General features: G+C 38.7%; 1 protein-coding gene across 1 annotated transcript; it reads left to right on the forward strand.

Annotated features, from left to right (window-relative positions):
- The first annotated feature begins 20239 nt into the window (after nt 1–20239).
- On the forward strand, nt 20240–49720 carry LOC126354682 (RING-box protein 1A). The gene is made up of 5 exons (XM_050004485.1): nt 20240–20830; nt 20919–20946; nt 21026–21147; nt 32999–33084; nt 49032–49720. The coding sequence occupies exons 1-5, from the start codon at nt 20738–20740 to the stop codon at nt 49042–49044; spliced, it is 342 nt and encodes a 113-aa protein (XP_049860442.1). The 5' UTR covers nt 20240–20737; the 3' UTR covers nt 49045–49720.
- The last annotated feature ends 22369 nt before the right edge of the window (nt 49721–72089 follow it).

Consider the following 72089-nt stretch of genomic DNA (forward strand, 5'->3'; position numbering starts at 1 on the left):
ACTTGAATAAACTGACTAAACCAGAGGTTCTACAGAGCTTCAGGGAGAGCATACGGGAACAATTGACAGGAATGGGGGAAAGAAACACAGTAGAAGAAGAATGGGTAGCTTTGAGGGATGAAGTAGTGAAGGCACCAGAGGAATCAAGGTGGTAGAAAGACTAGGGCTAGTAGAAATCCTTGGGTAACAGAAGAAATATTGAATTTATTTGGTGAAAGGAGAAAATATAAAAATGCCGTAAATGAACCAAGCAAAAAGGAATATAAACGTCTCAAAAATGAGATCGACAGGAAGTGCAAAATGGCTCAGCAGGGATGGCTAGGGGACAAATGTAAGGATGTAGAGGCTTATCTCACTAGGGGTAAGATCGATACTCCCTACAGGAAAATTAAAGAGACCTTTGGAGAAAGAGAACCACCTGTATGAATATCAAGAGCTCAGATGGAAACCCAGTTCTAAGCAAAAGATGGAAAGTAAAAAGGTGGAAGGAGTATATACAGGGTCTATACAAGGGCGATGTACTTGAGGACAATATTATGGAAATGGAAGAGGATGTAGATGAAGATGAAATGGGAGATACGATACTACGTGAAGAGTTTGACAGAGCACTGAAAGACCTGAGTCGAAACAAGGCCCCGGGTGTAGACAACATCCCATTAGAACTACTGACAGCCTTGGGAGAGCCAGTCCTGACAAAACTCTACCATCTGGTGAACAAGATATATGAGACAGGCGAAATTCTATCCGACTTCAAGAAAAATACACTCCTGGAAATTGAAATAAGAACACCGTGATTTCATTGTCCCAGGAAGGGGAAACTTTATTGACACATTCCTGGGGTCAGATACATCACATGATCACACTGACAGAACCACAGGCACATAGACACAGGCAACACAGCATGCACAATGTCGGAACTAGTACAGTGTATATCCACCTTTCGCCGCAATGCAGGCTGCTATTCTCCCATGGAGACGATCGTAGAGATGCTGGATGTAGTCGTGTGGAACGGCTTACAATGCCATTTCCACCTGGCGCCTCAGATGGACCAGCGTTCGTGCTGGACGTGCAGACCGCGTGAGACGACGCTTCATCCAGTCCCAAACATGCTCAATGGGGGACAGATCCAGAGATCTTGCTGGCCAGGGTAGTTGACTTACACCTTCTAGAGCACGTTGGGTGGCACGGGATACATGCAGACGTGCATTGTCCTGTTGGAACACCAAGTTCGCTTGCCGGTCTAGGAATGGTAGAACGATGGGTTCGATGACGGTTTGGATGTACCGTGCACTATTCAGTGTCCCCTCGACGATCACCAGAGGTGTACGGCCAGTGTAGGAGATCGCTCCCCACACCATGATGCCGGGTGTTGGCCCTGTGTGCCTCGGTCGTATGCAGTCCTGATTGTGGCGCTCACCTGCACGGCGCCAAACACGCATACGACCATCATTGGCACCAAGGCAGAAGCGACTCTCATCTCTGAAGACGACACGTCTCCATTCGTCCCTCCATTCACGCCTGTCGCGGCACCACTGGAGGCGGGCTGCACGATGTTGGGGCGTGAGCGGAAGACGGCCTAACGGTGTGCGGGACAGTAGCCCAGCTTCATGGAGACGGTTGCGAATGGTCCTCGCCAATACCCCAGGAGCAACAGTGTCCCTAATTTGCTGGGAAGTGGCGGTGCGGTCCCCTACGGCACTGCGTAGGATCCTACGGTCTTGGCGTGCATCCGTGCATCGCTGCGGTCCGGTCCCAGGTCGACGGGCACGTGCACCTTCCGCCGACCACTGGCGACAACATCGATGTACTGTGGAGACCTCATGCCCCACGTGTTGAGCAATTCGGCGGTACGTCCACCTGGCCTCCCGCATGCCCACTATACGCCCTCGCTCAAAGTCCGTCAACTGCACATACGGTTCACGTCCACGCTGTCGCGGCATGCTACCAGTGTTAAAGACTGCGATGGAGCTCCGTATGCCACGGCAAACTGGCTGACACTGACGGCGGCGGTGCACAAATGCTGCGCAGCTAGCGCCATTCGACGGCCAACACCGCGGTTCCTGGTGTGTCCGCTGTGCCGTGCGTGTGATCATTGCTTGTACAGCCCTCTCGCAGTGTCCAGAGCAAGTATGGTGGGTCTGACACACCGGTGTCAATGTGTTCTTTTTTCCATTTCCAGGAGTGTATAATAACTCCAATCCCAAATAAAGCAGGTGTTGACACATGTGAAAATTATCGAACTATCAGTTTAATAAGTCATAGTTGCAAAATACTAACGCTAATTCTCTACAGACGAATGGAAAAACTAGTAGAAGCCGACCTCGGGGAACATCAGTTTGGATTTCGTAGAAATATTGTAACACATGAGGCAATACTGACCCTACGACGTATCTTAGAAGCTAGATTAAGGAAGGGCAAACCTACGTTTCTAGCGTTTGTAGACTTAGAGAAAGCTTTTGACAATGTTGACTGGAATACTCTCTTTCAAATTCTGAAGGTGGCAGAGGTAAAATACAGGGAGCGAAAGGCTATTTACAATTTGTACAGAAACAACATGGCAGTTATAAGAGTCGAGGGACATGAAAGGGAAGCAGTGGTTGGGAAGGGAGTGAGACAGGGTTGTAGCTTCTCCTCGATGTTATTCGATCTGTATATTGAGCGAGCAGTGAAGGAAACAAAAGAAAAATTCGGAGTAGGTACTAAAATCCATGGAGAAGAAATAAAAACTTTGAGGTTCGCCGATGACATTGTAATTCTGTCAGAGACAGCAAAGGACTTGGAAGAGCAGTTGAACGGAGGAGATAGTGTCTTGAAAGGAGGATATAAGATGAACATCAACAAAAGCAAAATGAGGATAATGGAATGTAGTCGAATTAAGTTGGGTGATGCTGAGGGAATTAGATTAGGAAATGAGACACTTAAAGTAGTAAAGGAGTTTTGCTATTTGGGCAGAAAAATAACTGATGATGGTCGAAGTAGAGAGGATATAAAATGTAGACTGGCAATGGCAAGGAAGGCATTTCTGAAGAAGAGAAATTTGTTAACATCGAGTATAGATTTAAGTGTCAGGAAGTCGTTTCTGAAAGTATTTGTATGGAGTGTAGCCATGTATGGATGTGAAACATGGGCAATAAATAGTTTGGACAAGAAAAGAATAGAAGCTTTCGAAATGTGGTGCTACAGAAGAATGCTGAAGATTAGATGGGTAGATCACATAACTAATTAGGAGGTACTGAATAGGATTGGGGAGAAGAGAGGTTTGTGGCACAACTTGACTAGAAGAAGGGAGCGGTTGGTAGGACATGTTCTGAGGCATCAAGGGATCACCAATTTAGTACTTGACGGCAGCGTGGAGGGTAAAAATCGTAGATGGAGACCAAGAGATGAATACACTAAGCAGATTAAGAAGGATGTAGGTTGCAGTAGTTACTGGGAGATGAAGAAGATTTCACAGGATAGAGTAGCATGGAGAGCTGCATCAAACCAGTCTCAGGACTGAAGACCACAACAACAACATTTATTTTTAAAGATTTTTGAATTACAAAGATACAAAGAAAGTTTTCGGTGATACATTTCATTCGATTGCTGTAATCTGTAAAACCTGAGGGTATAATTGCATTAATCCTCAGGGGGGTACACACTTACTTTGTGTACCATGTGTGTGGCAAACACAAGGAGCCCTAGCTAATATGGTATTTGCTTATACAACTTTACACATCGGTACCATATTTCTCTAACACAGAATTACACAGCTATTTGATTACTTGATAGAGAAACAAACTTTTTTTTTACTACATCAGTGACACATGTTTATGCAATTACGAAGTTGGATAACTTCACACTTATGAAATTTTATTTCGTCTGTGAACTGTTCATATTTTTTGGAACCATTCTGATACTATGAGAGCTTTGAATGATGTATTTGGTATTGGATTATGATTTTTAAAGTACTTTTGATGTAGATGACACTGTTTAAATGAAAAGAGATTTTTTTTTAGGTTTTTGAAATTATTGGAAGAAGCTACAACGATTTTCAGATTTGACTGAGAAGTTATCATTTTATTATTACGATGGCGATGTGTATTATGCTGTTGAGGTATGTTTATGATCAATAAGCTGATGCTATATGAGGAATTTATTATGATGAAATATTGACGAAGTGGTGGCGAATATGTATATGTGTAATAAGGTAAGGAATAATGAGTAGGGGTTAGGGACTCAGATTTGTGAAAACGAATGTTGGAAACCAAGAATCGTACTTTAAGAGTTATGAAATGTGTGTAAATGCATGAATGTATCACAATGACGGCGAAAATTTTTTTGACACTTTCATATTTATAGGATTTTGTTTCTACGCATTTGTAACGCAAATTCTCGACCTGTGAAATTTTTATATAAGACTCACTGTAGTGCAAACAGCTGTCGTAAATAGTTCGGTAAGAAAGCCAAGAGACCTTAACGTAATTCATTGTGAGTGGCCAGCCGCCTGGAGAAAAAGCCATTAGGTGGAGAAAAAAGAGGCAATTAACCTCGCTATTGACATATCTTTGTAGAAAGTATTGGAAATATGACACGCTATTACTTGGAAACATATGATTATACTGTGGAGCTTTGCTTTACATAGTTGCTTATTTCAATTGATATCTGGTTTCCAGCTGTGTTGCAACATTGGTTATATAAAATAAAATTAAATGCATTTGCTAATGTGAACACTTTCTGTCAACAAATCTAGTAAATAATAATTTTATGATCCACATTCTTCGAAAAATGAGCACATGGAAAGGATTGAACAACCAAAAGGGGCTAATGACAGTAATTGCATACATGATTTTCTTTTCAAGTACTTGGAAATTTTTTGGAGAATAAGTTTTTGTGGTGAAACACTTTAATTACATAGACATTAAGATGTGAATAGACATTTCCCTTACATGCATTGTTGTCTTTAGTGTACTATTTTTTCTGCTTGAGCTTTGTCATATTTAGGTATAAGTTATAGCACATGCTGCAGCTGTTTGCCAGGCATAGTGCTACTCAATTTCACTTTGTATCACTCTGTTAAGCCAGTTTTACTACTAATCTATTTCTCTTGTGGCTGCATATTGGCTCATATTAGTTGTTATGTTGCATTTGCTTTGCTAACTTAGAAATACTGCTGTGTGCTTTGCCAATTTGCATTTTTTATATCACTGCTTTTTGTGTTAATTTGTTGTGTATTGCTGCATTGCATCGTCCCTTAGTATATATATCTGAGCTCAGTAGATTTAAGATAGCTTAAGAGTGGAGATACTGTATAAGAAACTAACTATGAAGAATAGGGAAAGAATGCATTAAGAAGTTATATGAAAAACATTTGGGCAAAAATGAGTATTGTACAATGAGAAAAATTTATTTTAATAGAGCATATGAACAAAACAGTAGGGCTTAGGGACAACAGGGTTAGATAGGATTTTTGTTTGCAGGAAAGATCTATGGAATGAAGTTTTGGGTTGAGTGCAGTACCAAATGTTACACTGTAAACGAACCCTGTCCTTTCCTTTTGTGTTATTCCGCCATGTGTATTTGTGTTTTTCCAGTCTTTATGTGTTTAGCTAATAAGATTATGTTGTAGAATTTTTCTAATACTAAGCTACATCCACTATGATGAGGAATACTGTTATCCTCAAATATAAATTGCATGAATAAATGTTATTTACTTTGTAAAGTTGTTTAGACATTATTTTCGAAAGCTATTCTGATCTTTTATGTATTTACTTGTGCAATAATTCCTGTAACACTGATGTATATGTTTATTTCTATTCTTTTGTAAAGCCTGTATTACTGCAAATGTTATCTGCACTATTATGTTCTTTAATGATGTTTTCTGTACCTTTGTAATTGTATTCTCATGTTATAAAATTGTAATGGACACCTGTTCATCAAATTAAGTAACTTTTAAGCATTCGTTTCACTGCACACATTTCTGTTGGTCATAGTATATGCACAATATGTGAGAAGTTGGGACTTTTATTGTTTGCACATGTGTTAATAATTCAGCAAGGGACTAGTTAACAGCATTGCTGGTTCTGACAACAATTCCAAAAACTTTGTGAGTGCGCAAGTGGTGGTTTATGAACTTGCTATATTCTCCACAACACTCTTTGATGGTGATTGTGCACCTGCACAGTCGCAACAAATGGGTGCTGGGTCTACATTGGGTCTACACCTTTGATGACTCACCAATATCATTATTTCTACAAGAACTGCAGTGTGTCTGCACCTCTGGTGGACCACCAATACCATAACCTCTACTAGGACTACAGTGGGTCTGCTCTGTGATGACCTACCTACCAATATTCTTGAAAACTTTGACTGAATCTGGTGTGGGTTTCCTCTGTTGTGGCCCATTACCTGTCTGCATGTCAAGAGTCAGCACTGTCTTCCTGTTGGAAGGACAGTACTACTACTTCAAGACTGCATGGAAATCTACTACTTCCATGAGCATTTTCTTTTACTGCTCATACTTTGAGAAAAACACTGTGATTTTGCTGTGATGAATGATCAGGACAGTCTTTATGGACTGAATATTTTAGCTTTTGACCAACATTGTATCAATAAGTATCTGCAATTGATTTCTTTGCTATTGTAATTGTGAAAAAAATTTCGAATCTGTATTGTCCACTGCCCAAAACAATTTGTAAAATTTTTTTGGGGGAGCATGGGGGCTATGAAAGTAGGCTGTTTAGGTTTTTTTGCTGCTAACGCCACATAGTGCTCTGTATGAAAATTACTGGCTGTGCTGTGTGAAATCTGTGGCTGGTTTGCATTGTTGGAATTTGCTATTGTAGTGTTAGTCAGATGGCTGTTAACAGCATGTAGCGTTGCGCAGTTGGAGGTGAGCCGCCAGCAGTGATGGATGTGGGGAGAGAGATGGCGGAGTTTTGAGAGCAGATGATCTGGACATGTGTAAATTTGTAAGACTGGATGTCATGGACTGACATATATATTATGACTTTTGAAGACTATTAAGTTGAATACATTGTTTGTTTCTATCGAAATCTTTCATTTGGTAACTATGCCTGTCGCTGTATTGCAATAGTTCAAGTAACAAAGATTTTTGTGAGGTAAGTGATACATGGAAGGTATAGGTTATTGTTAGTCAGGCCATTCTTTTGTAGAGATGATTGAAAGTCAGATTGCTTTGCGCTAAAAATATTGTGTGTCAGTTTAGTGTTGATCTGAATAAGTAAAGAGAGGAATGTCTGAGCATATTCAGTTCTGCTCAGCTGCTTGAAGATCAAATAATGTAAGAGGTTTATCAAAACAGTAATTCATAAAATTTTCTAAGGGGACGTTTCAAAGTAAATAAATGAAAAATGAGAATATCCTTTGAAATATTAACTTGACACATGAGCATTAAAAGAAAACATAACAGAATACATAATGTCGAAACAACTTGTAAAAATAAAAAAAGGTTAGATTTGAGGATAATAGTATTCCTTGTCATAGTGAATGCAGCTTAATATTTGAAGAAAAAAGTTCTACCAAATTTATCTTATCAGGTAAACACACGGAGACAGGACGAACACAGACACATCAAGGTTGCACATAAATTCACATAAGAGTGACACAAAAGGAAAGGACAAGGTTTGTTTTCAGTGTAACATTTAGTACTTCGGTACTTGTGGTACTTTATTTCCTATTAAAACTTCGTTTTCCCACAGATCTGTCTTCTTATTTCGACAATTGTTACCATAATACAATCCTATTTAGCTGTATTTATACTTTCATGTCTTTCTTGCCTCATCATCTGTTTTCAAGAAAATCCCACATAAACCTGTTGTCACTCTATCCTACTTACATCTGTTCATTTCCTCTTTCATGATAATTATTCCTCATTATACAATACTCTTTGGCCAACCCTTTTCCTTATAGCTTCTCAATGCATTTCTTCCCAACTCATCAATCTCATTTTCTTATGTAGCATAGCCCATCCTTAACTTAAATCTACTGAGCTCAGATACATGAACTAGAGAACGAGGCAATGCAGCAGCACAAAGCAATTAACACAAACAGCAATGACAAAAAACGCAAATTGGCAAAGCAACCAGGAGCATATTTAAATTAGTAAAGAAAATGCAACATGACAACTAAATAAGGCAAGATGCAGCAAACACAAGAAATAAATCATTGGTAAAACTCACTTAATACAGTAGAACAATGCTTGACAAATAGCAGCAGCAAATGCAATAACTTATACCTAAACATGAGAAAGCACAAGCAGAAAAAATATTACAGTAAAAACAGCTATGCAGGTAAGGGAAATGTCTATTCACATCTTAATGCCTATGTCACATCTTATCACTAAAGTGATGTAGCACAACTTATCCAACTAAAAATTACGAAGTCCTTGAGAAGGAAATTATGTATGCAATTCCTGTTAATAGTCTCTTCTCCTTGTTATACTTCTTTCCTTTCATAGTGCTCGTTTTTCTTTAACAATGTTGATCATAAAATTATTATTTAATAGATCTGTTAACAGAAAGTGTAAACCTTAGCATATGTATTAAATTTCTATTTTCTAATACCAATGCTACAGCGCAGCTAGGAACCAGATATCAAATAAAATAAGCAAATCTGTGCAAAGCAAAGCATAAAAACATCATTCAATAGCCACGTGGCATTTCATATATCAGTAAAAATTCTTTAAAATCTCGTAGAAAGACACTTGTCATAATCAGGTGTGTGGACATAAGAATATTTCTTATCAATTCATAAGCATTTCAGTAAGTAGCACAAATTACGAGTTCCACAGTGTAATCATATGTTTTCAAGTAATAGCATGTCGTGTTTGTGATGCATTCTGCCATGAAATGTCAATAGTGAGGTCAACAGCCTCTCTTTTCTACAGCTATGCAAACGCTTGCGGAAGTGCAGCAGGCTTCAATGTTGCTGAAGTGGCATGAGGAAAGTTGAAAGTCCACACAACAACATGTATATTCCAAAGTGGTTAGTGCATCGCCCAGTGCAGCGTAATGTCAAGGTCACATCCACTTTTTACGAAAATGTTTATGACAGCAATTTCGTCTATAATGATAGTTTGATACCAATAAAAAAAATTCACAGGTCGAAAAATTACAGTAGAAGAGAGTAGAAACGAAATCTTATGAATAACAATGTCCAAAAGTTTTCTGTTGGCATTCTGGTACTCACATTCACATATACTCACCTATCATAACTCTTAAAGTACGATTCTTGGTTTCCAACATTTTTTTCACAAACCTGAGTCCCTAACCACTACTCATTATTCATATACATATACGTCGATACTGCTTCAATATTTCATCATAATAAAGACATAGCATAATCAAATTCCTCATATAGCATCATCTCATTGATCATAACCGTATCTCAACATCATAATACACACTGTCATTGTAATAATATCATCATAACAGATCAATTCAATCTCAAAATCGTCATAGCTTCTTTCAGTTATTTCGAAAACAAAATAAATTCTCTGTTCATTTCAGTAGTGTCATCTACTTGAAACTTACTTCAAAAATCATTATTCCATAAAAATACATCATTCCAGTCTCTCACAGTATCACAAAGGTTCTGAAAACATATGAACAGTTTACAAAGTACAGGCAAAGTACAGTTTCATAAATGTGAAGTAATCGAACTGTGTAATTACATAGGCATGTATCACTGACGTAGTAAATGTTCGTTTCTCTCATTAAAATGAACAGATAGCTGTGTAATTGTGCGGTAGAGAAATATGGTACCAATGTGTAAAATTGTATACGGAAATACCATATTAGCTAGGACTCCTTGCGCTTGCCACACACTTGGTAGGCTTACCCCCATGAGGGTTAATGTAGTTATACCTCAGATGTTACAGATTAAAACTGCCGAATGAAATGTATCACCAAAAATCTTATCGGTATCATAGTAGTTCAAAAGTATTTCTAAAAATGTTCCAAATCCAAAAGGTAATCACTCAAATGCATGTCATGTAGAACTAAACTATGCTTTTTGGTGTAAGGTAAATTCTAACATTGGCTAACGGTAAAAATGTGCAAAGTGTCGTAGTTCTCATCGTCTATAAGCAAAGTTCTCCAGAAGTCAATGTACTTACCTTCTCCTATACAAAAGTAAAGTGCTATGCGTATAAATGTCGTAGTTATTACGTCTATTGCCATCACCTTGAAAGTACTATGCTGTGACATATTGTTGTGTTACGAAAAATACCTATCTCATTGTAGCTGTCCACCATATTTTAATTTTCAGAAGATGTAGAAAAACTGTGCAGACATAAAATAGACACATTGCAAAAGCAATAATGAAGATTGTGTCACTTAGTAGTAGCGTCGCAGTATAATCATGTAGCTGTCAAACAATCCAAATACTGTGTCGACTGTAACCTCTCAGAAAGTACTTTAAACAAAAAATGTGTTTTCAAGTAAACCAAACTGTTGCAGTAGAACCTCGTTAGCAATATATGTTCCAAGACTGTGGACTTTATAGTCGTGACATAATAGTGCAACTAACAAGCAAAATGTACACACAATGAGACTGTGTTGTCTGTTCCCTATAGAAGTAAACTCGTAAAATCATTTTCTTAATGTGTTCCATAGATTCTTGACTGGATAGTTCAAATCATCGCTGAATGCAAAATGTGACATAGCGTAATAGTAACGTGAAGTGAAAAGTTTAATGACAAAGACTGAGTCAGAAAGCAAATTGTTTCTCAATAAATGTTTTTATACGAGAAATGTGATGTGATGTAATCTTTTGTTAATTTTTTTGTACTTTAATTAGGAGGAAAGCAATAAGGAATTTATTGAAGTCAAGCCTGTGGATGTGTATTATTACTATAATTCTCGAATGTTCTGAATTTATGCATTGTGATGAAGAGCTTATAGTGAAAGTCATCATGACGAGTCACAAATCTGTCATTCTTGTGTTGTGTCGGCGGTTCCTTCTGAAAGCACGCTGCACCTTGCCGAGTTCTTTCGAGATCTCCAAAATACCCAGTGTTATTACTTTGCGACGCTTCCATATTTCTAAAGCCCTCTTCCCGTGTCTGAACGCGAGTATCCTCTGAAATATGTAACTCTTGTATCACGGCGCCAACTGATCTTGCACTTCCTGCATTTCTCTTTTGTATTGAGTATTAATTGGATTCTGATTTTGTTTGAATTCCCTAATTTGCTCATACTCTTCTGTGTCATTAAAAGCTACCGGTTTTGTATGATTCAGATCATCATCTACATTCATAGATAAGTTAGTTAGCTGATCCGAAAGTTGGACTACTTTTTCTGATAATGTGCTCATTTCCTCTGTGTGTTTTTCTGACCCAAGTTTTAGTGTGTCCATTTGTGTTCTCCTCTTATCTACTATGTCCATTAAGTTTTCCTGATCTTTTACAGGTTGCGTAAGCATATCGGTAGATGCAACTGAGTCAGTTTTAGCTTGCAAGGCGTCGTGATTTTCGTGAACAATAATCTGTAGTTCTTTTATGGCTGCTTCATGATTCTGTAATGTGTCTTCATTTTGTGAAAAGATGGGATGAAAATGCTCACATTTATTTATTTAGCATATGGCTAATACAGACATATCATGAAATTAAATTACCTATACATATGTACATATTGACACACAACTGAATATCCAGTCCTTCAATCCAGTGCACTGCATCTGGAGTTGCCTGCAGGAAATCCTCTTTGGCGCTGTGATAGTTTCGAATCCTGCATTCACTGACAATATGGTGAACAGTCTGGTATGGAGCTCCGCAGTCACAAGCTGGATCAGGCAGCTTCTTCCACTTAAACATAGCATCCCTACATCGGCCATGGTCGGTACGGATTCTGTTGAGAGTAGTCCAGGTCTTGCGTGGTAAGTCGAATCCACTTGGAAGTTTAGCACCTGAGAAGATGTTTTGCAGGTGCACATCTGTCACTGCTTCCCACCGACCTTTCCATTCTTCAAGAGGTTTGACATTCTTAGTAACCATCTCAGAAGCATCACACAGAGTTGTATGGCGTGATTTCAGTCTCTTGAGATTTAAAAGTGGCAGGTCGCTATGCACAGGTAGGTTAGAATTCCTGGAGATCTTGTAGAATTCTCTCATAAGGGCAGTACATCTGTGTAGATCAGGAGGCATTATACCAGTTAACAGTGGAAGCCAATAAACTGGAGTAGATCTGATTGCGCCAGATATTATGCGCATTGTCGTATTCAGCTGGGTATCAACAAGCCTTGTGTGATGACTGTTCATCCAAACAGCACTTGAGTACTTCAAGCCCAGAGCTGAAGATCGCAGGGTGTTTGCTGAAGATCCCTAGGTAGTTCCACATAGCTTATGGAGGATGTTGTTTTGAGTCCACAGCTTTTGAGTTAAGTTAAGAAGGTGACACCAAGATATTATGGGTTCCAATTATGATGAAGAATTACTTCCAGTTTTACATTCGCCAGTTGGTTATTTAGATGGAAGCAACACACTTCTGTTTTACTCACACTGGGTTGGAGTCTCCAGATTTTGAAGTAATTATCTAATGCAGATAGGTCATTGGCTGGAATCTCTTCTGTTGTCTTCATTTCCTGGTGTTTTACGGCTGGAGCCAGTTCATCGGCATAGCAGTATTTTCTGGACGAAGTGTCAGGTAGATCAGATAGATATAGGTTGAACAGTAAGGGTGAGAAAACTGATCCTTGAGGCAATCCGTTGTTCAACTTCCTCTCCTTACTTATGTTGCTTCCACTGATTACCTGGAACTTCCGATCACTTAGCATGCTGTTAATCAGTCGAGCCATTGTTCTGCACGGTATGATGCGGAGAACTTTGTAGATAAGGCCTTCCCTCCACACAGTGTCGAAGGAGGCAGTTAGATCAACAAATGCCACAGATGTTTTCTGCTTCATTTGATATCCTGACTCTAGGAAGGATGGGAGAGACAATACTTGGTCGCAGCATTCACGCCGTGGTCTGAAGCCTGCCTGATCAACTGGAACATTCTCTAAGATAGCGCTACTTATTCTGTCCTATATTAGCCTTTCAAAAAGCTTGTAGCAGCAGCTGAGTAGGGAAATGGGGCGATAGTTTTCTCCCTTGTTCTGGGTTTGCCAGGTTTTAGAACTGATATTATCTTTGCCTTTTTAAACTTCGATGGAAGTTGACCAGTCAGCAGGATGTCAGTGAAGAATTCTACTATCCATTTCTTAGCTTTTCCTCCCATATGGATCAGAAATTCTGGATGGATACCATCGACTCCAGGTGCCTTACGAGGTTTGAGGTCCTTCAGTCCAGAGTCAATGTCTGAAGCTGTGAATGGATGGGTATACTCAGATGAGGGAGATGCCTTCTTTTTCAGGTCACGAAGCTGTCGTCTGATATGTCTCGTATGTTTCTTGTCAGGAGGTACTCTTGAGGTAGTAATTATGTGGGAAGTAATTCGGTCTGGTTCGGAATTTTTTCTGCATGTTGGCGCACTTCCTCCCAGTTTTCTCAAAAGACTCCACGCTTTCCTACTCGAGTGGGTAAAGTCCATATTTTTGACTGTTTCTGCCCATTTCTGCCTCCGAGACATGTCCAAGCTGGACAATAGTTCCGTAGCTATCTCTGGGTCACCACTCTGCTGGAAGTGTTGGTACAGTGTTTCACTTTCATCATTCCATCCTGGAACATATTCTTTTCGGTATCCTCGTGGCATACAATTTTTGGCTGTTGCTGTTACTGCACCAATGAAGCGTTGATAGTTATTATGTGATGGAGGTATCCATCGAATGGTCTTACCTAGTTCCTTTGAAAACTTCATCCAGTCAGCCTTCTGAAAATTCCATCGAGCATGTGGAGTTGATCGTATGACAGGAACCGTGCAGCCAGTTTGTATTATTACAGGTCTGTGTTGGCTGTGAGGAAAGCCATCTATCACTTTCCTTGTGGTGTTGATGGGAAAGCCAGTTTCGTTGCACCTAACAAAGCATAAGCCAGGATTTGAATCCTTGTCCCAAGCAGCTGACGTAAAAGTGCCTTGATCTTTGGCATCAAACACTAGATGAAGAAATCAGTGAAGCTTCGTTTATGTTGTTACAGACATACATAGCAAGTCCATACACCTCGTGGTAATTTACACCAGAAATTCGACCTCGGCTTTGGAATATTTATTCGCTGGAAACACGAGTTTGCTAAATGACGACGACATCGATATTGTTGAGCAACAAAAATTTTGACAGGTAGTTACACTTTGCCCTGCTAATGCTTTCGATATTAAATTGAAGGAGTCTGATAGTTGGTCCAATGTTTCTTGTTAATGAGCTCTGAAAAGAACTGTTTCTGCTATTTAGTTGATATGTCATTGACAGGAGATCCTATGGATAGTCTGGCTGCCTGTAATCACTGTTACTCAATTAGCACCACCCAGGAGGCACGTGTAGGGTATTTTAAGGTTAATCCTACAGACGTGAGCAAATGCTCCCAAATTTGTGTTTTTACATCTTCAGAAGCTTTTTGGTGTTTCGATTCGATTTCGGACGTCTCAGCAGTTACATCTTCATATGTTAATTCAAGTGGTAGTTCGGTCGTGTTAAATTTTTGAAGCTCCTGGTTCATTTGATTAACTTTTTGAAGTAATAGCAATAAAAATGCATGGGTGACTGAAACATGTTCCACTGCGCTTTTCAGCAGTGCATCCACACCGGAAATACTTATATATCGGAAAACAAAAAATGTGTCTTGATTAAATTCAGAATTGGGTAATATCACAAAACCTAAATACTATGGAATTTGCAAGAATTTGTTCGGTAATTTCGCATTCCTGAGGCGAACAATTACCAACCGATCGATCGACAGTGCTTCTCTGTTCACTGATTGTTTTCATTTCGACACCGTTATTTACTGCCTGGTCTATGTCCCTATACACAATTATCAAATTACTGTCTTAAACATTTGTCAATTCGTTACAAGGTGATGGTAACACGCTACTCTCGTCTTCACTGCAATTTTTGCAGCCTAGTGTTACGCTTTCCACACGCCATGATTGTCACACTATTTTACATGATAACAAACCAAAAAGAACTTGAAAAAAAAGAAGACTCACGAAAATAACATTGAAAATAATAAATATCCAATTAATTGCAAACGAGACTGCGAGATACTTAATGAAAATCGACATGCATGCCACATCTGCTTTGCTTACTACAATACAGTACAACAATGAGATACTACAACTATAAAGGAAATTCTCTATATACAATTACATGCTAGCAGCGAGCAATAAATAATTTCTAATCTAGCACTAATTATTCAAACTACAAGAAAAATCAGAAGAGTCCAGTGAGATATCCTCGGCTAAGGGTCATCAGATGAAACTTAATAAAAATGATTTTATTTACCTACACTGAAATATCTGAGATGATGAAGCTTCTTAATTAAGATTTTACTTGAACTGCTGAGTGCTTAATACTTTTAAACTGCTGAATGAAATTGACTATACTGTCTCTTTGCTATTTTATCATTTCAACACTGACCTACTGAATTTGCCCTGAGAAACAGAACTCAAACTTTTCCTTTTCATTAATTACCCACAATACTCAAGGATAACTCGGCCTGACTGCTTTAAATTTGATAATCTGACTTCAAATAATTAATACAAAAGAGTGGCCCTGAAATAGAAGACATCCTAACAATAACCCATAAATATCATAAATCACTTACCTCACAAAAATCTTCATCACAAGAACTACAGCAATGGCGCAAGTACTAACACTGCCAGCTAAATAAAAGATTCTAATTACTGAAGGCTCCAACTACTAATAGGCACATGGTTAGCAAAGGAAAAATTTTGTTGCAGATCAAACACTGTATTTACCTTAATAATGTGACAATCAGTTCAAAAGTTATATAATCGTGTGTGACATCCAGTTTAAAAAATTATATAATCATTGAAACATTACATTTCCATGAAGGACACACGTCCAGATCGTCCACTCGCACTAACACTTCAAACCTCTAACCTCTATCATACTGGCTACTCACTCCCAGCTTCCATCACTGCTGCCTGTTCACCTCCTACTGCTAGTCTGACCAGCTACAGAGTCTCTTACAGAGTTGTCAGAGTTATTAATGCAGAGCGCTACATAGCGCTGCCAACCTGCAAACACATAAACAGCCTACTTACACACTTCAACAAGCAGTCTTTGAGATATCTGGAACTGCCTTTCAATGTCGTGGGTACTTTACTGAGATGACTGGTGAATGGGTGCAGGAATTGCTTCCTCTGTGGAGTATGTCCAGTCCTTGTATGGCATTTTTCCTTTATGTGTAGACGAAAATTACCTATTTCCCAAAGATATTGTCCCAGGCAACAAAAACATTTTTACTTCAACAGCGCCTTTTACGGCACAGCACAGAATATGCATTAGTGGCAGCAGTAGCTTGGTTATCAGACACACCCAGCACCAAAAGCACCGCATATCGAGGTATTCATCCTTTGTGTTCTCTGACAGGAAGTCGTTATACATTAACTTGACAGGACCAGTTATGTTTGTGCACTGCAGTGTAATGGCTCCCACAGGCATGTGATATGCTATTACCATGTGTATCATTTGTATTGATGAAATGAATTCATGTCACCAAATTGACATTATCTCCTCTCTTAACATCAAGTAACCACTGGTATAGATATGTTAGACATTTCAGGATTTAAACTACCTTCCTACTTCTGCAGAGTAGATATGGAGGGAGGAGGAGTTGCCACATTTATTAAAAACTGCCATAAATTCAAGAACATTGACATTAATAAATTCTGTTTAGAGCAGCATCTAGAAGCATGTGCAACAGAAGTAGAGTTCCATAACAGATCCTATATAATAGTAACTATTTACCGAGCACCTGCAGGAAATTATAATGTATTCATAAATCATCTAGAAGCTCTTTTGTGTTATTTAACAGAAAGAAACAAAGAAATTTTGATTGCTGGTCACTTTAATACAGATTTCCTAATCAAGCTTCCAGTAAACATTTACTGCAGGTACTAATGTTGTCTTTTAATCTAACTCATACCGTAAACTTTCCAACTAGGATCACTAAATCCTCAAGGACAGCCATTGATAACATTTTTATAGACAAATCCAAGGAACAAAATCATAACATAAAACCTATAATAAATGGACTGTCAGATCATGACATGCAGCTCCTTGTTTTAGATGTAAATTCTAAGCAGATTATCAAGACTGCTAAATCTGAGTACAGGAGAGTAGTCAATCAAACAAAAATTGAGAGTTTTAGAAAACTGCTCAAAGATATGAACTGGAAGGTTGTTTATAGTGCCCATGTCATGAACGAAAAAATAACACATTCATGAACAATGTCATTACCATGTTTGAAAACTGTTTTCCTCTAAAAGTTACTCAAATTAAAGAGCAGTCTATAATAAAACCATGGATCGCACAAGGAATAAAGATTTCCTGTAAGACAAAAAGGAAAATGTATCTGTCGACCAAGAATAGCTCCAATGCTGATGATTTAGCTAAATACAAGGAATACTGTAAAATATTAAAAAAAGTAATTCAGACATCTAAACAAATACACTACTAGAAGAAGATAGCAATGTCAGGGAACAAAATAAAAACAATATGGGATATAGTGAAGGAGGAGACTGATAGAACCAGAAAGGAACAGGAGCAAATAGCATTAAGGGTAGATAACACATTAGTAACCAATGGACATAGTGTGGCAAATATATTTAACAAGAACTTTATATCCGTTACTGATAGAATGGGATTGTCAGGATCAGTAAATAATGCCCTTGAATATCTGAAACTAGCCTTTACAAATAGCTTCAGTTACATGAATATGTCACTCACTTCACCAAAAGAAATAACTTCCATAATAAAATCTTTATAAACAAAGATTCTAGTGGTTATGATGAAATATCCACAAAGTTAATTAAGGCATGTTCTTGGGAGTTTAGTAAAATTCTAAGTAACTTGTGTAACCAGTCAATTATAACTGGGACATTTCGTGACTGGCTAAAATATGCAGATGTTAAGCCTCTATTTAAGAAAGGGGATAAAGAGATACGATCAAACTACAGAACGATTTCACTTTTGCCAGCATTCTCAAAAATTTTAGAAAAAGTAATGTACAGGGAGTTTCTCAACCATCTGACCACAAATAACATATTATCAAGAACACAGTTTGAATTTCTGAAGGGTTCTGATACCGAGAAGGCTATTTACACCTACAGTGAAGATGTACATAATTCATTAAATAACAAATTACAAGCAGCAAGTATTTTCTGTGATTTGTCAAACGCATTTGATTGTGTGAACCACAAAATCCTTTTAAATAAATTAGAATTCTATGGTATGACGGGCAGTGCTGCAAAATGGTTCAAGTCATACCTCGCTAACAGGAAACAAAGGGTGTCAGTGCAAGGGAGTAGTGAATTAAGTCATCAGTCATCATCAGAATGGGAAGAAACTACATGCGGTGTCCCACAAGGATCCATCTTAGGGCCATTGCTTTTTCTTGTATACATTAATGATCTCTCATCAGTTACACTGCTAGAAGCAGAGTTCGTTTTGTTTGCAGATGACACAAGTGTTGCAATAAATAGTATGTCGAGTGTAGTTCTAGAAAGATCTTTTAATGCTATTTTCATGGATGTTACTAAATGGTTTAAAGCCGAGTCACTGACATTAAACTTCGAAAAGACTCACTACATGTAATTCAGAACCTGTAAGAGGTTTCCACCCGGTATATGCATAAAGTATGAAGAAGAGCAGATTGAAGAGGTTGACAGTCTTAAATTCCTGGGATTAAAACTTGATAATAAATTCCGTTAGGATGAGCACACCACAGAACTGCAGAAATGCCTTAACAAATCTGTATTTGCAATTAGAGTGTTAGCAGACATAGGCGAGATAGAAATGAAAAAGCTTGCATACTTTGCCTACTTTCATTCCATAATGTCATATCGTAAAATATTTTGGGGTAACTCTACAAGTCAACCAAAAGTTCAGAGTCCAAAAGCGTGTAATATGTATTATTTGTGGAGTAAATTCACGGGTGTCCTGTAAAAACCTCTTCAGAACTGGGTATACTAACTACTGCTTCTCAGTATATTTACTCCTTAATGAAATTTTCCAACAAACAACTCAGTTCATACATACGATACAAGGAACAAAACTGATCTGCACGAGGACTTAAAAGCACTTACTTTAGTTCAAAAAGGGGTCCACTACTCAAGAACACTTATCTTCAATAATTTGCCAACAAACATAAAAAAATAGTTACAAATAAAGATCAGTTTAAAAATCATTAAGGCTTACTAGTGGCCAACTCCTTCTACTCCATTGACGAGTTTTTTAATAGAAACAAATGATGTATTGTATATATTCATACTATCACTATTATTATTTCAGCTTTAAAAAAATTGACATATTCCACATCCACGAGTATCTCCTCAGAACTGATCTATGGAACGAAAAACTAATCTAATCTAATCTGATCTGAGACACAATGATTTCCTGCTTATAAATGACGAGACCTATGGAACACACATCTAAAAAATTATTAACGGAGCCTGATGAGGATTCGAACCATAGCCCCATGGTGGATGTGAGTCTGATGACTGAGCAGTCAACTCAGTTAGCTACAATAACTGATATGGTAGTGTGGGATGATACACGCTCCTCTATAGTTCCGATGTGCTGCACAAAGTGACAGTGTTTCCAGCTCCTTGTTTTCATATCTGCGTTTTCGAAATGTACCTGATCTGATTTTGCTATATAAACTTTTGTCTTGAATTTGGCCGAGGAGTCGCATGACCGCCTCCAAGCATGGCATTTTTCCTTCACTCTGTATACAGTCTGCACATCATCTCTGTTCTATTATTGTAAAACCTAAATAATTTCTCGCTTACAGACATGTTACTTTACTTTCGGAAGAACACTCAATAGAAAAAAATATCCAAGTGGTCATGGAACATTTGCAGTTTGCCACGAAAACAAAGTACAATAACAAAAATAAAAATTAAGAAGATGCAAGAACATAAAATCCATTACTAGCATACATGTGAGGCCAGGAAAATAAGTTAACTTCTATTGTTAGCAGACGACAAGATCGTCAAAACTTTCTGCCAGAGAACTATTGATGTGACATGAGTCGTTGACTATCTATGTGAGTGAATCCCACCACTTGAAATGCTTTGTGAGATGTTTAGACTTTATGTGACTTGATGCAACGCAACGGAACGGTCAGTGTTCCTATTTTCGCAGACTGCAACAGTGTTCTCCCCACCAAGTCAGAGCTTTATAACCGAGAAATCTGACCTTGTCTTCCTGTTCCATCCCGTTCCGTTCAACGTCTGCCAGGAAGTTTCATCGTGGAATATTTTGACGTTTCGTGAATAGTGACTGAATCTTAGTACCGACTCTTTGCGAATCAGTACAAAAGGGAAGGGAAAAAATTATGGAGTGAAAACAAACATTGTGAAAATAATATTCTGTTCAAGGGTAATTTGCAATTCATAACATTCAGCAACAAATTAGAATGTTCCCGAAAACTGATATGCAATGAAATTCCTTTGCACTCTTTGGGAGTCAGAGATACAAACACATGAAGTAATTCACAATATCATCACCATTAACGTAAAGTCTTTGGCGAAATTCAGTTGAAGGGAAATTTACTTGCAGGAGTGAATGTTTGTTGCGTATTTGTAAAGTAGCAGTTACACGGGATTTTAAAGTTGGAATGGCTTCAGCTATGGATGTTGACGATGAGGAGGTAGATTTCGCAGCATCCAGCAGCACAAAGGGAGAAAAGAAACGTTTTGAAGTAAAGAAGGTATTTGATTTAGGAATAATTCCAGATTCTATTTTGTCTGGCGTGTGGAATCAATTGCGTATTTTAAAATGTCACAACTATTTTCCAGTGGAATGCTGTCGCGCTGTGGGCATGGGGTATGTGTTGACTGTGTCAGTAGAAGTTATAATTGTTTTACATGAAATGGCCTCCTGCTAACTGTTACTTTCCTTATAGATATCGTCGTCGATAACTGTGCAATTTGCCGTAACCATATAATGGATTTGTGTATCGAGTGCCAGGCTAATCAGGCGTCAGCCACCAGCGAAGAGTGCACAGTAGCATGGGGAGTCTGTAATGTGAGTACAGGTGTAAACATCGCCCTGTCCATTTGTTGTGGTTTGTGTCTCATAATAAAACGAATGTCGCAGAGCAAACATCCTTTTCTCTCTTTCTTGCGGCCTTGGCAAGAGAGCGGACATGCGCAAGAAAGTTTATTTATATGTCAAAGAAGCTACCAGCAAGTGCATAATTTACAAAAGTTGTATTTTTTGCGTTGTTCTTCTAGAGTTTTAATGGATGTTGCATCAGTTAGGAAATGAGCCTTGATCAGATTCTGCCTCGTGCCAATGGTTGACAATCATTATGATTTTTGAGAGTTGTACACAAAATATGAGCTCTGTTCCCTTTCTATTGTCGTTGTGGTTTAAATGTTTGGTGATGACAGTAAGCTGTATTGGGTTTAATACATTCTATAAACATTGTTGTTTTCGTTTAGACAAATACCAGTATTTCTATAGATTGTGGTCACTGTGAATATTTTTTCTGAACTATCACGATGTATGTAGAACGAATAAGATCATAAATAGTGTGACAGAGCTGACCCTCAAAAAGTGGGAGTCACCACGACATTAAGGTGTAAATAGCTTGAGGTCAAGGTTATACATACTGTTATGCACTCAGCATTTCATTTATGGGTAAAATTTAGCTATCAGCAGTGGCAGCATCATGTGATGCTGACAGCGGCTGCCCTTGAAGTAAATAATTAATGCTGTTGCTGCTGTATGTTTGAAGGTTCTTGTATGTATCCTTGTCTACTCTGTACATTATGCTCTTAAAATGAACATTTCATATCGGAATGTTTCCTTCAGTATGGAGGTCACACAACTCTGAGCATTCAACAGTCATTTGCAATGTCGGCAGACCATGCTGCCACAAGTGAAATTGAACCAATATATGTAATTATGACCACATGTAACACTTCAATCATTCGTCCAATTATATCTTAGGTATTTAATTTCAGTCTGTGATCTTCATTATACACTTCTCTTCATAAAGTTTGAAATTGCTACATAAATTCAGAAAAATGATAAATATTGCTGCATAATGTGTACACGTGCTGTACATAATTTTTGAAAATACCAGAAGAGAACCGTACTGCAACTTATGAGAAATGACTTTTCGCCAGTGTTAAATCTTAGATAACCATGTCTTATTGGATTAAAGGATTATATACCGCTTTGTCAACTAGTAATCGAAGTATCATCTTTTAGCCTTACCTAGATTTGGATCCACTGTAGGTCATACTGTTGCCACAAGTTAACATTCCAGAAACTAATTAGAAGTCAGAAGAAATACTGTCAGTGTTTTTTCCTTTCTGGCTGCATGTGTATGGCATCAAATGCCACATCATTATTATGTTACAGGACTAAGTGAACATCTGGTGTTCGTAGGTTCAGTTGACATGTTGTATTCAGATTGTCGTCATTAAAAATGCGTTCTGCCATGTGTTGGATTTCCTTTGTATGAGATGCTCTGGTAATGTGATACCCTCTGTTTGGGACTGGACATTGATAGCTTCCTATATAGTGAAGAGCTTTTTTTTGTTGGTATAACATGGTTCTTTTCACCACACCCTCTCAGATAACAATTAAAAACTGATTGGTTGAATTATTCATTGCACTAAAGTGCTGAATTCTTTCTATTTGTACCTGTGGCATGTATCATAATCCAACACAGCCACTGACTCATGTCACCACCATATTCCCATTTAACTATTGATTTCAAATAACCGTTTTATATATCTCTAACATTTAGGGAACCAACAAAGTATTTAGACAGCCTACCCACCAGGAGCAGCAACTGCAGCTTTCTGTTGAATAGGCTTAATGTCACTCCAGAAGACACTTCAGTAGTGACATTTAGAATTGAATTTCTCCATGTTCTACCTTTGTCACTGGCTCAGTAGAAACCTGGTGCTTAGCGTTATGCCAGTTCATTTATAGTAGAAAGCTACAATGAAGCTTCAGATTGAGATAAAATATAGAAAACTAGTTGAGCCTTTGTGAACTTGTAATTTGGCCACCACAGCAATTTATTAGCCATGTTTGTTGCATTCCTTTGTGTTTCCCAAAACAGAAAATAATGGAGTTGTACCTGCAGTTCAATGTGGGGCCTAAATGATGTTTGCATCTTCAATTCTTCAGCAAACCCAAAACACTGTCTACAGTAAGTTGTATTAACTGCTGTCCTAATAATATACCCTGGCCAGAATAGCGAAGGTTTTGACGTGTGAGCGTAGTTCAGTATGGAAGGGAATGGTTTTACTCGTTATAAATACTCGCGTGTAATATGGCTGTGGTAACAAGAGATGTTTTAGTGCCGTACTCTAAACACTCATTTCCCTTCTTAACATTCATTATTGAACACTTTTGTAGGATCAAAGTAGCCTTTATTACTTAGCTTTACACTTTTCTTGCTAGCTTCTAACACTTTGTCAGGAGAGTGACAAAACAGTTATGTAGGAAAAAAATTGCCTGAACAGTTATGGTAGGACTACTGGTAACTGTTTTGAAAACAGCTAGTGGTAATATTCATCTCTGATCCTTCTTATAAATATTTTAGACTCCTAAAGGTATTGCAATTTAAGAACAACATAATTCATATATACTGGCATTTGCATACTTACAGGCCCAGTTTAACAATGATGGGAAAGGCTGTCCCTAGCTGCCAAAAAGTTTCCCTTTTACGAAGTATAATAGAGAATTGCTCTTTCGATCTTTAGATTTATTGCATCTACCGTATGTGTACTGAGACGAACCCAGTAAGTTACTAAGAAATCATTATCCCATAAATAATTCAATTTTACTTGAACTTCAGTGTATCCAACACCAATAATTTATTAAAGATGTCTTCTATATGCCATGAGCAACACTAAAAATGGTTTATTTGCCAGAACTGACTTTCAGGTTTAAAACTCATCGCCTGTGGCATCTAATACAAAGGAACACACACTTGTTTGTACATATATTTCTGCAGAACGTTGTGTATTTTTGTAGCAATGACATGTGAGTGACTGAATTTGATAGGAAATGAAATCTGTCTTTACCAAGGGTGTTCACGGACTAAGATTTGACAGCAGTAACATACGTGGCAAACTGTGCACCATGTTACAGGTTAGACTTCAGATCTTACTGCATTAACTCACATGTCTTTGCTATGGAAGTATGTAATATAAATACATGTATATTACTGCTAGTATATGTACAGTTAGCATTTTTGTAGAAATCTGTTCATAGTTGTTCGTTCCTTTGTATCGGATGCTACTGGTGGGTATAATCCTGAAAACTGGTTTTGGCAAAAAATACATTTCTAGTGCAACTCGTGGTGTACAGAAGGTACTCTTTATTAAATATCTTAAAACTGCAGATCAAGCATTCTTGATTTTTATACCAGTAATCTGTAAAGCTTTCATGTCAAAGTTTCACCACTCCTTTTCTCCAGGGCATGAAATTGCTAACACTCGGCAAGAAATAGTGTTAAGTTCTAGCAAGTGGAATTAAAATACTAGTGTAAATTCTTGCAAATTGGAAGGCAGAGTGCATGCGTTTCTCCCCGACCCACACTTTTTGTGAGCGCCAATGGTGTACCATGATTAGCCATATGTCAAAGAAAATAGTGCTACTTTTCTTCATGGTATATTGATGTGACCTAGTATAGCAAATTGGCTGTTTAGAGGGTGTTGCTATGATGTTTATTGTGTTTGACTTCTCTGAGGTGTCTTCCCCCATTGAGCTATCATGACACTAGTGTTTTGTGTGTACAGAAATCGCACAAGCCCTGAGTGGTTATAATTCTTTATTTTTAGCTGAGTACAGACTGGCTAACATGGCTACCACAGCCATTCATTTATTAAAAGGAGGTGGCATTTTCCACTTTGGTTATAATAATTCCACTGCAAAAAAGTGGAAATGTCACTTTCTTTTAATATGTGTTTAGAATAGGGTTGACTCAATTTTCTGGAAAACAAGCAACTCCATTGCTAATTTTCCCAGTTTATCAATTTACACACACACATGAAGAGGGATGGTGCTCTAAATGTCAAGATGTTTTCCGTGCCTCTTAGCTTACTCAGTCATCATACGTAAAGGACTCTGAAAGATGAAATCTTCAAATGAACCAGATATTTTGAAGTGTTTTTGTCGTGTTACATGAAGAACTGAATGGCTGTTCTATGGAATATTGGACGTATGTAAAGGGTCACAGATACTTCCAGTATAGGCTGTGTACTTAATGTGGGCAAAACAGCAGTGGACTCTGACATGATATATTAAATTTCTAGCTTGGCACCTAGTCTCTGATAACTTTAACAGATTGTTAGACCACAATCTTATTTTGTTGTTGTACTAAAGTAATCTAAAAGGATACATCTCTTTTTTAATTATGACAAGTGTGGTCTCAAGATGTGCCTGTTGCAGTGAGATAAGCACATCTGATTCTGTTGATGCATTCCTTGCCCGACTTAACTTCTGTTGGCCAGTTAATCATCAGAGGTGATCTCAGTACATTTTGTTAGCAGTTTAGATGAATTCAATCTGCAAGAGGATCTATTTGCCTAAACATTGTTGAGTTTCATGGTATGGAGCCTAGGCTAAGAGATTATGCACTAAATCCTTTAGTCGTTTTACTAATACTTGTGTACGTGTTTCACTTAGTCCTCTTTCATCAATCAAAAACAGTATAACCTCTTCCACAGCACCCATTCTTTCTATACTAAAATACTTATCGTATATATTATAGCCACTTAAGACTATGCATCTATAATGCTAAGCAAAAAAATTCAGGCTGGCATTACTTCCCTCAGAACCTAGTCCACAAATAGATCTCTTATGCCATGTCCACCTGTGTCCCTCATTCATACCCATATGAACTAGTGCTGCAAAGCAGCATCTCAGGTGAAAACATTCGAAATGGAATTTTTGTCCCACTCCACAGTATTGGTAGCTTTGAAACCAGGCAAGGGGGTTTACGATTTGGCGGCATCTTCAGCGTTGCGTTTGCTCAATCTAGTGCACCACTGTGGCATTCGCCTAGCGATGGAAGCTTTTAGAACAAGTCTGGTGACTAGTGTTCTGGTGGAGGCCAGAGTCCCTCCATTGCAGATTCAATGTGCATAACTGCTCGCCAGTTATGTTGCACATACTCAGTTTTCCCGAGCGTCTGAATTACCGCCTCCTTTTCCCGCCTGTGGCAGTTTCTCACATTGGCGGCCCAGGTCAGGGCTCACAATTGCTGTTCGCGTGTGATCCCTTCTCTCCGAATGCGAGTCCTTCCCTTTACCACCTCTGCTTGAGGTCCATTCATGTACATCTCCATGATGTACTCCTTGAATGAAGCTTTGTCTGGACCTTTTGCATGGCCCTAAGGACTCCATTAAACCCGCCGCACTTTGCTGTGACTTCATCTCAATTCTTGACGTGTTCCAGGGCTCTGAAGTTGTTTACACCAACTGCTCAATGGCTAATGGTAATCTTGGCTTTGCCTATGTCCATAGAGGCCACATCGAACAGCATTCCTTGCTCGCTGGCTGCAGTGTATTCTGACCTGCATTTTGTCTTACGCTGCACAGTTTTTCGGATTTGAGATGGAGTGGCATAACAGTATGCACAACAAACTGCGTGTCATTAAGGAGACTGCGAATGTGTGGAAGTCTTCCTTGTGGGCTTCTAACCGGGAATCAGTTGTCCTTTGACTCCGCATTAGCCATTCGTGGCTCACACATGGTTACCTCATCCGTCGCTAGGACCCACCTGTGTCACTGTGGCTCCCAAATGATAGTTGTCCACCCCTTGCTGGACTGCCCTCTTTTAGCCGCTCTGCAGCGGACTTTTAACTTTCCCAGCACCCTACCATCGGTGTTGGGCGACAGTGCCTCAACAGTAGCTCACTTATGAAAGCGTGGTTTTGCGTTTTATGCATGAAGGTGAGTTTTATCATTTGATCTGAGTTTAAGTGCATGTCCTTTGTCCCTGTGTGTCCTCCACCCTAGTGCTTTTAGGGTGAAGGTTTCAATGTGTAGCGGAGTGGCTGGCTTCTACTTTTTCATTCTAATGGTCAGCCAGCCATGGTAATCTGCTTTCTTGTTTTTAATCTCCTCTCCCTGTTTCTTGCATCTCTGTGGTTTTCTTGTCCTGTTTTGTTCATTGTAGTGTTTGTTGTTCTTATGTTTTTCTCGTTCTTCCTTTGTTTTGTTATGCTTTGTCTTCTTTGTTGCCTTCTTTCCCTAGGGTAATTGTTCTACTGGGAACAAGAGACCAATGACCTCACAGTTTGGTCCCTTCCCCCCCTCCATTTAAACCAGCCCACCAACCAATCAAAGGGATGCCTGAGATAAAGACTAAACTGTGAATGTTCTAACAGGAGACTTTTCCTGGGTCCACTAACATTAGACAAAGTATTAAATTTGATACATGGTCCATTTCTGTGGAATGTTCGCATCTGGCAGGTGGCAGAGCATATAGAGCAACCTCTTAAACTAAAGATTACATTATCTCAAGGTAGGTATGAGGAAGAGAATGCAATGTGAGGGCTCTAGCTAGAGTCCTATACTGACAGAATGTTTTTCAGTGCCTGAGACAAAATAATAATACTGATAGTGAGTTGCAGCATGTGTTGTTGTTGGCTTTACTGCTGTCAAATGTTTCCTCCCATCTAAAGTCTTCTCCACAGCTTTTTTTTTCTTTTTCTTTTTTGACGGACTTGAAATTTGCTTAAATGTACAGAGGTCTTTCCCAGTTTTGAATATATGTACCCGAATGTTGATAATCAGTGAATAGATGAGATGTGGGATCGGGGCAGATACACAGAAAATGATAAGCAGTTCAGCTTTGTACTGTCTGATTGGTAGCAAAGTATTCATCAGTAGGAGAGAGCATTCTGTGTTAGTCCACACAGACTGAACATTACATAAAGTTTTTCCAAATTGCACTCTAGCTTTAACTAAGCTTATTAATGGCCACAGGCCTCACTGTTTGCATACATTTACAATGAGTGGTCACATAAATACTGTATGCTTTGGCGGTGTCCAGTAAGTAGTTCTCATTCTTAGTTACAGGGTCTACAATATGTACAACATTTCCTGGTCCCCACTTCTAATTTGGTTCTTAAACCCTCATAAATGTAATTGGCCCCCCTATTATTTACTACTTGCCCCATTTTCCTCCTTACTTGCATCAGACTTATTTTCCTCCCCTCTTCTATATGTTTTTATCACCAGCTGCATCCTCTTCCCTTTTTCCATTAAACAATTTCTTGTGATGTTCACTCTCATTTAACCTAACTCTAGTTTCTGCTCCACTAAAAGCTTTGATTTTGGAACTATTGTTTGCCAGAACTTATCATCAGCTTTATGAAGTTTGTGTGTGTGTGTGTGTGTGTGTGTGTGTGTGTGTGTGTGTGTGTGTGTGTGTGTGTGTGTGTGTCTGTCACAGTTTATATTTCACCGGATTCTCTAAAATGTGTGTCATTGAGGTGTACTTAATACCCACACATCAGCCAAATAAATTGTTTGAGGTGATGTAATAACTTTTCCAGTATTGACTATAAAGAATGGTTCTCAGAATGGGACTGCTATTGTACTTTGACTCCAGCAATGCCTGGTCATGTGTGTTCGATTTGGACTGAGTGAACAGAGCATCATCATGACGTGAACAGTACCATAGCAGTGCTGCTGCATGTGGGTGATTCTAGGGGTGCCAAGAACTGTGTGATGTGGAAGAAAGTACGAGGGCTATCCACAAAGTACATTACGTTTTGGAATTAAAAATAAAGTATTGGAATTTTTTTATTATATACAGATGAAAGCCACGCTTAAATACTACTTTTCTACATAGTTGCCATTTAAATTAAGGCACTTATCGTAGCGATGGACAAGCTTGGAAATTCCTTCGTCGTAAAATTCGGCCGCCTGTACCTTCAACCACGTGGTTACCTCTTTTGGGACAGAAAAGGTGTGATTTTTGTGGATTTCCTGCAAAGAGGCACTACAATAAACTCTCAAAGGTATTGCCAAACTCTGCACAACCTCAGAAGAGCAATACAAAACAAGCGCAGGGGAAAGTTGGGCTCAAATAATTTGCTGATTCACAACAACACCCGGGCCCACATGGCAAATGCCACTCCTGACATTCTCGAATCTTTTAAGTCGGAGTTGTTTCCTCATTCGCCGTACAGTCCCGACCTGGCACCGAGCGACTTCCACTTATTCCCAGCAATGAAGAAGTGGTTGGCTATGCAGCGTTTTTATGACGACGCACAGCTTCAAGAAGAGGTAACCACATGGTTGAAGGCGCAGGTGGCCGAATTTTACGACAAAGGAATTTCTAAGCTAGTCCATCGCTATAAGTGCCTTAATTTAAATGGCAACTATGTAGAAAAGTAGTATTTAAGTGTGGCTTTCATCTGTATATAATAATTTCCAATACCTTAGTTATTTTTAATTCCAAAACATAATGTACTGTGTGGGTAGCCCTTGTAATTCCAAGCAGTAATTAAGGGATCAAAATTGTCCATGTAATAGTGACAATAGCATTTGGAATTAGGTATTGTGAAGCACTGCTGTGGTGGTGGGTTCCCACTTTTCAATTTGGTTTTGCCTTTGCACACTATGCGACTAAAAAATGTGGCTGAAGTGTGCATGAGTGAAGGAGGATGATGATGATGATGATGATGTAGCCTACTGAAACCTCCGTTTGAATTTATAATTTGAGATACATATTTTCCCAGAATAAGTCTAAACCATACAGGGGTACCCGCCTTGTTTGATGACCAACAGGACTGCCAGTGTAGCACGACCTGCTAGTAACTTAGTGACACACATGCAGAACTGGGATAGGTCACTAAAACTTATTGGTTAAAGTGTTCATTTTGTTGAGAGCATTTGTGAGGTTAAATGTACATTGCTCCTAGGATATTTTTAAATATGTTATCTTCTAAATTAATGTTGCCATACTTTCAGAAATATATATGTGGGCTAGCAAGTGATCAGGTTGTCTGGGAAAACAAATTGTTGTGAAAGGGGTGTATTTATTAGAGAACAATTAACCCCACTCCCCACCAAACCCCCAAAAAGAAAGATAAATCAGGTGACTAGGTAATCATCTTGTGAGTCTTGCAGTTCTTACTTCTGTGCTTGCTAAGAAAAACTGGAGAAGAATTTGGCCTCATGCAAGACACTGTTTTGTAGTTTTGTTTTTGCTGAGACAGGATTCAGCACTTTTTGTGATATCCTCAGTGGGTTTACTTGTGCTAAATTGTTGTTACATGTCAATGTCTCAGGTGGATTGTATGAATGTTTGTCACAAAATACTTACAATTGTATACAAATGCATTAACCACTGACTCTTCTCTAGCATAAGGGCGGGAAAATCCCTTTCTAACCAGTGATGTTGGCCTGCCAATGGCAGCCACAAGAGTTTTGGCCAATAACCCCTCCTCCTCAGAGATCAGTGTGGGAATACTTATCTTACCCTTCAATGATGGTAGCCCGCCAGTGATAGCCGCAAGGTTTTTTAACCAATAATCCCACTGCTCCAGCACAAGCACGGGAATGATCCCCATTATAAGGGAAGCCAACTGGTCTCTGATAATGCTCAGTCAATAGGGACCCAACAAGATCCTGAAGAAGATCCCAGTAGAGTGGTCAAAAAGTTGATAGTTTGAAGAAATATGATTTGGTCTAACAACTCATGGGATTTTAACTTCATACCCACTGAAAATAGCATAAAAAGTGATGAAACATGTCTGGGTGAAACCAAACTGCAAAACAGTATCTTGCACATGGCAGAATTCCTCTTCAGGTGACTGGAGTGTCAAAGAAAAGTTGTTGGGCTAGTCATGGACGAAACATAAGGCCTTGCCGAGCATATTGGCTTCAAAAATGGTGCTACATAATGGCCAACAGGTGTATCTTTGTAAATGCTTTAAATTGTGTTCCGGCTGTGAAGGATGTAAGTAGAACATGTTCTTTGCCTGGTTGAAAATGGGAGGTGTTGTGGAGTTTTAATGTGAGGATAATGTTGTTTTAAGCACTATGACTGATGAATTAGCTGTTGTACTGCTATTATTGTAACATATCATAGAAAATGCTAAGCAAAACAAAAGAAATGCATGCAAAGTGACTTCTTCAAATTATTAACATAGGTTTTTATATGTCTAAGATTATGTTGTAAATGAACACAGCTTATTCACTAGCTCTAATACCATCAACCCAGTGCTAATTTCACTGAAACTCAGCTGACTTGAAAATTGCGGGCATATTTATTAGGATAAATTGCTTATATGTTACATTTTTTTGTATGTAGGAAGTTGGATCATATTGCTGGGTTTGCACATTGTACTTATTTAAGCAAAAGAAATTTTTGACTTGCGAGAGAAGTTCTTAACTCATTAAGTACATAATTAATCACATTCTACACATATTTGTGACCCATGCTGTTGCTGTAAGGAAATAGATGAGAGCTTGTTGATAAAACTACTTTAGGGGGAAAAAATAATTGCTTGATGTAGTACACGTAGGATGAACACTGCATGTCCTTGGTTGTGTTCTGTTGCTAATTTTGCATGTTACATTTTCGTCTGTGTATCAGTTATTTTCCTCTGTTGTTGTGTTTATTTAAAGTGAGTAAGAGGCACTAACAATTTGTGGAAGGAAGAGGAGATACTAGGATAAGATGTTGGCCTGAGCTTGTTTGTGATTGATTGCAGAAGTGACCCAGGATGAGTGCCCATACATATTTTCACAGTTAAATATAAAATTCTAAAATTCACTTAGTGTGCACTGTTAGACATTGCTCACTACCATGTTTGGTTGCCATAATCTAATCTACGTGTTTTTCAATTCACTGTAGTCTTATGGACTATGTTTCACTTTGATATAGTGCAAGAACAGTCCACAGAAAGTCCTTAATATGTCATTTACCTGTAATTTAAAGTAACCTCTGTAGCTTTGGTACTGAAATATGTAATTCAGTAATAGGGAATGTTGCATTTTAACTGTTATTATTGCAGCTCTATTAAAACATATGAGTTCATAGTTTCATAATATTTTTTATGGGACTGGTTTTAATAAATATCATTTGGTAGAGTTTGTTTGAGACAAGTCAATTAAGTCTCATTGATCCTGTTATATTCATTGAACTGTATTTGAAAAGAAGGCATCAGGTACCAGCACAAATTCACTATTTAGACACTTTGGTATTTGTTAATCTGTGACATGCAGACATGGGTTTTTGACTTTCTCAGAGTGTCACTTTCTAGTTCTTAAGTGTCCGCCATGGTTTCCTTCAAGGTTATGTCGGAAAGTTTCTCTCCCTCCATTAATGATTTGAGAAGGTGTAGCGAAATGGTCTGCTTTCTAATCATATTTAGAGTTTAAATTTCTCAGAAATATTAGTTACCTTTTTTACAGTTCAGATGCTCTCAATAAAAGAAAAACATTTACAGTGACGGTCTTAATTTTTTGCATGATTGCTTATCCCAGAAATGGTGTGTGAAATTTAATAGTTTTAGTGGTTTGACATTTGTCTTAACTCATTACAAAAATTTGCGTTGTAGAAGGTGTACTGTATAGTTTGGGTGATCCATGTGATAGGTATTATGCGGAAGTGTCTCTCTCAGCTCTGCCTGCAACTTACATAGCAGCTGGAATATTTTCATTAAGTTCATTCAGTTTGTTTTGTATTAAGAGGAAATTCTCTTTAATTTAAAATGATTTCACAGTTCGTATACATTCTGGTTTTATATTTCAAGAAAAGTTTTTATGCTTCTTATTTATGTGTATATTTAATTGTATTATGTGTTGTATTTTAGATTTTTTTTAGTTTGTGATGCACTGCAGATCGATAAAATTTAAAGCTATTAATCTGTCTGCAGCATGCATTCCATTTCCACTGTATCTCACGCTGGCTCAAGACAAGGCAGGTCTGCCCACTGGATAACAGAGAGTGGGAATTCCAGAAGTAAGTAGGCTCACACACTGTATTACACTGTTAGGAGATTGTTTATGATTTTTTCTGGACGTGTTTGATACAGGCACATCCTTTTATTTTTAAGATAGTATTTATTCAGCACTGAAAACAGCGAGGCATATTTCTGTTGCAGAAGGGAGAAAATCGGTAACTTATTGTGACAGATATAACTCCTACTAATAGTTCATTCGCTTGAGACACGGTTAAGCATATCATCTGTTTGTTGTTTGCCTGGTTGGTGTACAACATTAGCACTTGGCTTTCATGTACATTGCTTATCAAAGATATTTCAGCACATTTGTTAATTACTGTATTGGCAGTTGTAGAAAACTGTAAAAGCATTTGTTGCATGATTGCACTTTGTACAGCACTTAACATTTGTTTGAAATTGCAAGGGAAAATTTTGTGCATTCTGGTGGTAAAACAGAATTTTATAAGATTGTGGAAAGTGGGAAAGGAAGAGTTACAAAGACTAATCGGTATTCTGGTTGGGTGATTAGCATAAAAATAAAATAATGCAGACAATTGCAAGAGTGTCAGGTGCAAATGAATAGAATAGTGTCGAATGACTTTCTAGTTGCTATATGTGTTTCCATGAACACTTAGAGAATATTTGGAAGCGGACAGCTCTAATTAATGGAAATTTATGGAAAGGAAATTAAAAACGGTATGAGTAAAGACAGCTAGTTACTCAAAAATTGCAGTGGATAGGCTAAAACAGTGCATCAGTAACTTTAGATCAGCCATCAAACTTGGGTTTGCTCCCCCACCCTATCACAAAGACTTCACCCCCACCCTCTCTGACATTGATGTATCCAGTTACTGTCTCCTAACCCTGTGCTTTAGCAGGATTGGGTGTAGTCGCAGTTTGGGGACAGATTTGTGAGGGCGAAGTGAGACTACTTGTCTCATTTAGGCCGTAGAGCTGCTTCTGAATAACAAGTGTTGTTCTTTATTCGCGGTGTTATATAATTTTGATCAGACAAGTATACAATTAGCAATTGCAACATCTTTAACAGTAGTTTCTGTGCAATTCATACATTTAATGCATCATGAGGAAAGAAAATTTAAGTAAATTCCAAATGTTATTAATTTCAGTAGAATTTGTATACATATGAAGCCTGCTAGTGTGAAACATCACAGAGCAATAAAATTGAGCTAATCAAATGTGTGTACTTAAGACATCAAAATACATGAATCGTTTAAAATTGGAAAAATTTTCTAACTCCTCTATACCAATTCATGAATAAACTGGCTATTGAATAACAACTTTCATAAGCATAATACTGCACACAATGTTGGAGTAAACAGGAATGTAATTAAGAGGAAAGTGTTATGTATTTGAAATGTTTGACTGCAGAACTAATGGTACACAAAAATCAGTAGGTTGTAGATTTTAGTTTTAAGACATTGTCTCAATTTAGGAAAAATGTGTTCATTTGAAACAGTCTGCTTAGAGAAGTAATATAAGTAATTTGTGGAAGCTTAAATGCTGAGACTTAAGACGAACTGCATCAAGTTGCTTGTGACAATATTGGGTGTTCTAGCTCTTCTTTATATTGCCAGTCTCCAGAAGCAGAAGTCCAGTATGGCACAGGAATAAGGTATGCACTCGTTAGGGACGTGTCACAGTAAAAGTTTTTCTGCTCAAAGCATGCTTTAAAGGGAAGCTTGTCAGTTGAATATTAGCAATTCACACGTCATCGACATGTGAATGCTGTGGATGACTTGAAAGAAATTATTCACACTGGTTTGGGCTTAACAAAATGGGCATTCTATGTGTACATTTGGTTCCCATTGACTTCCAGTTATATTGTGTTTTGGTAATATTTAGTGCCATCTGAAGATATACCTTCCATAAACTGCTTTGTTCCAAAGGTTATTTTATCTTTTCTAGGTGACAGTAGCATTTTAGTAAATTTCTCACAGATTTTCTGAATGGGGTCTTGGTTGATACATGAATGTTGGCCAGTAGTTCATGGTGGAAAGTATGTGGTGGTAATTAGTGAGAAATTCACTAAAATGCTAATCTCTAGAAAATATAAAACAACTCTTTGGAACAAATTGCTTATGGAAGGTGTGTCTTCAGATGACAGTTCCCTTCCAAACATGATTCAGTTAATATATCATGGATCATCAGGCACAGCTGCTACCTGATTACTTCATTCTTAAAGAATTTTTACAACCTGAAAAGCTTGCTTCTATTCCATTTTCTGCAACAAAATTCATGTATTGATTTTCATTGCCTTTGCAAGTTGAAATAACCATCTGTGGGGAGATTTTCAGCAAGGTGGAAAATGGTTCAGAAAGACTACTAAACCATCTGTGTACACATTTTGAGTTCAGTACAGACCATTAATTAAAAAGGCAAGGAAATTTAACTAGTGGTATGTTGTTTGCCTGGAGAAAATGTAACATCTGGTTTGAAATATAATTTGAAAGAATTATTGCATTGAAGACTTATGACATTTCTTTTAGAACATAAGAAAATGAAGTTCAGAACAGTCCACAAAAAATATTAGTTCATGTTACAAGGAAACGCCGCTAACTTGACCTTGTATTTTATGGAGGAAAAAAACACACTTGCAAGATATCAGCCTCAGTAGTAGTTCATGTGGGAGAAACAGTACAGAATTGATAGTACATGGGTATGACATGAATGTGGCCGGTGCATCAGTTGGCAGTTGCTCCATCCCACTGCAGCTGCTTAATACCTGTGTGCCAAGTACTGTACTATACAGTGGAGTGTTGAGAGGTTTGTGATAGGCTGTTTCGACATTGGTAACATGCTTAGTTTATTATGGCAAAGTGCATGGTTACTAATCTATAGCTGGTGCCAGAGATTTTTTGTTTCAAACATGTTCGTAGGAGGGCTCTGGTTGTCACTCCAGTATACAGTACTTCGCATTTCAGCATTGAGGGCTGCAGTGGGGCAGAGCGTGTAACAAACAACTGGTGCGAGCAAGTAAAAAGCTATACTGTCAGGAGGTCATAATTGTATACTATCAGAATTATGACCCAATTCTTTGCACAGGATCCAATGTGGGGGTTGATATCTTGGATTAGAGTTTTCCTTTTCTCCTTAAAGCAAAAGGTCAAGTTGATGTTTACTTGTAAGATGTGACAGGAATTGCCTGACATGGTGTTAACATGGTTGATTTTATTATGACACTAGTTCACTTCCTGGAAAACACTCTGTCTGAAGACATTTGCTGCGTATTGATGTAAAGTTCTCAAAGGAATGTTGCCTTCAGCTGACAGTGAACTATTACTGGTTATTTTTGCCAGATAAGAACATAGCAAAATTTTCAAAAATAAAACACATAGTGAATGGATTGTAGAGTTGTTTCGGTGCCTACAGTTAAATTCATTGATAAATATTAGGTTTTCTTACTTTCTTCAGCAACTGGTACCTAATCATTTGTTTTCTTCTTCTCTTGTACTCAGTTTCTACTTTCACTTGAGTTTTAAATTTCCTTCATCTCTTACGTGGTTTTTTCCTATGTGACTCATCTAATCTTGGCATTTAAATGTACTCGATTCTTTTGAGGGTTCAAGTAAGGCAGAACAGAAGTAAGATACTAGACTTAACTTAGGAGAATGGTGCTTCATATGCTTGTATGTCTTCCTGATTTATACACTAAGAGAAATCTGAACGCATTTCACCATGAAGCATCAGTCTAATATTTATCAATCTTTGTGGAGATGTTCAGAACATAAAGGGTATTAAATGATAAAACTACTGTTCCTTTAGGAATCTATGATCACTATCACATTGGTGTGAACTAAGACTTCAAGGGCACGAAAACCCTGTTTTGTTCATTGTGACATGGAAGCAGACAGCCTCTGAATGTCAGCTTAAGGAATACCCTGCACTTCCTGAAATATATGCAGTGTAACTTACAGAATTGCTGGCTGGGTGCTTACGTGAAAGTGTACTTCTGCCCATCACATTCCAGATTGGGCGGGCCAGACAAGGATCCATAAATTCCTCAAGGCCTTTGTAGTGTGAACTGCATTATCGTGCTGGAATATTGTGTATGTAACTCAGTCATAAAGGACACGACAATATGGTTTACCATACTTAAAACATACTACCAAGGATTCACCCTTTCCTCAACAATTAACATATCAGTACTGAAATAACAATATGGGAATTATGGGTTCACCTTGATGCAAAACACTTTCGTTATTTATTTGCTCCCAAACTAGTTTGAGCGACAAATATCTTGATCATCATCATGCAGAAATATCATAGTTATAAAATATTGTAAAACGTTATATGAATATACTGTTTAGTTTTAAATATTGTTTTGTGTGAATGCTTTCACAATACCATATTTACTATGCGTCTAAACATGTTTTTATTATTGTTGCCGCTGTTTCTGGCATATTTTCTGGGTTTGCTTTGTTGCCTTTTTTCTCAGTATACATCATGCCATCTGCAACTGTATGTGATGTTAGTAAACAAATACAAAAATGTTACCTTACATATGTATCATACAGTTGGGATTGTGGTAGTGTTGTGGATACAGTTGGGATGTGTACTGGTTGTTACATAGTTTGTCATGTACTAACATTCATTGGACAGCTTGCAGCAACATTTATACTCAGAAAAACATAATTTTTACACCACTTAGTAAACTGGAACACAACGCTTTGCTGCAATACACTCTTCACCACTGTAAGACAGGGGAGAAAAAACTCTCTCCTAAAAGAAACACTCAGCTACCACACACAGAGACATAAATAAGGAACAGAAGTCGTCAGAACTCCTGCTACAATTTTCATAACGTTCTCACAACATGTGATACATTTCTTGTGACAAAAGTGAATAGCAAGATGGCGTAATTTTTTTGATTATAAATGAGGTGCGAAAGTTAAGTTTTTCTGTTACAAAAGTAGCTGCAAGCCAACCAGTGAATGTGAGTACCCTGTAGACAATGGATGAACTGAGACATTGCATAACAGCAGCTGTGGAAACTATAACTGAAGACATGCTCACTGCAATTTCGGAACAATTTGAATACCTCATTGACATATGCCATGCATCTCGAGGGGGACATATTGAACACCTATGAAATGATATGGGGGGGGGGGGGGAAATTGAGTTTCCCGTTCATCAAAAACCAAAATTCATTGTATGTTTATATTTATGAAACTAATAGACATGCCAAATACGGTGGGTCTCTTTGATACTCCCTGTATAAAACTGACACACACACAAGTTCCCATTCTTGTGTTTGTTTACTAACAGTCACTCACACAGTTGCAGATGACATGATATATGCCGAGAAAAAGGCAACAGATAAAAAGTGCTTGACTCATTGTTTGATATGATCTTCCACCAGATCATGTACAACGCAAAGGTGCCAGTCTCACCTCCAAAAACAATAGTGAGAATCATTGAGGACCCACACTCAATGTCCCAGTTGACTAAGGCTCTACACTGTGAAAGTTTTTGTTATGTATGATGCTGTCAGCAGTAAGGGCACATGGCTACTAGTCAGATTTAAATTACTTGATAGTTGACACTTCCTGCCTTCGAGCTGGTTTCCTCCAATTGAAGTGCTCAGTGTCTTACCCAAACCGTTCACCATTGCCAAACTGCCACAATTGGTCAGTCCACTTCCCATTCAGTGCCCTGCTTTCTTAATTTCTAAAAGCATTCTAAAGCCAAGATCACATAAATATTTCCTGTATCCAAAAGAACCGGTTTCAATAGACTTTGGTGTAATCTTCAGGTCTTAAAAAATCTTTTGTTATCAAATGTGTTCATTTTAAGGTGGATCTCAAACCATGTTGTCATTTGGGTAAACCCAGCACATGAGGAAAGGTTCGTCACAACAAAAATATTTAAATTATATATATATGAGAGATTGTTATGTCACAAAAACACAGTAACGCGTATGTTTATATACAAGTCCTGTTCGAAAAATTCCAGAACTCTGTCCACAAAATTTTTTGTGCATAGACTCCTTCGAAATACTCTACTCCAGATTTGGTACACTGCTCCCAGTGCCATTTCCAATTCCGTAAGCAGTCATGGTACCTTTCTTGCTGGATTGCTCGAAGCACCGTCTGAATTTTATCTCATCCAATGTTGCAAATCTTTATCCTTTCAAAGGGGTTTTCAACTTTGAAAATAAAAAGTCCACAGGCGCCAGGTGTGGAGTTTACAGAAGATGAGACAGTGCAGTGATTTTGTTTTTTGTGCAGTAGTCATGCACCAACAGGGACGAATGTGCAGGTGTGTTTATGATGCAAAAGCCATGAATTGTCTTGCCACATTTTAGACCATTTCTCTCTCTCACTTTCTCGCAGGCATTGCTGCACATCCCAATAGTAACATTGGTTAACAGTTTGTCCCTGTGACACGAATTCATGAACTATTTGTTCAAAGTCAAAGAAAACCATTAGCATAGCTTTGACATATGACGTGACCTGAAAGCTCCCCCTGTGGGTTCGGGGGTAAGAATAGGCCCGCGGTATTCCTGCCTGTCATAAGAGGCGACTAAAAGGAATCTCAATTGTTTTGGCCTTTAATGTGATGGTCTCCTAAGGGGTTTGACCACTACATTTCAAAATTTTCAGTTAGTGCGTACCATTTGGGGAAGGACGCCTTATGTGGAGCATTCTATATCCATCTTGCCTTAAGATCTGGCACATTCGTTACGTCATGGAGTTGGACTTCCGCTGAGCTTCTGGCCACATCAGATGCAGTGTGTTCTGGGTAGCATACCTTCCCTCCATTGTGCACTTCCATCTTTGCTTCCTATATACATGGATATTCGACACCTGACAACCAGCACGGTAGCCAGTCCGTTGTGTTGCGGTCGTCATGTACCCTCTTGGTGGTAGCCCCCTGACTACACAGGGATTGCACTGCTGATGCCTGAGCTGCTACCTCCTCACGTATGCTGAACAGTAGATGCCTATCCCTCTGGGGCATCAGGACTCCCAGCAGAGGCCATCCTGCCAAGTGGTCTTTACTGTGGCTGGGTGGCGCCTGTGGTGAAAACCCCTGGTCGGAGTGGGTGGCATCAGGGTGGATGACCTGCAATGAAGCGTGGCACATCATTTCTCGCTGGTTGGCCTCCACCAGCAGTCTATAAGCGATAGACGTCTAACCTCAACGGCAAGGAATATGACCCAAGATCATTTCCCTCCCTGGCCACTCCTTGGGAGGAACATATGGCTAATGAAGGCAGTGGAGATTATTCACCCCAGTACCTCGTCTGTACACGAGTTGATGGGGAATCATTTATGTCGACCAAGCCTCAGTTTTTTGTGGAGCATTTAGAGGATAAGTTCAGGGTTGTGGAGGGCTTGTCCAAAATGCGCTCTGGGTCAGTTCTCATCAAAACAGCATCCTCTGCCCAGTCACGGAGGTTGCTCACTTGTGACAAGTTGGGGATGTTTCTGTCACCATCACGCCCCATAAGAGTTCAAACATGGTCCAGGGTATTATATTCCACAAGGATCTTCTTCTGCAGTCCGACGAACTACACACCTACCTAGAATGACAAGGTGTTCACTTCGTCCGGCACGTCCATTGGGGTCCGAGGGATAATCAGGTAGCCACCGGTGCCTTCATCTTGGCCTTAGAGGGTGATGTCTTATCCGAAAAGGTCAAGGTGATGGTTTACCGCTGTGATGTGAAGCCATATATCTCTCCTCCGATGTGGTGTTTTAAATGCTGGAAGTTCGGGCATATGTCATCCCGATGTGCTTCCAGCATCACATGTTGACATTCTGGACGTCCTTCGCATCCCAATACTCCATGTGCCCCGCCTCCCATCTGTGTTAACTGCAGATAACACCATTTCCCCTGCTCGCCGGACTGGTAAGATATTCCAGAAAGAACGAAAGCTAATGGAATATAAGACCCTGGACCACGTGACCTACACAAAGGCTAAGCGGAAATATGACAGGCTCCATCCTGTGCCATTACGTCGACCTACGCCACTGCTGCAACAATGCTTCTCCCATCGTCTCGTACGGTTGGCTCTAACATCGGTCAGAATCCACAGGCCCCCTTGATTGTGGGGCACTTCACTTCCTGTTGCTCCTGCTCCATCTACTTCAGGAGCAAACCCCCCCCCCCCCCCCCCTCGCAAGTTCCAACCAGTGGCAAAGCGGACACCTGCAAGTGGCTGAAACAACCACCAGTTGCTGGTCATAGGGCCTCAAGCTCGTTGTCCGTCCCTGAGACTGACCCAGTGAAGCCCTCCCAGCCTGAACCACCGAAGGCACAGTGCGAGAAGCAGAAAAAGAAGGTTCCCAAGAATCACGATGGTGTGCTGGCACCTGTCCAACCGCTTCCTACAAGCTCCGCGTCTGAGGATGAGGTAGAGATTCTGGTGTTTGCTGAAGACCTGGATCTCACCAGACCCTCGGACGCAGTGGATGTCACTCACGCAGGTACTGAATTGGTAGCAGCAAGTGACCCAGCGGCGTAATCTGTCTCTCCAGTCCCTTGATACCTTTTAGAGCCATGGACAATATCATCCTCCAGTGGAACTGCAGCGGTTTCTTCCACCATCTAGCTGAGCTCGGACAACTTATCAGCCTTCATCCTTTCTTCTGCATTGCTCTTTAGGAAACTTGGTTGGTTGGTTTGGGGAAGGAGACCAGACAGCGTGGTCATCGGTCTCATCGGATTAGGGAAGGACGGGGAAGGAAGTCGGCCGTGCCCTTTCAGAGGAACCATCCCGGCATTTGCCTAGAGTGATTTAGGGAAATCAAGGAAAACCTAAATCAGGATGGCCGGACGCAGGATTGAACCGTCGTCCTTCCGAATGAGAGTCCAGTGTCTAACCACTGCGCCACCTCGCTCGGTAGGAAACTTGGTTTCCATCGATGCGAACCTCCGCCCTCATTGGCTATTGGGGTTATTATAAGAACCGGGCAGCTTATGAAAGGGTGTCTGGTGATGTCTGCATCTATGTCTTCGCTCTCTTCACAGCGAGTGTCCCTCTACAAACACCTTTAAAGGCTGTTGCCGGGTGTGGACGCCACAGGCTGTTACTGTCTGCGGTCTCTCTCATACACCAGATGGTGATGTCCCACAGCATGTCCTCACTATGCTGATAGCCAAATTGCCGCCACCTTCCTTGTTACTGTGCGACAAATGCCCATAACTGTCTGTGGGTGGGTCAGTGGCAACAGGTTGAGGTGCCACCATTGCGCATGTATTGGCACAGCACGATCTGTCCATTTTAAATGGTGGTGCCTTCACACACTTCAGCGTGGCGCATGACACATACTCTGCCATCGACCTTTCGATCTGCAGCCCTAGCCTCTTACCGTCTGTCCAATGGACAGTGCATGATGACCTCTGTGGTAGTGACCACTTTACGATATTTCTGTCATTGCCACAGCGTCAGTCTTCTGGGCACCCTTGCAGGTGGGCTATGAATAAGGCTGACAGGGACTTGTTCTCCTCCGCAGCTGCTATTGAACCTGTTTCTCATGAAGTCATTGATGCGGTGGTTCACTCAGTCACCACCGGCATCATTACTGCCGCAGACTCTGCCATTCCCAGTTCTTCTGGGTGCCCTCGGCAGAGAACTGTGCCTTGGTGGTCGCCAGCGCTTGCCGAGGCGATTAAAGATCGCAAGCGGGCGCTCCAGCATCACAAGCAGCATCTGTCTTTCGTAAACCTCATTGCCTTTTGACAGCTCCGTGCACGGGCACACCGCATAGTTCGCCAACACAAGCAGGAGTGCTGGGAACGGTATGTTCCCACCATTGGCGTCCATATCTCTCCATCACAGGTCTGGGCAAAGATTAGACACCTCTATGGCTATCGGACCCCTGTCAGTGTCCTTGCGCTCTCACTGAATGGGGCAATTTGTGCTGACTCTGACATAATTGCCAACTGCTTAGCAGACCATTTTGCTCTCTTTTCCGCATCTATGAATTACCCGTTAAAGAGCGGTTGGAACATCGGAGTCTTTCATTTCACATGCGCCATCCTGAATCCTACTATGTCCCATTCAGTGAATGGGAATTCCACACTGCACTAGCCGTTTGCCCTGATACAGCTCCCGGGCCAGATCGCATCCACTGTCAGATACTGAAACACCTTTCAGTGGACTGCCAGCGATGCCTCCTCGACCTTTACAACTGTATTTGGGTCGAGGGGGAGTTTCCGTCACCAAGGCGGGAAAGTATTGTTATCCCTGTTTTGAAATCTGGCAAGAAACCATTGGAGGCCCCATTAGCCTCATTAACAATCTGTGAAAGTTGCTCAAACGCATGGTGAGCTGGCGGTTGATTTGGGTACTAGTCTCGGGGCGTTCTAGCTCCGTCTCAGGGTGGGTTCCGTAAAGGCCGCTCTGCCACCGACAATCTGGTGAGCCTGGAGTCAGCCATCCGTACGGCCTTAGCTTGCCGTCAGCACCTCGTTGCTGTCTTTTTTGACATGCGGAAGGCGTATGATAAGACATGGCGCCGCCACATCCTCTCTACACTTCATGATTGGGGTCTTCAGGGTCCACTGCCGATTTTCCTTCGAAATTTTCTGGCGCATCGTACCTTCTGCGTGCAAGTCGCGGCCTCCCATAGTTCCTCCTTAGTTCAGGAGAACGGGTACCACAGGGGTCTGTTTTACGTGTCTGCCTATTTTTAATTGCAATTAACGGGCTCCGTTGGCATTGCAGCTGCTGAACGTCAGCTGCAGGGCGCTATCCACAAGGCACAGTTCTGGGTTGTAGTGCATGGCTTCCAGTTTCCGGCTGCCAAGACCTGCGTTATGCATTTTTGCTGGCAACGCACAGTTCACCCTGAACCGCAGTGTTATCTTGCCGGCGAACGTCTTGCTGTGGTGGAAACACATCGGTTGTTAGGTGTGGTTTTTGATACCCGGTTGACATGGCTCCCACATATTTGGCAGCTTAAACAGATGTGTTGGTGGCATCTTAATGCTCTGTGATGCTTGAGCCACACCAGTCCCGTCTGGATTATGGGAGCCTGGCTTATGGTTCAGCATCCCCATCTGCGTTGCGGGTGCTGGACCCACTCCTTCACAGCCGGATCTGACTTGCCACTGGTGCTTTCCGGACCAACCTTGTGGACACCATACTTGTGGAAGCAGGTGTTCCTCCACTGTGGTTACGGTGCCAACATTTACTGGCCGCTTATGCTGCGCATGTTTGTAGCTTGCCCGGGCATCCTAATTATCGTCTTCTGTTCCCGCAGTCAGTTGTCCATCTCCCAGAAAGTCGGCCCCGGTGGGGTTGTACGATTGCCGTCCATGTCAGAACTTCTCTCCGGGCTTGGGGTTTTCCCTCTTCCACCTCCTTTTCGGGCTCCTCTGCGTACACCCACATGGTGTGTGCCTCGCCCTTTCCTTCGGCTCGAATTGGCATAGGGCCCGAAGGACTCGCTCCCTCCAGAGGTCTTCTGCTGCCGCTTTTATTCCATCATTGCCACGTATCAGGGCCAGAGCCCTGATACGTGGCTTTACACTGATGGTTCGATGGTTGCTGGTCGTGTCGGTTATGCTCTAACTCCAGGGGACCATTACAAACAACGATCCTTGCCAGCTGGCTGCAGTGTTTTCACTTCTGAGCTGGTCACCATCTTTCGTGCCCTGAAGCATATCCGCTCCTGCTCAGGTGAGCCCTTTATGTATAGCGACTCCCTGAGCAGTTTGCGAGCTATCGACCAGTGTCTGGTGATAGCTGTCCAGGAGTCCCTCCATGCTCTTGCCCGTTGTGGCTGCTCTGAGGTCTTTGTGTGGACCCCAGGCCATGTTGGGATACCCAGCAATGAAAATGTTGACCGCCTGGCGAAAGAGGCTACCAGTAAATCATCTCTGGATGTTGGCACCTGGAGACTGATTTGCAAGCCTTCTTACACTGCAAAGTTTTTGTGCTATGGGACGCTGAATGGCACAATCTGACTACACCCAATAAACTCTATGCTATCAAGGAGACGACGACTGTGTGGCAGTCGTCCGTGCGAGCCAATTGTAGAGACTCAGTTGTCCTTTGTCGGCTCCACATTGGCCACACCCGGCTGACGCACAGTTATTTACTGTCAGAAGGACCCTCCTCTGTCAGAGCGGCTTTGACAGTGGCCCACATTTTGTTGGCCTGTCCCCTTTTAGTTGTGGTCAGGCAGACATTTACTGTGCCTGATACACTCCCTGCCCTTTTAACAGATGACACTGCCATGACAGGCTTAGTTCTGCGTTTTATTCGGGCAGGGGGCTTTTAGCACTTAATTTAAGTGTTCGTCCTTCTTTGTGTCGAGTGTGGTATTTAGCTTATGGTTTTAGACTGAGTTTTTAATGTGTTTCTCAGCGGTTGGCTTTTCCTTTTCTTGTCTCTATGGTCGGCCAACCACTGTCCCACACTGTATGATTTTTACTTCCTTTTGTCTAGTCTCTGGCTCCGTCTTCTTGGCCTGTCTCGTCTGTTGTCTTTGTCAGTGTTCCTTTTTATTCTGTGTGGGTGTTTAAAATTTTGGAACAAGGGACCGATGACTGTAGCAGTCTGGTTCCTTTAATCCCCCAAGCCAACCAACCTGAAAGCTTTTTCTGGTCTTGGAGAATCTTTCCTGACACATGATTGAACCTTTGTCTCAACATGATAACCTTAGACCCATATCTCACCACCAGTTATGGTTGTCATAAGGTACATCTAATTTTCATTTGCGCAATCCAAAAGCACTTCATCGATTACGAAGCGGAGGTCTTTATGGGCTTGATTTGTGAGCTTTGGGATGAACTTGGCAGCAACATGATGCATTCAAAGATTTTGTGACATGAGCCAAATGATACATTACGTTCTTCAGCAATCTCTTAAGCAGTCTATCTTCGTTTGGGACCCTCAGCTGTGGTGATGTTCCTGACATGAGCATCGTCGGTAGATGTTGAAGGGCGTCCTGAAAAGGGTCATTTTTAACTTCCGTCCGGCCATTCTCAAAACATGTGAACAACTTGTAACACAGTGTGTGGCTTAAGAGCTCATCACCATAGGCTTCCTGAATCATTTGGAGTCTCTCTAAAGGTTTTCTTGATTTTCACACAACATTTAGGCAGATTCATTGCTCGTCTAACTCTGCCATGTCGAAATTTGCAAACTGTGTGGCATGATGTTATACTCAGTACAGCACTGAACAATAACTAAGACACACAACAGTGAAACTTCTGGCAGTTGCACATTAAATGTGCAGGGAAGTCAACCACATTTCGCTCCAAAATACCATTGATTCAAAATTATGAATGTCGCGAAATGTTTTGAACAGACCTCATAAGCTAGACAGCTTTGTAAGCAGTTGTGCTAATTCGTACTGTGACGTAACAATCATCTGTGAGCACTGTCTATATGGATATGGCCATTTGCAAGACATATTTTTTAATACTTTAACTATGACAAACCTTCTATAATGTGGTGGTTTTTTATCTACAATACAACTTGGCATGAGGTCCAATTTAAAATGAAAATGTTTCATAAAAAAACATTTAAGACATGAAGACACAGTAAAGTCTGTCATAGCTGGTTGCTTTAAATAAAGAAATACTTACTTGATCTTGGCTTTAGCATGTTCTTAGCAAATTAAACAGATCACTCCTAGTGCCTTCTCAAAATGAGAAAATCACTCTACTTCATGTGTTTAGATCCCAAATTCTGAATCTGGCTCTTTATTTTGTCACATGCACATGCGTGCATGAGATGCTAACACACAAATTTCGTACACAGCACTAACCAAACACTACTGGATCCTTCTGCACAAGACACAAGTCAGTCTCATATACGCGGATATTACTATCTCAGAAATTGGCTTACATTAGATAAGCTTCACACGACATAACATGAAACCAATTTTTGTATGGTTGCAGCTCATCATTGCAAGCTGGGTATCAGTTATAACAACCTAGCACGCACTGTAGGGCGTAGCACAGTGGGTAGCGTATAAACCTGAAGTTCAGAATTTTATATGTATGGATCTTATCAAGAATTTGATTACTATTTTTATTCATTTCATTGGTTTAAATGTATTTTTTTATTTGTAATACTTTGCTATGTTATTTTTGTTTTCATATTAACTTCATTTGTCCTCATTTTTCTTCTTAAATCTTTTCATTTTGAGTCTGCCTGTGTTGCCTATAGTGTGCTACAAAGTGTCAATGAGGACTGCTCATATTTGGTAATGCAGCAGCTTGTGTAGCCAGTGTGGGGTTGTTTCAGGTAACCAGTGATAGTGAGAAATTACAATTTGTGTTTAACACTAGGTTTCGAATTCTTCGTCTTCAGTTCACTCATAGAGGTTAGCTTTAATCACTGACAACAAAACAATAGTGATTTTAGTTCTGCCACAGATTTTTGTCCACCACTTTCTCAAATACATTGCGCATCACGAGGTTGTGGTTAGGTTTTGACAAGAGTTTAAATTCAGAGCTACAAAATGTCTTCTACAACAGTTCAGTCATTGGTCACTTAGTCATTATAGACAGAGCATCCCTTGTTCCTATCGTACCTCACGGGGGCTGCGTCCAACATTGCTCTGTGTTACATAAAACAGCACTTCTGAAGCGACTTGCCATGTTCGTGCGCCACCTGTAATCAAGTGGTAGCCAGCAGCTGCATGTGACAGATGTCAACTGTAAAGTAATTTATATCGGATTATAGAGGTCTCAACTCATCTTTCATTAACCTGTTGCCAACAGACATGGTGACAAGGACTAACATCTGCCCTGATTTCAACTGTTGTCTGTTCGTTAGAAAAAGTTCTTGTCGTTTAGCCCTTCTGGAAGGGCCCTGCATACTCTTCTTGCCATACTGTTGTCCTGATTCCATCTCATCCCCACTCATAGTACAGTCGTCACACTACTGCCAGCTGCCTGTGTGATCCATCAGTATTGTTGTCCCATGTCCCTTACTTTTGGCAAGTACTAGGATGGTCTTCACTTATGTATGACTTCAATGAAGAGTATGCAGAGATTTAATGCAGACATTTATTAGTTAAATTGCAATGTTTTAATAATGATGAGTTGAATTTTCAGAAATCTCACCTCTGGTTTCTCAGTGTATTTCACCGTTCCTCCTGCTAGCACAAAAAATTATCTTTCAAGATTGCTTTGTCCATTTTTTGTTTTATTTTATTTTTTAGTTCTGTGAGTTGTTTTTGGAATGATTTAGTGTATAATTTATTTTATTCAGTTAATGCAACTTCTATCTGTATCAAACAATAAAAATACCATTGTTTGCAATTTGTCGGCCCCTGCATTCAGCAGTGTTTAACACAACCAAACTATCACTTAAAGGAATGATAGATGTACTTTACATTTCATCCCACCTCTCAGTTACGAAGTACAGGAGCTAAAAGTTTAACGAATTTCCACAAATGGTTTGTTAAAAAATAGGCAGTGTTACAGTATTACGAAAAGTATAGTTGCTATTCAATGTATAGTGGAGAAGCTATCACTGATAAGCAAATCAAAAAGACTCAGAAAAAGAGCCTTCAGCCAACAAGGGCTTCATCGAAGGTAGCACGCACGAGCTTGCTCGTTTGTGCGCCCCCCCTCAACCTCCCCAACTGCCGCCCAACCTCACTTCTCACCCCCCCCCCCCCCCCCCCCCCCCCCCCCACACACACACACACACATGACAACTCACATACACATGACGGCTGTCTCCTGGTTTTTCCATCGTTGAATAGGCAATGTTACCTGATTCTTGATCATACTTTTCTCGTGGACTGTTGTTAAAAACTTCTCAGTATGTTGATTAATTCTTGATAATCAGTGTGGTACTTGTAGAAGTTACCACCTGTTGAAATATAACTTGAACAGGATTATTTAAAGATAAGTTTGTGTTTCTAGGGTTTTGTTTCCCAGTGTAATACTAATTTTTGAGTTGATTAATAGTAAACAATTTTACAACGTGAGTACAGAGTTTTGAATAAGGGATTTTGTTTTTCAGGTATGGCCACTGATGACAGACAAAGTTGTATGTACATCAGTTCATCGAAGCACTGACAACGCCTGGATTACATCAGCTGACAGTGTTTCCAGTGGGAAAAAAGCAGATGTTGTCTAATACATTTTTAAATTTCTGAAATATCTCTCCTTAATTGTTATTAATTAGTACTGAATGTAAACAAAATTTATGTGATTGTCATGAATGTATCTTGAACTATTGATTGTGATTTAGATGATGTTAAGCTTTCAAATTCATTTCTAGTTTTACTGGCCATTAAAACTTTATAAGAAGTTGTCAACCAATTTCATAGTAGTACTAAGAATGGTATGTAAATGTAGTATGCTTAGCTATTGGTCAGTGCTTCTTTGGGACTGCTATGTGACATACCTGCCTACTATGCTGATCCTCCCATCATCATCATCATCATCATCATCATATCCATCTCCATGATCATGATAACCACCACAACCACCTCCATTACCACACCCTTCTTGTCACCACCACCACTACTACTACTTCAACTACTACTACTATTTGGTATTGTTTATCATAATTGTTTAATGTACAGTTTGCATAGTGAATGAAATTCCTAAGTTTTGATAGTCAATAATGTTATTATTTGCAATAACAGAGCATTCTTTCATTATGGAAGTTTTGTATTGGAATTAATTAAAAAAGATCTGCCTACAGTTTCTGTGTTTCTATACTTGTAAGCTACTTCTGATTCATGTTAAGATAGCAGTTTCATGAGCAACCTTTATCTTTTATGATAGTTCCCATTCATGGTTTCCCTTTATTACTTCATGAATACTTTGCCTTCACACAGCCATAATGTTAAAGCTGCAGCAGTATATTGTATCAACGGATGGTAGAAATTACAAGAACAGAGTTATTTTGTCTTTGCAGTTAATGGAAAAAAATGGCTCTGAGCACTATGGGACTCAACTGCTGTGGTCATCAGTCCCCTAGAACTTAGAACTACTTAAACCTAACTAACCTAAGGACATCACACACATCCATGCCCGAGGTAGAATTCGAACCTGCCGCCGTAGCAGTCGCACGGTTCCGGACTGCGCGCCTAGAACCGCGAGACCACCGCGGACAGCAGTTAATGGAAAGTCAGCAGTTTGTAAAGAGAGTAACATTGCTGAATTTTTAGATGTTGCTACATTCTGGACCTTTTCATTAATTTTTTTAATTGGTATGTTTTTTATATCATTGAGATGAATCTAGTTACATGGTTGCTATTGTCAGTTAGAATGAATATTATAAAATTGCAGGATCACAAATATATCGTGAATGGTAGTAGTACTTGCGTCATGCTGTCTATAAATGTGAATGTTTAATACGAGACTATTAAGCCCCCATTTAACAAAGTTAGTATCGCATAAAACTGACGTTAATGATAATTCATAAATGCTAAACTATTATGTTGTGTGCTCTTGTAATGCCAAACAATGTAAACTACACAGGTAACCAGAATAAGTTGTTTTCACTTATTTGTGCTTTAGATAAATATTTCAAATTATAAGCCATTATATTACTCTTCTTGATGCAATGGAAGTAAATTTTTAAAATGTATTATCTAGCTTTGACAGTCTGTTCAGATATAAAGCACAATTGTGTGTTGTTTTCTGTTACAGAGATTTAAATGTATTTTGTGCTCACTTTTTGTTAGTCAAACACTGATACATGATGTGCCTCAATCAGTTGGAGTAGGTGCATCACAACAGTGTTTTCTGATATCTTGATCTCACAGAGACTGATAGTTCATCCACTTATTCATTCCTTTGATACTGGTAATAAAATGTGGCTGAATTACAATTAGTCCAAAAATGTTTTTAAATCAAACATAAAATAAACTATCGTATGTAATGAACAGAACTGCCTCTCCAGGTGCTAGAAGTAGTCACTTAGACATTGATTTAGGCCTGTCGGTCTCACTTTTTATCGATGTCTTCATTATTTAAATTGTGTAATTGCAGAAGTTGAATGCTCTATGGGATAGTGTCATTTTGGTCAGTGTGTGTTATATGTGAGGGTGGTAACCAAACAGTGCTAATCAAAGACAGCACCAAGTTTGTGTCTTCATTTTGTTAGTGGGAATTCTACAGAAGATAAACAATACTTAATGTTACAGGAGAGAATGAAAATTTGTGCATATCCTACAGTGCTTGTTATGAATTTAAAGCCTGGAGGTTGTAGGGTTGATGGGGTAGTATTTGCCAGTTGTGCTTAGTTGTCATAGAAGCTCTTGCATTGCAACATACAATCAGGATTTTTTTTTTTTACAAACAGTATTTCCTTTATTTGCTTTCTGGATCCTATTTTTGAGAATTTACAGCAGTAGAGGGAGACCTTGCTATCTTACCACAGTGACTACTGCGCGCGCGTGCACACTAGATTGTGTTAAGATGTCTAGTCCTCCACTGTCACTGGTTTAGGAATGTCAGTGCATATGAGAGTAGATCATAGCTACGCCATTAGACACCACACTGGGGTTATTTGTTAAAGTGTATTTTCAGGGGTTTCACTTAAAAGACGTGCAATTTTCTATTTTTTGGGAGTTCAGTTATTGAAAGAAAGCTATACACAAATTGCAAGTTTATGCAATCATTCAAAGTATGATAGAAATATTTGGAAAATCATTAAATAGTTTGTGTACCATATTTGCTTGCCCTGTGGCCTTCAAACAAGCTTTGCAACATGATTGTGTAATACAAATTGAAATTGATCTTGGGATGCAATAGTACTTCTAAGTTATTGATTACCACAAGGCTGCTGGCGGCCACATCAAAGCCTTAGGCCCGACTTCATATGCTCACCATTGGCCACAGCAGAGCCTCATGCCTGATGCTGTGGCCTGGCCTGGCAGTCAAACATCCACCACTCTTCTTGTTGCAGTAGGTGTGTTAACAGTACTGCTGCCAATGTGTTATCTGTCAGAGTAATTGGTAGTCCCTCTAGGCAAGTCACAATTGTAAATTTGACTGGCTGTGGTGTATTAGTGTTCTGTTATTCCTGCAATATACAGGTATGTGCGTTTGTCATAGTTAACAACATATCATAGAATAGCTGTCTGTGGAATCTGACTCTTAAGAAAAGAAATGGACATACAGATGAAGACCAAAGATAGGTTTGTTGGTACTCTGAATGTGTGTATGAATCTATACATTTCTTTAAACTGCCATTGTTATTGTGCCACATTAAAAATCTTAAAAGAAAAAGTAGTAGTGACGAACAAATTGTGTAAATTGTAAAACTAATTATGCTTATGCTATTGAAATAGTTGGAATAACTTACATGCTTGGAAGTAAGTTGGACACAAAAAAGTTGTGTGAAAAAATGCTACCCCTTGAATGTTTTCAACAAATGTTTTACAGTACATGGACTGTTAAGTTACTAAAAGCTTAATGTGGGTTAAACCTTCCTGTTATTTGGTATTTCTCAAGACATGATTGTATAGCTTAATATACAGTAGCTTAAGAGGTGGGGATTGAATTTGTGTGGTAGATTGTTGGCTGTCAATATGCAGGGTGTATATTCCGTAGGAAATCTAGGGGAAATGTGGGAATTTTTTCATCTGGGAAGAACCTGGAGAATCTTTAGAATTCCAGGAAGTTTTGATTGTTCGTTTTCAGTGCAATTGTTATTTTGGCTGGTAAGAACTGATATTCTAGCAAAAGAATTTTGCTTTAACTTGGTACTGCAGAATGATAATGCAGCAAATAAAATGCACTATTTATGACGACAAAGCACAGTGCACACAAGTGTTTGCCGACAGCAAAGTGTGTTGAAGGCTTTAAGATCAAGACTCTGCAATACTTAATAACAGCAACCTGCTTTCAATGAGTGTGATGTCACAACCATGTACGTTCCTAACAGGTCCGGGGAAAATATTGCGAATGGTGATTTGAGAAGTGTTACTTCCAAAGTAATTCTCCTTTTATGGAAAATGAATTATGCTAATTGCGGGAATGTGCAATCATTCTTAAATCGTAGTTTTGACTCTCGTTGCATTGAGGATCAGTCACTTAGAAAAATTTTAGGCCCAGCAGACCTGCCTTTTACACCATTATTTAAAATTTTACTGGCACATTTGTGTTTCGTATATCTTAAATGCTGAAAAAGATAAAGATTGAGGCTTTGTTTTACATATTTATTTTAGTTATTTCATACATTACAAATAATGCAGTAACAGTAGCAAAAAGTTTAATTAACCTTCAAAAGTATGCAGTTTACGTGTTTGTCACTCCACATCAAAAAAATTTTTGACCTCAGGTAAGCCTATAGTGTATTTTTAATGTTTCCCATGTTCCTTTAACCGAATCAGAGTTCATTGAAATACCATAATAGTTGCTGGGAATCACATTTTAATACATATCAGTTAGTATTATAAATATCATACAGTTGGATAAATAAGAAATCTCACAAAGTGGCAGAAGGAGAGGACACACAAATGATTTGGAAATACGCAAGCTTCCAGTGCCAGTGGCTCCTCTGGCAGGACTGTTGAAGGAAAAGGAATAGGGTTGAACAAAAAAGACTGGTATGGTTTACGAAATGGAGGAGACTTATGGAAAAATTTCCCAGAACAGCGAGTCGGGGGAAACTTACTGGGTGAGATGAGAAAGGGAGTCTCTCCTTCTGATTCCATCTGGTAAATCTCCCATGAACCAGGGTTCTGGACAACTTTACCAAACACTCCCAACTTCCTGCATCAGTAAATTAAGACTATTCAGCACAAGCTGTGTACACACAATCTTCACATAACAATTATGTTTTTTTTTCATAGAAACTGGTTTATTTATGCAGTTTTAAGTCATAAGTTATAATTTGGCACAATTATTGACACTCATATTTAAATCTATTGCTGCTGTTAGCAAAACACGATGCACGGTGCATTTCAAAGGACGTCTCTTGAAGTTAGTATCAGATTGAACAGTTTGTTGCAATGGATCTAAATCTCAATTGCTGAATTGTAAATGTAATTAAAATGACAGAATTCATTGTTGTGGTCAAACGTTAAATCTATTTTACAAAGTAGATAGTATCCTGTGTTATTAACTAAAATGTCATTATTAAAGTTCTGCGTGTTACAGTTAGTTGACTAATCAGTTCATTGAAATATTTCTTTCATTGTTCTTTATTTTGACGACCAACAGCTATTTGAATGAACAGAGATTGCACACTGATTAATGTCTATTTTCAATCAAAACTAATGTTTATAGATCACTTACATTGTCCCAAATGATAAATTAAGCCACTTAATGAAGTACAGTTCAGTTTGTCTTCTCTAAAATGAGGTAATTTACAGCAGATAATTGTATTGCCTCAAAAACCTATTTGTTGGATTAAAATGTTATCCACTTCTACAATGAGGGACTTCCTTCTGCTGCAGTAAAATGGCAGCAAATTGTTTCCCCAACAGTTCTCGAGTATCAACGTGTCTACGGCACCAGACCCATTGGTGTTTACTTTTTACTGTCAGCTCATACTCGAATTTTCCCAATAGTACAATGCAATTTTTCAGGTTCCTTCTGCAGGGCACTAGCTCAACATCACATAATGCATTTCTTAGCAAAAAAAAAAACTGGGATAAACAGAAGTGTTAGCCGCGATTGACATTTTGCAATCCTAGAAATCTGGCTGAAATAACCTTATTATAGGAATGATAGTTCCAAAAATTCTACATGACACAATTATATCTTCAATGTACATTTGTACATAATTAAAGCACACAACACAGTTACAAGAATTGCAAGATATTTTACTTAGATGTACAGTGTTTCTCTGTGTTACACATATTCATATAATTATTAGGTATAATTGTTGTAAAGCTTGATGTACTGTGTGTGTGCTTTGAATGACTTCTCCCCTCGGGTCTGATAGACCAGAGTTGTGGCAAGTTTTGAGTAGCAGCACTAGACAGATTTTGAGAGCCATACAAAAATATGTTCCTGCTGCTGAAAAAGCTGAGACTTGGAAATATCACCAAATTTGTATACAAGTCTTGACCATCTGCTGACCTTCAGGACTGGAGCTGAATTATCCTTCCCAATTCAATGGAGGTTTTTTGTAATTCTTATGATATACTCTGTAATTCTTGCGTAATATGTGACAATGACTGGAAGTTCATTTTACCAATAAATTACAGTAATTTCTCTCATTTTGTGCATAATGTGGTACTCTTTCTGCCTTAGCTGCTACTGCAGCAGTGAGAGAATGTTTCCAGCTTCAATGTTTCATTAGCTCCGTGATATGCTTATTTGCCCATGTGAATTCCACTTATGCCAAAGGGCCAAATATTACTCTGAAAGTGGTATATGTAAAGTCAGTTGTTCTCCCTATTCTCTAATGCAACTGAAAAGGACCAGAACGAAATTCGGTAATGCAGTTTTAAGAAAATCTGTTGCGTTACTATTGTGGTTTTTGTGTGGGCTGAATAGCCAACTTTTTATAATTGTCAGCCACATGATGTCTACAGCACTTCATTAATTTTTACTATATTTTTATTATTGGTGTTATTTATTCAATTCTCAATACTTTTATGTTGTTTACTTTTACTACTTTTCGAATGGTAAGTTGGGGGCATTGGGTGTTTGCCACATGCCATGTTCTCCTTTACTTTGCTCCCAGTCAGAAAAACTGATAACAGGAAGCTGGTACTGTTGGTATAAATATACCCTTTTCTGGTGATTTGTGACTGTGTCGACAAACTAGTTCGTTGTAGCACGTTGCTGAACTGAAGATCAGTAAATGTGCTAAAACAACCAGGAATCTGAGTGCATGCTCTTGAGTAGTGCAGAATAGTTTTACATTGTTTCGTTTGTTGACTCCATTGAATTAACTGAAAATGGCAGAAAATGTTTTATGACACTGGGATTCTGTTGTATTTGTAACTAGCTGTGAGAAGGTTGAAACACTGAATAACTTACATATTGGTTTTGGATCAAAATCCCGGTGTTAAGTGCGAATGGTTGCTTGTGTGATGTACGATATTGAATTCATTAGTCACTTGTGAACCATGATTCAAATTATTGTGTAAGTAGCCACAGCTACTGCTTTGAGAATACTGAACTAGTTCCTAAAATTTCAACTTCAAGCATATAGGAATGAGTTGGAGGAATTCTTTTTTATTAGTTTATTATTTGTAATTGAAAAGTGATTCATTTGTATATAACCATTAATAGTAAAGTGCTACTTTCATCACCTGACCTTGAGTTTATGTGAGCATTTGTAGTGACATCAAGTGAACTATTCCAATATTAATGACTAATGAGCTACTTGAGCTTTGTAGAGTAGTGCTTTTAGGGGCAAAGGCTCACAGGTCGTACAAGATGCCAATAAAACTGTACCTACAGTGCCAGTTGTCAAACATGTGTATACTACAAACAAATTCTGTGACCCTTTTGAATTCGTGGAACCAAGGAGTTGTGGTTATGCCTAGTCAAGGCTTGAATAGAGATCCTAGTGGTCAGGAGGATGCAGAACATGGTGGTAATTATTTTCGGTTGTGTATCAGTTTCATGACACACACGTTTGAGACCCATAGGAATTGTGAAGCTAATTTTGAGTGCAGAAAGACGAGAAGACTTTAGGTTATGTTCATGCGCGTAGGATCCTAATTTTTGAATCTACTATCGATGCATGCGGTGGCCAGAGTGGTGAGAGTGTATGGTAGTTGTTTATCGCGTGCAAAATTTGGCGACTGTAGCAAAGAAATCGTCAACAAAAGGTGGGAGTAAATATCCTATTGCTGTGATACACTGGAATGTGATGAGGTAAAGTTGTGTGTGGGATACGAAGGCATTGATGCTTCCCGCATACTTTTCAGCAAATCTTTCAGTACCAGAAATTGACTATGCAATTGACATTGTGGTATGGCTTAATGAATCAGCACCATGCGAATAGTCTTCACACATTGCAATACCGTCCGCCAATCCACACTGTCGCAGTCTTATCCACATACGTTGCTGTATGTAAAGGCCACTCCAGCGTGCTTTTTCAAGGTGCAAATGCCCTGAAAAAAAAGCGGAAATTTTTTCTCCGGAAAACTGTTTAGAATCCCGTCAATTTTGTTTTCGTTTTCAGTTAAATTTTTGTTGTTTGAATAGGTAAGAACTGATAGGCTACGGTAACAAAATTTTTTATTTTGGCTCACTACTGCAAAGTAATATTGCAGCAAAAAACATAAACCAGAGAATAACGCCATAATAAAACTTAAGTTGCAGTTAAAATGCGCCATTTACAACAACAAAACATATTGCACACAGTAGCGTCTGCTGATAGCAAAATGTGACAAAGGCTTTAGGACGAAGACTAGACATGTCAAAAAATAACTCAGCTGATAGAAATAAACGGTTACTGAGAAGTAGCAGTTACTGCAATAACGTCAATTTACACTGGCGGTCGCGCCACAGTCACGCCAAAGTATATTCACACGGCCTGTCATATCGTGGCACATCAAGTCACTTGACCTCAATTCAGTAGTTTTTTGTCTAAAATTGTGATCTTAACAAAATGATTTTCAACTGCCTTTACGCGCGAAGTGCGCATACATTGTACGAAAATGGCATTTATTGGACTTAATTGGTTTACAGCTTGCAAGGATAGCTTGTATGTTAGAAAAAGAAGACAGAACTGCAAAACAACGCAGAAAAGGATGTAGATCGAGGATAGACATTACTTGCTACCAAAGAGGAATTTCACACACTATACAAGATTGTCAAGGAAGAGGAATCTGTATTTTATATTTTAAACAGTAGAAGCATCAATTTTTTTCATTTGTTACGTCAAATTGCGCCTATAATTTCTAAAAGAAACACAGTGTTGCGAGCTGCTCACACGTCCCGCACAAAATTTGCAAGTCCAGCGCAAATTTTTTGTGCATGTGTCGTATCTCCCTCAGTTCTCTTCTCTTCAAGATTTATAGGTTTTCTTTATAACTTGTATTTGGATTTGTGCCTTATTCGTACTAATGCTAGCTGCTGAAATCGCATAAATATTCCAGAATGAGATTTTCACTCTGCAGCGCAGTGTGCGCTGATATGAAACTTCCTGGCAGATTAAAACTGTGTGCCCGACAGAGACTCGAACTCGGGACCTTTGCCTTTCGCACAGGCAAGTGCTCTACCAATCTACCGAAGCATGACTCACGCCTGGTCCTCGCAGCTTTACTGGCAGAAGTAAAACTGTGAGGACCGGGCGTGAGTCGTGCTTCGGTAGCTCAGATGGTAGAGCACATGACCGTGAAAGGCAAAGGTCCCGAGTTCGAGTCTCGGTGGGGCACACAGTTTTAATCTGCCAGGAAGTTTCACATAAATATTGACCAATCCAGAGAGCTACGTAACAATAAAATAAGCCTGCCACAAACACACATTTAAAGAAACAGCTTGCAGTGTCTGAAAGTTTCAGTCAATTTCTTTATGAAACACTACAAATGCCTGACAACATACAAATAAATTTCACCTATTAATCAACCTGACTTTAACTTCAAGTTGCAGCCATATTGCAATCTATTCCATTGTAAAATACTACGTAAGGTACCAATATGTATAAACATGCACTTTATAAATGTAGTAGAAGACAAGTAATGTAGTACACTCATGTCATACAATTGAGACTGCTGCCTCTCTGCTTCATATTGAAATTCCATATATTGGTCAGGATCTACTGATTTAAGCTACACAAAATTGATTCAAACAGTATTTGGACTCTTGGAATATACTACAGTCCCCTACATTTCGCTCACAGAGGGGTTGTGAGGATATGATTAGAATAATTACTGCATGCACAGAGGCATTCAATCAATCATTTTTCTCATGTTCCATTTGTGAATGGAATGGGAAGAAACCCTAATAATTGGTACAATGGGACTTACCCTCTGTCAATCTCACAGTTGTGTGCAGTATGTAGGTGTAGAAGTATGGAGATCTGCACATGGCCATGTATTGGGAGGAAATGAGCTTGGAGGGTCACGTGATCAACAACAGAGGAATGACATCAGCCATTAAAACTTTCTTCCCGAGAAACCTTGCCAGTGTCCTGAAGTGATGTGATGTAATGGGACAGCCTGTGTGGATGCTATCACTTGAGATGCATTACAGTATGTTTTGGCATCATGTTTTTTTAAGTTGTTTTGAAGCTAGAGTGGGTGGAACCTGCCGCCAAATTAAATAGCCTGAAACATCAGTAGACTACTGTTTGCAACTGCTTCTTGTTCATTATTTCTGTTGTGTGCACGTGACAGCTGTTTTGAATACTACAAATTATAGTGCTTACATGTATAATAACATAGTGCACAGAAGGCAATTTCGAATGTTTTTCTGTTCCTGAATGTATATTTGTTCTAGTAATACGAAACATTGGGCCCTGTTAGTGTAACTTGCTTTAGTTGATATTACTGAAACGTCAAGGAAGCAGAACTGCATAGAGGTATACCTCCATGCAGAGTAGAGTTATAGTTTTATTAGATTATCAGTGCATTAGTCTCACTGTGGTTTACCCATCTTCTCACTTTGAAATCTTACCTATGATGCGTCATTCAGTGTATGGCCAATAATAACAATTTACAAGGTCAAATAAACGTTATAATTTCTTCTTCCAGCATTGTCGAATGTTACAAATGTGATTAAGCCAATCGTATCAACCGCTTAAGACCACATAAAATGGGTATTTTGTTTTAACGTATTTGTAAGTAATTTTCTTTTGTAATGACAGCCCCTAAATTGCTTATGATGTATGTCTACCTTTCCTATTTGCTTCTTTTCCCGGATTACTTCTTACCAGTAACTGTTTCAGTTTTAGGAATAACCAAACATAGCACAACTGGAAAGTACTTCTACTTTGATCATATGCTTGATTTTACTTTTGAAATTCATTTTGAGGTTTTCAAAGTATATAAGCTTATACCATGCTTTCTGATATACGACTAGTTAGTTACTTAGTTTCGTATTCCACTACGATTTTCACGATAATTCGTAGTGATGTGAAGTTAATCATTATATACTTACATCATTTTTTTGTAAATATGCGCCAGTGTGATCATTTATTAGTATCAATTTTTTAAATTAATGACAGACAGTTGTTTGTCAGAAAGTACTACCCATCACCATTTACATATTACTGTAATAGATAATCTTCAGCGGAATAGGGGGAGTTGTCAAAGAGAAATGTTTTCAGGTTAGTTTCAAGTTTTACTTTGCTGTCTGTCAGGCATTTTATGTCAACAGGTAAGTGATAAACATTTTGGTTGCAGCATTGTGAACCCCTGATTGTGCTACAGACAACCTTAGTGTGGAGTAATGAATATCATTTTTCCTTCTGGTATTGTAAATAAGTATGTCATTGTTCCTGTTGAAATGCAGTGGACTATCTACAACAAACTTCATGAGAGAATAACAATACTGTGAAAAGAAGAGGTTGCTACACACATGCTGAGCAACAGGCAGGTGCAACATAAAGTTTTCAGCTAAAGTCTTCTTCAGAAGGAACCAAAGCACACATACTTGTTCATACACTCAAAAGGCATACATGTATGACCGCTATCTCCAGCTGTTCTAGCCAGAATCGTTTTTAAAGGAGGAAGAAATTTGAACAATAAATAATTATTGGCAGGAAAAATTTAGGAGATGAGATGCTGCCCTGCCAATCAGCGTGGTTATGTTCTCCCGTCGATTAAGTGTGGCTCAACCTGAAACTTTCAACACAGGGTAGATGCAGATGACAATGCTATATTAATTTGCTTTCTTTTCTCGTGTGCTGGAGGGTACTTTGCTTTTCTGTCTGTCTGATGTTCAGTACCCATTGATTTTAAACTAACTTCCAGATGAGCTAGAGACCTAAAGAGTTCAACATGGTTTTGAAGCGAATAAGAATGCAATAATAATTCTTTCTCTTGTCTTGTGTGAGCAGAGGGTAATTCGTTTTTCTGTCTCTGATTTTTAGTACAAATTGATTTTAAATTAAGCTCCTGCTGCCAAGAAACTTTCAAGATACTGAGAAGCCGATGACAATCCAATATTAACTCTCTTACTTGTCTATACGTCGTGGAAAAGTATTTTGTTTTTCAGTCACTACATTTATGTGTGATATATGTTCTGAAAGACGAAAACTGATTTCAAAAACAGTTTTTCTCTGATGTGTTTACATATTATTAAATTAAATATGGCGCATGGAAAACAGCTATTACAGTATCTGATTTTGACAGCACAAGCACAATTTCCCTTCAATTAGAGGAGATGTAAACAGCTTCAGTCTAGTATTTCCACTTATCCTCTTCTGTACAGAAAACATTTCATTCATATTAGCCGAATTTTTTAAAAAATAGATGGAACCTTCCAGCCCAAGCATATTTCAAAACTGGTTGCGTTTACACAGGAGCGAAAATCTATTGTGGAATCAGAAAACCAGCAACTAGAAGTGGATCTTCAGAAGCAGTATTGGGAAATCGATTTACGAAATCCGGTTTTGGGAGCCCATGTAAATGGGGTGAGTGTTCATGATATCCATTACACAACTAAACTAACTTCCAGATGAGCTAGAGAATTGAAACTTTTGGCATGGGTTAGATGCGGATGACACTTCAATATTAATTCGCTTTCTTGTATGGTGTGTGGCAGAGGGTAGTTTGCATACCAATTCTATTACCCGTCTTCATTTTCCAGTCATGAACATTTCACATCAGTAACAATTGCTGGTAAGCCTCTGTGTGGCCTCAAACCTCCCTAATTTTTACCTTCATGGTATTTTTGTGATATGATATATATGTATTATGTAGCAATATAATGGATGACTCAGATGAAGAGAAACTGAAATAAATTAGAAACATACCAAAGATCTCTGCCATAATGTTATCAACAAGTTCGAAATCGACTGAAAAATTTCACACACACAAGACTAAAAAGCAGAAAATAAATATTTAAATGAAAGACTTGTTAATAGAACATTTTTGTCCAATGGACTAAAAAGTATAAAATAATTTCCCCTAGCCTCATACAGATAATTGACCTCATACTGATAGCTCTGAAAAGCCTCGTTCATGAGTTATTAAGAGGTATGACAATACTTGCAAAATTTAAAACGAAAAATAAATGTCACATGCAACAGCTGACAGTAAGGAACATAGAGAGTAGCTGTTGTTGAGAAAAATCTCGCAACAGCTGACATCATTTACTGCGCAATAAAATTGTTACTCACTTAAATCAATTATTCTTCCATCAAATATCTATTACATGTACCACACATGTTTATTTTTATAAGTATTGTCAAATCTATATACAATCCACAAAAACAAATTTTCAGGACTGTCTCTATGGGGTTAGGAATCTGTATGAGACTAGGAGAAATTTCATACTTTCTAATATATTTTAAAGATGTGTTATAAATAATACTAAATCTAAGAAGTACACAACACTCTGAAGGTTTTGGGAAATGTAATTAGTTATTCTCACACTAAAAAATTAAGACCTGTTGGTAGCTGAAGAAATTGTGCATAAATCAAGTAGTTTTTCGAATATTATATAAAACTTTACTACTGTGCTGTCAGTTTTCATATGGAATATCTTGCACTAGAGTAAACGAAACTATCAAGTTAAGTTTATTTTTGTGTTGTATTTCATGATCCTACACTTATTGCACTAATTGAACAGCACCAGAAATAAAGTTTCAAATTTTGCCTACAGTATTCAGATGCATATAAGTTCATACTTCCAAAAGCACATCTTTAACACTTCAGCTTTAATAATTAAATGGCAATATTTCAGATGATTTCTGTAGCAGATATTTTGAAATAATAATTTGGCTCAGCTGTAACGAAGGCTGCCGCCCTGTTTACATGGGGCTCCCAAAACTGGACTTCATAAACTGATTCCCACTACCACTTCTGAATGAACACATAAAAGCTTCAAAATCGATTCTGGAAATCCGCTTCTCTTTGCCGATTTTCGAATTCCGCTGTCGGTTTTCGCTCCCGTGCAAACACAAGTGATTTTTGGAATGTGCTTAGGCTATCAGGTTTAATCTTGTTTCTAAAAATCCTTGACTAACATGCATGGAGTGGCTTTTGTACAGTGAAGAATAGGTAGAAATACTAGACTGAAGCTGTTTACACTTTGTCTGGTTGGAGAGAAATAGCAATTGTGCTGACTAAGTCATAAACTGTAACAGCTGCTTTTCAGGCGCCATATTTAACTGGGCTAGCAAATCCACTTCAGACCTTAACATGTAAACACGACAGTGAAAAACGGTTTCTGAAATTTGGTTTTCGTCTTTCAGAAGATGTGGCCAACATAAGCTTAGTGTGTGAAATACTTTGTAACAACAAATTTCTTTCGATGTGTATGATGTCACAACTTTTTACATTTGTAACAGCTCACAGGAAAATATTGTGAATAGTGGTTTGAGAACAAAATTTCCTGTTTTGCAAGATGAATTGTGCTAAGTGTGAGAATGTGCAACGAATTTCTTGAATGACTGAGCATAGAATCTTGTTCAAAATTTAACACTTTGAGGACCAGCCACTTAGAAAAATTGTGGGCCTAGAAAACCAGCCATTTATGGCATTATTTAAAATGTTACTGGCGCATTTGTGTTTTATGTGTTTTAAAGAGTAATACATGCTAAAAAAGACCGAGCTTGAGGGTTAGTTTTTCATATTTATTTTGGTTCTTTCATAGATTACAATTTATGCAATAACGATGGAAGAAAGTATAATTATGCTTCAAAAAGGTGTGACGCGATTTCTTGAGCAATATCACTCGTAATTGGCATTTCTAAGGAAAAGTTGAAGTGCTCAATGGAACACCCATTCAGCCAGTAACCTACGAAAAGGTCAGTGCTTGTCAGAAACATTCAGCTGCTGCAGTTCAAATTGTACACTTACGTTCCTACTTAACAACACCCTCGAAGAAAAAACTGCAAAAAATTTATACAACCAGTATTATACATGAAAGATTAGTCTTTCTTGTAACTGTGCTGTATGTATATTAATTTAAATCATTAACTTTTCCTATTTGTGTGTTTGCACTTCTTCATAGCAAAGTTGCTATTGACTGACTACATCACGTGACCTACACCTGAATATCTGATGTCATTGGCTGGAGAGATCACGTGACATGCGCTATAATTCGCTGACGAAAGTGCATCGTGCAGTGCAGTCTCGATTTCAGTGCTTTGGAAACTACTGTGCTGTATATAGTGGAATCTGTGTTTATCCTTTTGTAATACAAAAATATGCAGTGCACATATCGCCATGCATCGAAGGTCTTTCCAAAACATTTTGTTTGCTGCTGGGTTTCGTTTCCTACAGTGCCAGGAAGTTTTACGCCGGTATCTGAAATCTTCACCATTAGAGGAACTGGTACATATTACAGCTCTGATTGAATGTATATTGTTACTTAATATGGAAAAAATGTACTTTCCTCTGGGACTGAGTATATCCCCCCCCCCTCCCCCGGAAAAAGAAAGGGTATTTTTAACCAGGAAATCTGGATAAAATCAAGAATTTTTACTTGTTCGCATATGCAACTTGTTTTTTAAAATTTCTTTTTACTTGAGAATCCACTTCCACTGGTCCCTTCCTCAGAATTAGCACTAAGTTATTTTCACTTCACATGGCAATGTACTTTAACAGTTACTCTTCGATAATTCTGATATGAATATTCTGAATTCTTAGAATAAAATAATGATAGCTATGAAAGGAGAGCTGTCGAAATAATTTTTAATGTTTTTGGTTAATTAGAAACATTGGTCTATACCTGTCAATTTCGAACATCTGTCAATTTGGCAAGAGTTTCAGTTTTCTGAAGTGCATAATTTACTCTTGGGTTGCTAACCTGCTAAATAAACACGTCGGCTGTGGAAACGCATTCGTCCTGCAGCAAGGGTGGTTGAGACTTGGCGACGTCCTTTGAGTAAGAGTGGCAGCCCTATGTGTTCCTGGAGTGACACAGAATTGTCCTGCCAGTTTCTCTGGATATTTTATTGGTATCTCAATCAAATATTCTGAATGATTTTCACTTACGATTTGTCATCTAATTATCAAATTTATGTTTTTAATCCAGAAAGGTCACTGTCCAGTCATATTAATGTGACCACTTGTCAAAAGCCCGAATAACCACTTTTTGCAGCGCCGACTGCTGTGAGAAGAGGAAAAGAGTCAATGAGGTTCTGAAAGGTACCAAGGCAGATGTGAAACCATGCTCCAGTGATACGGCCAGTTGCACGAGGTTTCTCTATTGAGGAGCCATGGTGCAAACAGCCCAATCAGGGTGGGCCAATAGTTTCTCGAATGGGTTTAAAACTGAGGAGTCTGGCGCCCAGGGGACTGCGGTAAACTCATTTTGGTCCACTTCAAAACAAAGGAAAAAAACCTGCATGTAGGGGTGGACATAGTCCCCAAGGATAGATGAATACTTGTGTTGATTCATTGTGCTGTCCAGAATGACGAGATCACACAGACAAAGCAAGGAAAACATTCCCCAGACCATAACGCCCTCACCTCCAATCTGGACCTTATTGAAGATTGTTGCAAGGTGTTTGCTTTCACAAGTTTCACTCCGACGGAGCATAAAATGTGACTTATCTGAAAAGGCCACCTGTCACCACTCAGAGGATGTTCAGTTGCTGTATTGGCGAGTCTATTCCAGCCTACATGGCTTATGAACAGCAGACAGCATGAGGCCATGAACCAGCCGCCTGCTGTGGAGGCCCATACGTAACGATGTTCGCTAAATGGTCATTAAGGAGACACTTTTGACAGCACCTTGGTTCATCTTGGCTGTAAGTTGCCCAACAGTTATTCGCCTATTCTTCCATACGCATTTCCACAACTGTCCTTCACTGATGTCATCTATGGCCCAGGGTGCACCAAAACTGCCTCAGCACTGGTTTGGATAGCGCCATTTTACTACTTATGGTATACTTCAACCATGGCAGCATGTGAACAGTTTACAAACTTAGCTGTTCCTGAAATTCTTCCACGCTTGGCCCAAAAGCCAATGATCATGCCGTCTTGGACGTCAAATAAGTCGCGCCAAATCATGCATGATAACAATGACTACACTATTTCCCGAGTTTCACAAACAAGCTTTATGTACCCTCCACTGCTAGTGCTGCTATTTGCCGTGTGTGTTATTGCCTGTTGACATCGAACATAGGTGGTGGTCACATTAATGTGATTGCACCACATATTTTCGTTTTTTCCATTCCATATTATCTTTCTTACAAGGGAATCAGTGGTTATTACAGAGAATAAAATAAAACTATGTTTGTTTTATTACTGACTACAAAGAAAAATTCTTCACAAATATTAGCCGCCACGCTACAGTGGTATTGACTGGAGAGGGAGGAATAGGTGGATCACTAATAGGATTCCCCTCTCTGCTGAAGCCCTCCATTTATGTATCACTCTTCAGGCAGGACAGTGCTCACTGTACATGACATGGGTTTGTGTTTGCTGTTAGAGAAGATCAAATTACGTTTGTGGTGTGGAAGTGTGTTCAGAGAGTAAGTTTTTCATTATGGAGAATGAGACAGGCAATAACTGTGAAACTTTGGTATTGTAGAAGATGTAACTACAGGAGAAGCGTGTGTTATATTTTGAACAAATGAAGCAAAAGTTGATGGAAGAGGCTTTAGTAGCAGAGATTAGTATATAAAGAGGCATCAGATGAAGAAAATTGTAGTGCCATGGCAGTGAAGGATGAAGCAATGTCACCAGAGGCGGATTTCGAGTGAAACAGCAGGTCATTTTATCATTCGTCAACTCCAAATAAAAGAACAAAGTTTGCAGGAGGGTGTCTGACTGGTACACACATGATATAGACAAAACAATCAAGGCAAAACATGAAAATGCTGTTCCTCTGTGTCTGGATTAGCAATAATACTGATATGACAGAGTGTTTGAAAATTACAACAGTGTTAGCACAGAAAAGAAAAATAAAGAGCAAGACTGTGTTACAAATCTTCGAAAACAGGCTAAAACAACGTAATTCATCAAACCCAAAAATTCTGTAGGATGTGATAGATCGTGTACATTATCATTTTATAGCAAATAAATAGGAAATGCAATAATATATAACAGCACATTGAGGCTTTGGAAAGCAAAAATTAAAAAAAACAGAATTTATCTTCACAGTTCACTGCGCATCAAAGCTTCCGGTTCGTGGCTAAAGAAATTTAAATGTAAAAGTAAGACTGACTATCGCGCAGTAACCCACAAATTTAGCAATTGGTTGGTGGGGAATGGGATGTGGTTATTATACAGAAAGCTGATCAATTCTGAGACAAACAAGGCTCCCATTGAGGAAAAATGTTTGACACTAGATCAAGTAATTAATGTTAACCAATCAAGATTTAATAAAGAGTTACGATCTGAATAGATTCTCTCAGTGAAGAAAAGCATGTATGTCTTTAGTGCAATTGGATCCATAGTGCCAAACACACCCCTATATAACAATGTCTCTCATTGAGATGGATGGTATACTGTTACCCTATTTGTATGTCCTTGTATTGGAGCTTGCCGGCCACCTTCCTGCAAATATGAATATAAATTTACTGATGATCAAGGCTTTTGCTAACACAAGTGCTAATATGATGAATAGGGATATAAAAGTCTTCCTAGAACAAGTAATATGTCCAACAATACAAGAAGAAATGAAAGCCCTTCTTTTGATTGATTACTGGACAGGCAACAAAGATGACAAACTATATAAATACAGCTCTACAGTTATTGAAGGTGTTGCAGTCACCAAGAAGCTGAATCCAGCGAAGAGCACAGGCATTGTGCAAAATGCTGACATTCTCTTCTTCCAGCCATACAAAAACTCTGTGTAATTTATCACAGATACAACTGTGGTACTATCTGACAATGACTTGACACATGGTGTACAGACCACTTCTTACATCTTCAGTCGTTTGTGTGCTTTCAGTTCTCAGTGGCAATATTCTCCAAATTAATCAAATTTGCATATTCTCAATGCAGCTATACCAAAGACTTTCCTGTTGTATTTGAAACGCCCTTGGAATACTGCTTCAAAGAAGGATTAAAAGAAGAGGGTTTCCATAAAAATGTGACGAATCTGCTTTCATCAAATGTGCACACTCCGAGAATTTCTAGTCATGTGTATGGAGGACGCTGTTGTTGCTGATTTGCATATTTTTTTGTCTTTGATAGGGTATTGACGTAAGTAAACTCTGTAATAGACTGTTTCATATCATAATATCGTCTGTTTGTCTCAAATAATTCATTTTTGTAATAAATCATTAATGCTTACAGTATTATTGTTGAAACTTTGAGATGATTGATATCTCCTGTTCTAATAGACCATAGCAGCTACAATTTTTAGTATATGTATATTTTGTTGCTCTGTTAACAGTGCTATGTATGAATATAATTTCCTTGCCAACGTATTGTGACCCTGAATATTAGAAATCACTAGGAAAGTGAGGGAAGCTGAATGGCACAATTGTTTGTTAGGTCTTGAAATGTTCCTCTTTTGTCTGCGATCAAATACTTAACTTAAACTGTCTGCTTTGTAGAGTTGATTTGTCGCTGTTGCTGTAGAAAAGAAATAAGTTAAATTCCTGGTATAACAAAGACTGACGAAGCCTTTACTTCTGCCAGTACCTCGTCTCCTACCTTCCAAACTTTACAGAAGCTCTCCTGCGAACCTTGCAGAACTGGCACTCCTGAAAGAAAGGATATTGCGGAGACATGGCTTAGCCACAGCCTGGGGGATGTTTCCAGAGTGAGAGGTTCGCAGGAGAGCTTTAAGTTTGGAAAGTAGGAGACAAAGTACTGGCAGAAGTAAAGCTGTGAGTACCGGGCGTGAGTTGTCCTTCAGTAGCTCAGTTGGTAGAGCACTTGCCCACGAAAAGCAAAGGTCCCGAGTTCGAGTCTCGGTCGGGCACACAGTTTTAATCTGCCAGGAAGTTTCACTAGTCAATATATTTATAAAGTACATCTTAAAACACACACACACACACACACACACACACACACAGATGTATATATATATATATATATATATATATATATATATATATATATATATATATATAACTCCAATTACTAAACTATATACATACCTTAACAGGCAAGTTTCCTCATTACATTTTAATACTTCCTTATTCAAAAGGGATGCTGTTGCATAATCTATTCTGTTTAATATTTGAGCCAGTTTTTCCTGTCATGGGTAAAATTCAAATCCCTCCCTACTTCTATATTATAATCATTATTTTTAGTTAGGCATAGCTCAAGCGAACTGAATCTTTATTTCTCCGTTCAATATTTTACTTTCATTGTAATCAGAATATCAATCAGCTCAGATGCAAAACACTTAAAGTTATTTTTTCGTTTTTCCACTTAGTGTTTCTGCACTCAGCTGATCCAATGAGAAATGTAGATGTGCAATGATATACTTTAGTTAAGTTTGTATTATACAAGAAAATATCATCAATATTAGAAATCAGAGTATGCATATAGTTCAGACAAGAAATATTAACTTTATGGCAATCCCACTTCCACAGGTGAAGGAATCTCTTCCCAATATATCATATAAAATTTCTCTGTGCATCACTGCAAATCATTTTTTATCAAAATATATATGTCTGCATAGCAATTCATGAGTGTACATATGTGTATGTAATAATTCATCAATCTGTCATGATTGTATAAACATCCCAAGCTATAGTGATTATACATTAACAAATATTTATGTATAGATCCATCTATACCTTCACATAATTATCATCATCATCATCATCATTGTTTTCATCATTGTAGTGTGACATAATGAATTATTCTTCTTGTCAAGCAATTGTGCCTTCAGAACTATGAAGTACATGGCATCTTGCAAAGAAAATCTCATCACTTCAGGATACTGCCCTTAACTTTAGTATTACCAAGTATTGAAGCTGAATACAATGAGAAAATATGTATATTATCACAGTTGATATTTAATCTATCGACTCCTGTTTAGACTTTAGGTCAACACAGTGTGTGATGCACTCTCTTAATTACACACTTAGTTACATAAACTATTGCAATACATGTAGGTTTATTTAACCAAGTGTGTAATTAACAGAGTGATGTTAAACAAAGCCACAAGGGAGATTCATATAAGCAGTCTAAGTGACAAATGTAGGTCTAACAACTAAGTATGTTAACTAAGAGACAAGAATAAATTTTCGTAAGCAAGTCAATAATAAGGAAATTGCTGATGAAATCGTATAAGCTTGTGTGTAAAAATATTGAGTGACATTAGGCAAAGTGAGAAGTGCTGATTTGTAAGACAAGCATGAGTAATAAGGTATCTAATATAGAATCCACTAAATTGTGTGTAATAACTTGATAAGCATAGCGACAAGTTTTGGTTTATACAGACAAATGTAAGCAATAAGCAATGACATATAGAATCCATTCAACCATGTGTATAGTAATATGATAATCAAAGCAACAAGTGTTGGTTTATACAAGCAAGTGTGAGCAATAAAGAATGTACTGTTGAATCCATACAATCATGTGTGCTGTAAACTGAGTGACAATAAGCAAACGGGGAAGTGCTAAGTTTACATAAGCATGTGAACAACAGATGTTGAAAATAGTTTAGAGACATTCAGATAGGTGAATATAGAAGATTTACTATCAGTTTTCTCATGTCTATAGAAATTTCATCCTTGACACAAATAGCATACAGGCAGCTTACATACAAAAGAAATACATGTTTTGATGTAATAAACAGGCTGATAGCATATCTAGAAAATGAAAGTTATGAGTCTCAAGTATATATGTACATGTTTTGTATGAGTATGTGTTCCATTGTCTGTGTATAGATAAGGTATAAAAGACAGGAAAAGAGAAGAATGTGACATCATTAACTGTGTTTATGTTGAAGAAAGTGTCACATGGCTAGAGCCCCACACTTGTGATATGCATAATGCATAAAGAGTGTGCATCTGTCTGAGAGTTGTGATGATCACATGTGTCTGAAGAAAATTCGATATTGGCATAAAAATTTTCTGGATAAATGAAGTAGTGTGTAAAATGTCTGAACTTAGCCAGAATGTCTGTACATAGTTTCAACTGTGTTGCATTTATGAGTCATTAAGCTTCTTGGATTCTGGGTAAATGAGCCTGTGATCATTAGAGTGTCGGTTTTCATAAATTTCCAAAGGTTCTATGTAAATATAAAAAATTCTTTTTACTACTTAACATATTGTACAACTTTTTGTTATAACTAAATCTTCGATTTCAAATGTTGTGGGTTTTACTTTCCTATCATGTATTTGCTTTCTCTTGCTGCAATACAGTTTCATAGTTTCTCTAACAATACCTTCTTTCTCAGTGGTAGTTACATGTTTGCAAACTGGGAATTCAGTGAGTTGACCAATAAGATAAGGGGCTTCTTTGTTATACAAAATTTCATATAGAGGGAATCCTTTTGTCACATGTAATACATCTTCAAAACTACTGACATATTCTAACCAATTTAAATGATCTTTACTAACATAGGTTCTACACAAACAGTTTATTTCTCTCCTGTATTGTTAAGTTGGGTTACATCTTGGTGAGTAAGTGGAAATAATTGTATGTTTTATTTCTGTACTTTTCATGTAAATTGACCTCCATTATCAGATAAAACTGCTTTTGGTAAGCCTTCTGTGTCCAAAAATATTTTGAAATTTTAGTTATGATTTTCTTAATGGCTGATTTCAAAGGGTAAAGTTTTGCATATTTTGAGAACAAATCTCCCTTGACATATATATTGAAAACCACCCTTACCTCTTGGCAGTTTGCGAAATAAGTCATCGCCTGCTAAATCCATTTGCTTATTGAGTATCACACTATGAAAATAGCATATACTGGTTTTGTAGCTAATGTTTTGCTCTTTGACTTCTATCACAATTACCAAGTAACTTTCTTATTCTTCTGGCAATGTTGTGAAAATATGTTTTTTCCTGAATTTTTTGAATGCTCTTCGCTGTCTGGGCCCAAACTTCCCACCTATCACTGTCTGACTGTGTCTTTTTCATATCCCTCCTTTCCCAAATAGC

This window comes from Schistocerca gregaria, chromosome 3 (genome assembly GCF_023897955.1).
Source record: "Schistocerca gregaria isolate iqSchGreg1 chromosome 3, iqSchGreg1.2, whole genome shotgun sequence".
NCBI classification, from domain to species: Eukaryota; Metazoa; Arthropoda; class Insecta; order Orthoptera; family Acrididae; genus Schistocerca; species Schistocerca gregaria.

Coding starts and splice junctions, on each gene's coding strand:
- LOC126354682 (XM_050004485.1), top strand. CDS start 20,738: ATGGCTTCAGCTATGGATGTTGACGATGAGGAGGTAGATTTCGCAGCA. Junction 20,947..21,025: donor TGTCGCGCTGTGGGCATGGG/GTATGTGTTGAC, acceptor CTTTCCTTATAG/ATATCGTCGTCGATAACTGT. Junction 21,148..32,998: donor TAGCATGGGGAGTCTGTAAT/GTGAGTACAGGT, acceptor ATCTGTCTGCAG/CATGCATTCCATTTCCACTG.